At 39.0% G+C, this 72089-nt stretch overlaps 1 long non-coding RNA gene across 1 annotated transcript; it reads right to left on the bottom strand.

Annotated features, from left to right (window-relative positions):
* Window positions 1–37851: 37851 nt before the first annotated feature.
* Window positions 37852–57790, bottom strand: LOC118891036. Its single transcript, XR_005018882.1, has 3 exons — window positions 57690–57790; window positions 39577–40658; window positions 37852–38458 (listed from the first exon to the last, which is right to left on the bottom strand). It is a non-coding gene; the product is annotated as an uncharacterized LOC118891036 (long non-coding RNA).
* Between the last annotated feature and the right edge of the window lie 14299 nt (window positions 57791–72089).

The following is a 72089-nucleotide window of genomic DNA, read 5'->3' as shown; positions in this document are numbered from 1 at the left end:
GCTCACTAAATATTTCTTCTCCCCACTCCGCATCTCAGGGGTCTACTTAGTCTCCAAAAGGTGAACCAGTCTATGAAACATGAAGGTTACACTGGAAAAAACAAAAGACCAGGAAGAGTGGAAATATTTTATTCTAACAATGATCCACCCTCATTGCAAATATTTAACACTTTTCAGAATTAGGTGCATCTCTTTCCAGGTGATGATGACTAATTATGATTAGTCATTAATATTTGTATAGTGAATTATAATTGACAGGTTGTTTCTAATATGTGAGAGTATGTATGCCTTGGTGCTATATTAAAATCTATACCCTTCATTTGTTCATTTTCTATTCTAGCCAGTGAATGAACATTAAAAGTGATTTGCTTACCCATATACTTGTACTTAAGAATCAAAAGAATGATTTCCACTTCCACTTTTACAATCACAAAAACCCATTCTGCTTCATTCCTTGGATGCTAAAACTTTAGAATCCAGTGAGTTGGAATCACACTGAATGGTTCTGTACTTTAGGCTCCTTTTTGTTACTCATTTATTCATTAAACAACTGTTGCATCCATCAGGTGCTATGTGCTGCGCGTTTTCTTGATGTTGGAGTTTCACAGTAAATAAACCCATTCCTCACTTTCAAGGATAATCCTGTAACAGAAATTTAAATAATACAATACAAGGATGAAAGTATAAATAAAGGTTTTTCAAAATATTATGAGAGTCCAAATGAAGCAGGTGTTAACTGTGTAAGGTCTCTACTTTGAATCTCTTTGGAATAAAGTGAGGCTTAAATAAACAAAAAAAATTATCCAGACTGGGATAGGGTGCCATATAAAGCATCAGAGACCTTATATTCAAGTCACTCTTAAAGACAAGCATGATTTAGCCAGGAGAAGAGGTATGTAAGATGGAAAGGCGATTAGAGGAAAAAAAATCTAGGCAGAAGAAAGAACATGAGCAAAGGCATGGTAGCACAAAGGACCAGGGGAGGTCCTTTCTCCAAAGGACCTACTCAGCACTGGGTGAGTAGTGACCACATGCTTCAGGGCAAGAGGAGACACTTCCAGAAAGGGAAAAGAGTCAAATCACAATGTTCTTGATATGCCAGGCAAAAAAAGCCTAGAAGTTATTCTGCAGACTAAGAGGAGCTGCAGCCAGTTTAAGCAGGACACTGATGTGATCAGATGAGCACTTTAAAAAGATGCCACTGGGGAGCTTCCCTGGTGGCGCAGTGGTTGAGAATCTGCCTGCCAATGCAGGGGACACAGGTTCGAGCCCTGGTCTGGGAAGATCCCACATGCCGCGGAGCAACTAGGTCTGTGAGCCACAACTACTGAACCTGCGCGTCTGGAGCCTGTGCTCCACAAGAGAGACCGTGATAGTGAGAGGCCCGCGCACCGCGATGAAGAGTGGCCCCCACTTGCCGCAACTAGAGAAAGCCCTCGCACAGAAATGAAGACCCAACACAGCCATAAATAAATAAATAAACAAAACAAAACAAAGAAAGATGCCACTGGCTTCAGCATGTAGCAGTGGCTCTCAGCCAAGGTGTATCTACACAGGATGTGAGTTGCATCAAAGGCAATTTTTTGTTAGTTGCAGTTAAACTGATGCAATTTTGAGTGACACGCTATTTTTATATGTATTAGAATAAAATTAAGACTATCATTCATTCACTTGTTTCTCCTTCATTCACTTTGATAACACATGCTGAGATCTTCCACGTGCCTCTCCGCAGCTGCTCTCCACCATACTCTGTGCCCTGTGAGGCTGATTTTTGTGGACTATAGACCACGTTTATGTGGCCCCCTTCTGTCTTTCAGCTGGGTTAGGACTACAGGGGCATAAGCAGGATATTGGAGGGCAAGAAGAGAGTGAGGTCAGGATATTTTTTTCCCTCCCATCCTTCCCTACTAGGTTTGTTCCCCATGCAGCTTGGTTGCATCCCTCTACTGAAGGCCGCAGCTCCTGTCAGGTGGTGCCCTCACACAGCTTTCTTTCCAAGTCCCAGCCATTGTTCTGATAATTGTTCCCTCCTTTACCCACTCAGCCAGTGGGTGGTTAATATTCCCAGCTCTTACCAACCTGAGATCCCCTGTGACCTTTTTCTCCTTTTCTTAAATTTTATTCACACCTTAGTAAATAGTCCCTTTAGTTAAACCTTCTTAACTTACCCAGTTTAAGTGTGCCTTCTCTTTCTCCAAGGACACTGACTGATCCACATACATTTCTCTCATACTCACAATGAGCCAGGAGCTCTTCTCAGCCCTGAGGAACAGCAACGAAGATGACAAAGTCCCTTGTGTCTTGAAGTTTAAAGTGGAGGAAACATTCAATGACAAATAAACACATAAATATACTATAATGCTTAGAGGTTTGTGTGCTGAAAAGAAAGGTAAAAAGAATAAGCAGTTGTGAACTACTGGGGCTGGGTTTGGGGGCTGGATTGGGACCCTGCTTTGGATAGAGACCTAAGTCAAGTTGATGCTATTTTTTGCACTGAGCTGAAGCTCCGCCACATTCCTAATATGCTTTCTTGATTGGGGGTGGAAAATAGAGAGAAAGGAACAGACACAAGATGTATTTAGAATGCAGTTCCAACAGAACTGGGTGATCCATGTTCATTGAAGGTTGGTTTCTAGATGGATTGTTTAATGGTGGCACTGGTAACTCATGTGGGAAGCAAATGGAAAAGCTGATTTGGTGGAGAAGATGCTAAGTTTAGTTTGGGATATAAGTGCTTCTTTGATATTCCGATGAAGATATCCATTTATCAGTTGAAATTATAGACATGGAGCTCAGGGGAGAAATCTGGACCAAAGGTACGAATACACATGCATCTTCAGCTATGAACAGTACTTGACTACTCGGTAGAAAAGAAGATGGTACAGAAAAAGTGTTCAAATGAGAAATGGGCCCAAACCAAATTAACATTAAATGTGTGAAGAATGAACCAGTAGAAAAAAGTGAGAAAGAATGATTTAAAATGTAAGAGGAGAAAGAGGATCGAAAAGAGTCTCTGGAAACACAGAAGAAATTTCAAGGATGTCCAAGCTGTCTGGAAATCAGGCAAGGTAAGCACTGAACAGTTAAATTAAATCATTGGGAAAATTCTGGTTGCACTAACCAGAGCAATTTCAACAGAAAGATGGGAAGAGAAGCTGGGTCAACTTTTACCCTAAGTGAGTAACAATCTGAAAGAAAAATTAATGGAAAGAGGTGTGCCTTTGGAGTCAGAGACCTGGGTTTGAGTTCCTCTCCTATCTCTCCTCTCAATATGAGATTTACACAAATCACTTAATCCCTGAGGGTCTACATTCCTTCCTCAGGTGAAGAACAGAAATAAGACCATTTCCCCACCCACCCAATGTATTTTTCTGAGAGTCAGATGAGTTAGGTCGGTAAAAATACACTGTTAACTATAATTTCGTGTTCCACAAGGTGAGGTATTGCTGAGCTAGTAATAGAGATGGCTCTATTGTATCTATGCAATGAGTGATTTCCAGAAAAGTTACACAAATCAAATAGTAGTCAATGTTTTAAATTAGTTTGCTATTCAAAGAAACCTATGGTGAATCTTTGGGAAAGTGACAAAACTTTTTTAATGTGAACAGTCATGCTGCAATATTTTCTTTCTTTCTCTCTTTCACCCTCCTTCCAGTTCTTTTCATTCCTCCTTCCTTCCTTTCTCTATTTCTTTCTTTTTTTCTTCATTTTACCTGTATAGTTTTCTTTAGGAAATGCAGGACACAAATAAAACAAAGACTTGTTGCCTCTTAGGAAAGAAATTGTAGTAAATTGTGAAGGGATGAGACAAAGAACATACTGAAACAGTCTTGGTAAAAGAGAGAATACCTAGAATTATAAAGAGAAATAAACTGTTCTTCAAATTGTCACACCTGCCAATACCACAATTGCACAAAGGGACAGCAGCCTTTTGAGCTGAGGGACCATTAATTGGCTAAGAAACACTCATCAGTAAGAAACAGGCATCAGTAGGGGACCTCAAACATCAACAAGGGAAAAGCATAAAGCTAGAGGAAAAAATCTGAGAAAGAAAATCAGATAATAGAAACACAAAAGGGAAAGAAAAAGAGAGAGGAAGAGTAAAGAAAACAACAGTATGAAACTGGAGGAGGCCTTTAACTTCAGAGGTCAACTTGTATGGGAACCATGACCCTACCATCTCCCAGCTTTTTGTCCTTGAACAAATTATGTAACCATTCTGAGCTTCTTTCCCCATCTATTAATGTAGACAATTACACACACTTTATAATGTGGTTGTGAACATTAAATGAGAAAATAAGTGCCAAGGAGATGTCTGGTACACCAGAAGTATTCACAGACAAGTAGATGTTACCCTTTTTTTTAAATTAGAGGTCTGTGTTGCCCCAGTCCGACTCTGCACACCAAACAGACCAGAATAAAAGAAGTCTTGTGAAAGCAGTTCTGTAAGCAGTGTGCCTTATACTATGGCTCTCAGGGTATTTGCCCAGCCATGAGGGTGCACTCATTCAAATATGCCTGTGTCCCTTTTCTTCTAGTCTCTTTCTCTACCTTTACTAGAAATTAGCAACCCTTTCCACTGCATCTGGTTTAGAGATTCTGAATACTGTATGCGCTAAAAGCTACAGTCATAAACCGCTAAAAATTACTACATTATTTATTCAGAATCGTCAGCTTCCCTGCTTCTGATGACCCCATATTATCACACTCTGAAATTAGAAACACTGCATTTGCAATTTGACTGTGTTGGATCTGGGTTTTCACAACATGCAGTTTGCACAGTAATAATACTGATAGATCTTTCATTTTTCTACAGAAATTAATTGCCTAAACCACGATGATTTATAGTCACACTGAACATGATTATTAATTTTCCTGATGATTATACCTGTGGGCGGCAACAAATCTACTTGTGATAGACCTGGCTTTGAATTGCTGCTAAAACTAAAATGTCCATAAGGTAATAACAACTAATTTTTACCTTAATCAACTTACACTTAAAAGAATTTAATATAGGGCACTAGTGCCTTGTGGGGAAACTTGTTTGAAATATAAGGTGCTGAGTTATTTATGAGAATAATTATATATTTGTTACTCTAGTTTATACTGGGAAATCAGAATCTGAAATTAGTCTGAGATACGTTAAAAAATATAATGAACTCAGTGGAGTTGTACACACTAAAGAACTTTTGCACTAAGGTAAATATATAACCTGGCATAGCTACTCTGGTTATGAAAAAATAAAAAGATTGTTAAAACTCACTAAATCTTGCTGCCTTTTTTTTCTTCCCTTGTCCTTGTAGTTCCTTAAAGTGCTGTCTCTGTTGACAAGAAAGGTAAGGCATTTGATACCTAACAGTCTTGTCCTTGCTTCCTCATTACTCACCCTAAAATTATTTTCAAAAGGCCTTCTCTTGTATTCCAATGAGTACAGGTCCCTATCAATGGCTCGTGATGAAGGGAAAAACGTTGGATTGGGGAAGTCAAACCCAGATCATGTAGTCTTGTGTCTTACAAGCACTCCTTGTTCATTTCATGGTGCTGGGGAAGTTCATTCATTTCTGTAGATTAGTTTCTCTCTACTGGAATACAAGTTACAAGAAAGAGAAGGCTCTGATTATTGGTTGATATGCGTACCTTATATAATTCTGTATGTTCATATCCGGAAATATTTAAGGCTTTTTCCCTGATTGGTGGCATTATGCAGTTATGCAAATAATCTGTTATATCTAGGCACATTATGCCGTTATGTAAATTATCTATTTCATTTGTATTTCCCACAGAGTAATGGGGTAGGGAAGAAATGCTCTCCTGCATTTCCCCTGGTTTTTAATGAGTTGTTCAGACGTATTCAGCTGGTGATCAGTCTTGGGATCTCTGGGGCCGGGTGTGAGTTAGCCTTTCTGTCCCATCACCACGACCTGTCTCTAACTTTCCTATTCAATTCAGCAAATATTTATTGAGTGTTTATTGTATACCAGGTGTTTGTGCAGGTGGGGATGATCCAAAGGGGCTCAGGTCTTGCTCAGGTAGACTCTGGGAGGGGTGTTATTTGCCTTGCAATCTTCCCTCTCTGACAACCTGGACACATGATGAAGGTCAGTTTAACTCTATCCATTTTTAGAACTTCTTAGCCACACTAGAAAAGATTTTTAAAATTCAGGAAAAAACATTTAAATATAAAAAGGGAATAATTTAGAAGGGCTAATTGCATCTTATGCAATGAAATATACCGAGTAAGCTAAATAATTTAAATATAGATATGGCCATAGACAACAGGCTACAATTAAGATACAACTCTAACTACAAGGCAGACCTGGGATGAGCTAAAGTTCCTTTGCATTTGGAAGCTGAGTTATCTACTGTCATTTACTTCCGGTCTCTTGCACTATCACACGTGCTAGTCTACAATCCACAGGAATTTAGATCAGATCGATCATTTCCTTTTATCAAGACTGATATGCTAATTGTAGAGAATTCTCAGCCTCTCTATCAGCATCTGTTCAACATGTATTGATTTATTTAACAAATACTTAAGCACCTCTGGCCTCAGGGTGCCCGCCCTCATGGAGTCTGGTGGAGGAGAAATTAAGCCAAGAACAGAGGTGTTAACTCTGCTAGGAGCTAGGAAAGAGAGGCACTTGGGCTAGAAAATGCCCTGTCAGGGAAGTCAGGAAAAGTTCAGGCTTTCAGGTCCTGAGTCTTTTTCAACCATGTTTACCTGAAATCATATGTTTTGATTAGCTACCGCACCTATCTTTGCAAAAACTGGCATATTTCTCAGGACAGACAATCTATAAAATCAACTGATTTCTTCCCTCTGTGATAAGTTGTCGAGAATGGGATTTTTTGTTTAATTCCTCTGGATTTGGGTGAGAGTAGAGCAATTTCTGGTCCGAGTACTCCACCAAAAGTCTTTCCCCAGTTCTTAAAAAAACAAACAACCAAACAAACAAAAACTCTGCAGTTTCTTTCTGTTCATATTATTGTTGTCTAACCATTTCATAATCACTTATACATCTGTTGAATCGGCAGTAAGTACCTGAGCTGAGCTGATGATACTATTTAACTCCTAAGTGGAGAATCTTGCTGAGGAAGATGAAAAGAAAGAAAAAATAATTCTTAAAACTCTTGAGTGTACACATTCTCAGTAGAATATGTGGTTATTAACTACTTCTGATTATAATTCAATTCAATAACATTTATGATGTATGGAAATTGTATTATTGTTCCCAGTTAGTCACCCCTCTTTCCCTGTAAAAATATCCTAGGTCCAATCTATCACTATGTGACTTACCTTCCTTGAAAGAGTAATCTCTGCCCACCTAGTATCAGGTTGGTCATGTGACTAGCTTTGGCCAATGAGATAAGAGCAAATTTCAGATATACCTGTTCTGAGTAAAAGCTTTAAGGATCTTTACATGTGTTTTCTTCATCTATCTCTTATTCTTTTCCCTCTGATGGAAGGATGACATATCCCAGAGGAGGCCTGCTACATCTGGTTCAGGACTCTGAAATGAAAAAGTCATATGGAACACAACCAAGTGAGAATCAAGCCTGTGTGGTGATAGCCTTCCATAGTGAAAGCTGACTCATATATTAAATACCACATGTGTGAACCAAAGGACTATGGTTCCAGCCCTGGAGGCACTAGTTCTTATGTAGTGGTTTATAAACCCTGAGAGGTGTTGGAGGCCACAGTGAGTTTGAGTCATTAAAGTAAACTTCATTCATACACACACACACACACACACAAACATACCTTCTAGGTTCTCTGTAGGATATGAAGATACAACTCCTTTCTCCCTAATGCAAAATGCAAATTTTAAAGAGAGTCAGTATGATAGACCTAAATTTAGAAAAACAAGACAAAAGAGCGTCTCATAATTCCCTTTTGATTTATCAATCTCTGTACCCCTGCTACTTCTTTATTTTAATTCTAAAACTTAGCAATTAGGATTAGTAGCTTCTTGATTGTCCTCATTCTCATACCCAAATAAAAAGAGCAATTTGCTCAATTCCTCTGCAAATGCTTTGAGTGGGGCCTGATTTCAACCTCCATGGCTGATATCGAGTATTCCCAATGTCCATTCTTTGGATCTGAGCTAACTTCACAACTCTGACAAATAGTTGCCTTTGATACGTGCCTATGATGTCTTAAAGCTAGAAGGCCATCAGCAGCCCAAACAGAAAACCTACAAGTTTCCAGAGCACAACATTCTGTGAGTGTAAGTACATTTGGTGAATTTACAATAGTTGGTAGATTCTAATAGCACTCTTCAATATTTATCATTTGGGATAAATGACATATTTACAAACAAAGTGCTCCTGGAAGAAATGCAGTGTCATGATCCAGTATCCAGGCACTTATAGAAAGGTCTGATCAATCCAATTCTAAGTGTGTTCTAATATTGCAGGATATACTTGTGTCTGAGAGATGATTTTCATGAATTGCTCCTTATACTTTTCTTGTGTTCTTACTATTTCAGAGAAAAAACACAAGTTATACTTGTAGTATTTCCATGTTAATCTCTACAATAGAGTACATTTTAAGGGAAAGAAACAGAGAAAGAGGAAGTAGAGATAAACTGATAGAAAGAAGACCAAAATAAAAGGAGAAAGAGGGAGGGAAGGAAAGAAGGGGAAGCTGACGAAAGACGTAGAAAGGAAGAGGCATAACTGAAGAATAAAGAAAGTGAAAAGCAGAGATGTGACTTGAGGTAGTAGAAGCTGGGAGAAAGGGAAGAATGTGAGAAGTGAGGAGAAAGGGTAGAGACAAAAAGTGGTGCTTTGAAGACAGTGTAAATACAGAGAAAAAACTAAAGGTAATAGCTAAGAAAAGATGAAAACTGAGCATTTTATTTATTTATTTATTTTTAAAAACATCTTTATTGGAGTATAATTGCTTTACAATGGTGTGTTAGTTTCTGCTTTATAACAAAGTGAATCAGTTATACATATACATATGTCGCCATATCTCTTCCCTCTTGCATCTCCCTCCCTCCCACCCTCCCTATACCACCCCTCTAGGTGGTCACAAAGTACTGAGCTGATCTCCCTGTGCTATGAGGCTGCTTCCCACTAGCTATCTATTTTACATTTGGTAGTGTATATATGTCCATGCCACTCTTTCACTTTGTCCCAGCTTACCCTTCCCCCTCCCCATATCCTCAAGTCCATTCTCTAGTAGGTCTGTGTCTTTATTCCCATCTTGCCCCTAGGTTCTTCATGACCTTTTTTTTTTTAGATTCCATATATATGTGTAAGCATATGGTATTTGAAAACTGAGCATTTTAAAATGAGAAAATAATCATTTTAAAGCTTATTATAAATACGAGAACAAGGGGAAATGTTTAAGGATTTAGGGATCTAGAGGAATATGGTGACACAGGGGACAAAATGGAAGTAAGGGTAAGAAGTGACAGTGTTTAAAATAGTCAACTGTTACCCACTAGAGGAAATGGTACAGAAAGAAAAGTTAGAAATGAGAAACTAGAAAAGCATTGATTTTTTTTGTTTACTATTATAATTACATTTTGTCTTTTTAACTTTTTATTATTGTAAATGGATAGTGCCAACAATACCAGTATTGCACACTGTGCATCATTCTCTAGGTTATATTTACATATGTAAATCTGGAACAGTATTGGATGAAAATGCAACCAAAAGGGAAAGCACACATAAAAGTCAAAGATAAACTATAACTTGACAATATGCACAAATGATTCACCTGTTCCAAATTATATACCCTTAGCTTCCTAATGCCAACTTTAAAGTATGTTTGCCTTTCTCATGCACTTTCAGACTTGTTAGGCAGAAGCACAAACTAATATTCGTTTTGGTATTTATTTGGAGGAGAATCATCTCTCATTGCAGTTAAGACAGTGAAGGTGGTGGAATCATACACCTTCTCACTTTGACAGATGGCAATGACCCATCCCACATACAGACTAGTTCCTTCTGACATCTCCATGTGGACTTTCCCCTACATCATCTGAAGAGGGGTTCTTCTTCTCTGCACATATTTCCTTTTGTAGGTTTTTCACATTCTCGTCTCAGGGAATTAAGTTCTTTCCTTTGGGAATAAATTTTATTTTAGCTGAGAAAAGGATTGAGGCATCAGTACCCTTCATGCAAGAAAGAAAAATAAAAGATTCTCTTGCAGTATTTATGCTTGGTCTTTGCCTGGCCAGGCTGAAGTTTGTTGTCTTCGAAAGTAGGAAGTCTTTTGCGGAATAAGCTGCTTGCCAGATTTAGCCTGGGCCTCATGGGCCTGAGATTTACTGTTTTTAATCTTTTTTTCTGATGGGCATTCTAAATACCTGTTTCACGCAATGTTTAATTTCAGCACAGCAGGTATTAGTGTATCCAAAAATGGGAATAAGCCACCTGTTTCCTTGTATGATGAAGTGCCTAAAATACAGCTAGGTTTTTACAGCATCTAGTCTTTTATCCCCTTAACAGCCAGTGCTTATTCCTTTAAAAATGATACTTTTGATGGATTCCTCTGACCTTTTCTAAGATAATCATCCATAGCCCATCTTCCCCACTAAGAATGTGAAACTCCACATCTGTATTCATCTGGACAGGTTTCTCACAGGAGAAAGGTTTAGGGTTGCTTCCCTTTAACAAGATGGCAGCCCTAGGACATCAGAGAAAAGAAATCTCTCTAAATTTTTCTGGGCAGATGTTTAGAAATTATCTTCAAGAGAAATTATCTTCAAAATTGTCAGCAACTCCATTAACAATACCTTTGTTAAAACTTACATAATCTAAAGAAATGTTCAATCCTTAGTGCTCAATGAAGAATTCACCTCGATGGGATATGACTTGTGAAGCTAATACAACAATGGTAGACTAATAGGCTCAGTACAATATTTAAAAGAGAAGACAATTGCCTCTTTTTGTTCTTTTTTTTGTTTACTTTTATTTATTGCCTCTTTAATTGCTCCAGGAAGGCAGGCCAAAAGAATTGACCATGCAATTATATAAACTTGCCAAACATGCGCATACACACACACATACACACACACACACTGCAAAGGAGAGGGAAAAAAACAGACATTTTCATATATGAAAAGAGTAAGACATCCATGCATTCAAGAGTGAGGGGGTTCCTTACGTTAACAGAAAAACTATATCAGTCAACAAGTATTTATTAGGTGTGTGTACGTAACTGGCCCAGTGTGAAACACTTTCCACATGAGATATGTAATTCCCTATGATGAAGGCTCTTCAGTGTCCCTTCTCCAAGACTTACCCATTTCTTTTTCCCCCAGGGCCCCCTCCTACCACTTCCCCTTAGTCCTTTTCAGAAATAAATACACAGATAAAATTAAAATTTTATAAAAGATTCTTTAAAGGGGAAAGCATAGAATTAAGTGGGCTCAGCAAATCTCAGGAAGTAAAGAGAAGAAATTATTAAGAATAAAGAGCTCAGGGCTTCCCTGGTGGCGCAGTGGTTGAGAATCTGCCTGCCAATGTGGGGGACACGGGTTCGAGCCCTGGTCTGGGAAGATCCTACATGCCGCGGAGCAACTGGGCCCGTGAGCCACAACTACTGAGCCTGAGCGTCTGGAGCCTCTGCTCCGCAGCAAGAGAGGCCGCGATAGTGAGAGGCCCGCGCACCACGATGAAGAGTGGCCCCCACTCGCCGCAACTGGAGAAAGCCCTCACACAGAAATGAAGACCCAACACAGCCAAAAATAAACATAATAAATAAATAATAAATAAAAATTAAAAAAAAAAAAAAAAAAAAGAATAAAGAGCTCAGATAAAATGTCTTGTCCCCTTCAATCTGTTCTCCAAATTGCAACTAGGAGGATGACTCCACAGATCAAAGCTGATAATAATACTGATAAATCAAATTTGATAATAATATTGATAATGTTCATCAGAGCTGCCACTCATTGAGTACTTTACACATGCCAGGCATCATAGTATATACTTTCTGTACTTGACTTTCTCTCATCATATCAGTCCCCTGTTAAAATGGCTTTCCTTTGCCCTCAGGATAAAGTCCAAATTTTAATGGCAGAATAGAGAAGACCTTGTTAAATCTCACCTCTCTTTTTAACTTTTTCAGTCTCATTTCCTACTACTTATGTTCCATACACCACTCTTCAAGGAATTCTTTCAGTTCTTCTAACTACCTTGATCTCTCTCACTTTAGGACCAGTCTTACTTAGTTTGAAGGCCTCAACTCCCATATCACTTCCTCCAGGGAGCTTTTTCTGACCTTATGCATTCTGGAGAGCTGTCTCTTCCCGTGCACAGAGCACCTGTGTTCACTGTCATTAATGCACTTATTTGGATGTATTATCATTTCCTGCGTCCATATTCTCCATTAGACCATAAATTCCATATAGACAGAGAGACTGAATGCCAGACTTACAGATTGTTTCCATTAAATATTTATAGAATTAATGAATGAATAAGTAAATTCCCATCCTGTGTGTCGCTTAAAGGGAGGGGAAGAAGAAGTGACTCTCCCTGTCTAAAATGTAAGCCTACCTTCCCCCAGATGGGAGTATAGAATTCAATGTCTCTTGTATTTGTGTCATATGAAGTCTGTTCATACCCAAAGAACCGTGGGGTATTTTCCCTGTAGTCTAGCACAGTGTTCTGTGAAATAGGTTATGTATGATGATAATTTGTTATGCAGGAAAAGAATATCATGATGTTCATTTATATTTATATAAAAATAAGTTTTATAAGTATTTGCTCTTTTAATCAACTTTCATGCCCATCCCAATGTGTATGTACATTGGGCAGTCTTGACTGGAGTGCCAACCGCTAGATTTTGAGGAGAGGGAATGAGAGCACACACAACATGCCATTACTGAGGGTTATGTACTGATAAAATGGATTTATGTAGTCTGTCATCCAACTTTAGTTACACTAACCTCACAAAGTGGACACCTTACGTCTTTAAATTGCTGCAAAACTACAGCTAGAAATGAATGAACATTAAAAAACTACAGATCAAAGATGAAAACAATAATGTAAGCACAAGCTGACGTCTACTCTTCCTAGCTTGAGCTCTTCAACAGCCACGTTACTAACTAAAAGAAGGGCAATATAATTTTATATGGTAACAAGTCAACCAAATATAATCAAAATATGTTTTAAAGCAGCTACATTCATTGTCATAAATGATAAATTTTGCCCTGGGCATTATGTTTTAGATGTTAACTGATGATAGTGGCACATGTATATAATTTATAAACAAACATGTATAGATGTGTGCTCAAGGGATTTTTTTATTGAGGAGTGTTCAATCGAAAGAACTTGTAGAACATTGGTCCAGGAAGGAGCAAGTCCCTTCCTTCTTGCCCATTCCATTTCCACCCTGTCTCTCTTTGTCCTCTCAAAGCCTGAAGCCTGGTACTTCTTTAAAGGCCATTTTATTGTCCATCCAATCCTGTGATGCCTGCCCACTTCTCATCCAGGCCAACCCTCTGCTGTTGTAGAAGTAAAGCCACTGAATCAATGGTAAGCTGTGGCTTTTAAGTCAAAACTATAAGGCACTGGAGAAATATCTCCATTGAATATTCCCTTAGTATCTTTGACAGTGCAAAGGAGGCACTAGCAACTCCAGAAGACAATGAAATATAAGCCATAGTCCCTGCCTCAAGGAACTGGTTAAAAGAGTACAAATTAGCGAATAGTTAGAAAAGATGGACCTGTGTCACTAGTGTCCAATTCTTCCTTCTTTCTCCTGATCTCAAGACCAGTAAGCAGGCTTCCTTCCATGATCCCACGTCTGGAAGTAAGTGTGGGCCCACGAACAGAGCCTCCTTATTTTCCACTCCGATATTCACTAGTGTCATTGCAAAGGCTTTCACCTCATCACACAAAATGTGTTATAAAATTTCACGAAGGCCAAAACTATCAATAAATAGTGATTTATTGGATCTGGATTGAAACTGTAGGACCTATCAACATACAAGGTTTTGATGACTTTACTGGAAATTCCAGAAATAGAACAGTTGTCTTGAAGAATGCAGGTGCTCATTGAGGGTTGCCCTAGAGGAGATTTTTAAGATCCCTGCTTAAAATTTGACATATTAATGATCTACTATTCAACCCAATATTTCTTGCTATGAAACTGTTTAAAGGAATTCACTCACCATTGTCCTTGTTAGTTGGAAATGAATGCTTATCAATCCCAGTATTGATCTACTACTTTAGATACAAACAGTACTTTTCAAAGTACACTCAAAAGAGTTTAAGGACTAAAGTAAAAATGTAACTTACGCTGGTTACTAGGTGATTGATCACAACTGATTTTGCTACCATAGAACATAACTTACTGTGACACTGCTTATCTGGGCTCCAGAGTCGGCCCTCATTGAACTGTGCATTATGTATGAATGATTGATGTGGGTTTGAATATTTTGTTAGATTCACCTTTCAATCCATTTTATGTAGCTGACGTACAGAAAAGATGAGTCCTATTGAAAAATTCTCCAGGATGAATGTAACAATTATGAATTTAAGTGATCTCTGGTGATTTTGTTCACCTGATCAAGCTAATTCCTGCTTTGTTTAGAATCAGAAACCAAAGTCAAGCCTGGCTCATTTGGGCAGTATTTTTCCAAAGGAAATATCTTTTCTGTCTGTGTCAGAAATTTTAAAAATAAAAACTGGCTGAAACCCTATGAAGTTCAGAGAAAAAGAGAGCAGTCAGGTATACGTGCGTAGAGAGAAACAGCAAAAGATGTGTCTCTTGGTAGCTGTAACATTTGACCTTTATATCCTGACCCACCTTAATTCAACCTATTTATACATATCATTGTAACTAACTGAAATATATATTTTTAACATTTGCAAGGGATTAGATTAAAGCCCATACAAATGGCAGTGGACATACAGTGATATAATGCCTTCTCCATCAGATTATGGGCTGTGAATTCATGATCTCTTTGTCCACATAAGAACAGGGTTTGACGATGTAAAATGACAGCTGTTTTCATCCAGCTTTTCTTCCCAGTCAGTCTATTTCACACAACAGTCCATCATTAGAGATCATTACTGTATTACTATTGTTAACAAGGAAGAATAAAGCCTATGCCTTCGTCTCTCTTAGATATAATAAGTCTTAGGGAACAAGAGTACCCTAAAGGCCCTTCGCTTCTAAAAATGATTAAACTTCATTCAAATCACAGCCTGTAACCCACTTCTGGGCATAGTATCAAAGTCAGCTCCATAGGTGTGATCTAAGGCAGGGTACTATTCCTGCCTCAGGTTTTGCACAAGACTAGTTTGCATGCATTATCCTCAAAGAACAGATTGCCTTTTACCAAAATCCTATGCATTTTGGCACTTGGTGAGAGTCTTAGATGGCATTAACTGTAAAACATTTCTTTTTACATAATTATGGCTTTGTTTTGAGTGTGTGCTAAGATGGTTGTAAAAGTTTTAAATGTGAAGCGCTTGGGGAACCGGAGAAAAATCTTTGAGCAAAAATGAAAGCCTGTTGTTAACAATTAAAGTTCAACATTTTCCTGACAGTCTTTCAAAACTTAAGGAAAAAAAGAAAAACTCTACGTTATTATTTTAATAATTGTTCCCCAAATTACACCATTATCAGAAATGTATAGAAAATACAAGTTGTGATGATTGCAAAACACCTGGAGAATTAGAGCTATTGTTTTCTGGGTAAATTATGTAGCAATAAGACCACCTTTGTCAATAACTGATAAAAATAAATGCAGAGAGGCCTGGTGTTCGTTCTAATAATGAGAAATCCTTCTCGGTGCTCAGGAAAGGTCTTTGCCTCAGGCGTTTACTCAGATGCCTGAATCCACCAACCTCACCATGAATGTGTTAATTGACATGCTTGTATAAATTTTAGTCAAGCCATAATATTTTTGCATGGCAACTATTAAAAACATTTTTTCTCTTAATTTCACCAGGGAAGCTGAGACTCTGAATTTTTCCCCCTTGCAGGAGGGAATAATTTAGAATTTCTTCCATCCCTGTCAGAAGTTGAACAGACGAACAAAACAGATTCTTCAGAGACAATTTTACACAGAGTTACATCCATCCAATTCAATTATAAATTAAATTGACTAACGAACCATAGCTCATTATGGGAATCAATTACTCAGAACTGTCTTTGGACCAAAAATGTGGAAAATAAAAAATAATGGTCATACTTCAATATACCAGATTGTCAACGTTTGAAAGCTCTGTTTTTCTCTAGCTTGGCATAGTTCAACGCCAAAAAGAAATGATAATCATTTGTTTTACAGCTCCTAGAGATGTTCCCATTTTACGAAGACTAGTTAATTCTTGAGTTTTGATCTCTTTGGGACGAGTACCTCAGGCTTTTCTGAGATGACAGGCCAACAACCCTGGAGTCATGTAATCGCATGGGGATCTTTCAGATCAACTTATGCAAATGTGTTATTAAAAGGAATCTCGTTTTAGCCTCTAGTGCCACCCAAGCAATAAGAGTCAAAAATCTTGGGAGGTCATGTTAAAAGCATTTTATTAATAAAACGATTCCAGTAACAGGATGGAGATGGGGGCATCACCCTCTGGAGCATTTTCGGTCCAATTGTTTGGGAAAAGGAAATCCATGGAGAGTCCAATGGCTGCCTTATTTACCGAGCGGTAGGTCCTGATAAAGGAACGGTATTAGAACAATGAGACTCTCCAAAATCTTTCTCCTTTTGTAGTCCACGGCCCAGAAATTTTCCATCTGTTACAGTGAATTAAAAAACTGTTCTGCTTTGAATGTGTGTAGGTAAGGGTGGGATGCATGAGCACATACATGTATCAACATTGGGGATGTGTGATAACACAGTGCAGTAGTCTGTTGCCCACATAACGTATCACAGTAAGGTGGTCAAAGAACAGCGCTAAGACTTTTTTATGAACTGAACTCTTAAAGATACCTTTTTTTTTTTCTCATGTACTTCTTATTCACCCACACTTGAAGGGTAGCAAGAATAGATATTCCGAATTCAAGTGTTTACCTAAAGAACTAAGATCTCTAAAAAAAAAAAAAAAAGGAAAAAAACCCACTTCTTTGTGTATTTTTCTCATCCAAGAAAGCCAAAAGGAAATTGTTCACCCAGGAAAAGCAGTACCATACAGGAAACAAGTTAATCCTCATAAATGTATAATTCAGCATCATTTTGCTTAGAACCTCATATTTTTAAAACATCCACTTCTCAAAATGGATAGAATCTGAGTTTGTTTCACCAGAACATTATTTTTTAAAAAACATCAGACATAGGAGAGAAGTGGCTGGAAATTTCCAAATGTGTGTTTTAACTGATACAGTGAGGAGGGAGAGAACGCCTTCCTTATTTGTTTACTTTTTTACCATTAGAACAAGGGGGAAGAATAGTTGCATTTCCCATTATGTTCAACAGAAAGGGAAGAACGACAAATGGACACATAATTAGAAATATAAGCACTTAATGAAAGGTCCCTTGAAAAATCATTTCAGTAAATGGGGCCATAGTTCAGGAATTCATGTTCAGGGTTCATAACTCAGAGTGCAGAGATTACATAATGTGTTTTGGACTGAATCATTTAAAAGGGAGGTTGGTTGATTTTTGCATAAACACAACTCAACTCATTGTTTCAAAGGCTTTCTCGTTTGTGAACAGCTCAAACCTTGGGGTCAGGTTTGGATTCAAATCCTGACTCTCTCCCTTACTGTCTGGGAGACAATGAGCAAGTCCACCTCTCTACACCTCAGTTTCCTGAGCCCTAAAACTGGAATAATAATAATACTCATTTCCTAATGTTGCCAGAAGAATCAAATAAGGTAATGCACTCAGAGTACTTAACATGATGCCTGGCACACATACGTGTTAGCTATTATTCCTGTTATGGTTGTTCTTCTTAGTTTATAATTTCAGAATAGGCAACAGTACAATTACAAACCCAAAGGGAAGGATCTCTTTATACCCCATTCTCAGGCACTTTTTTAAAACTGGACTATGTCCTGTTTCTCAAATCGCCTGCCAATGTAGGCCTTGAGTAGTTTGTAAGGCTGCTTACAAACGCTGGAATGGTACCCAGGCTCTGCAGCTGGCATCCCGGGGACTGGGATGGAGCACGAGGTGCAGCTGTCTTTCTTCAGTCGCCTCATCCTGCTGGTGGCTCCACCACTTCCCAGTTCTTGGCCACATCCCCAAACCAATCCATGGTCAAGGGCCACCCCTCAAACAGAAGGCCATCACAGAAGATCACTGCTATCTAAATGAAAGCTGTCTATACACACTCAGGACTGGGAAATCAGATGGCATTCCTGATCATCTGTCAGAATTTTGAAGGAATGCTTCTTAAAGGCCCCAAGCATGATGGAACAGTGTATTGCATGAATGTCTTGTTCTTGAGACCAGGTGCAACTGAATATTAGTGTTATCAGAAGTAAATACCTTTCTCTTTACTCCTTCATGTAATGATAGGCCAAGAATCTAAGTCTGAGAAGCTGAAATCAGACTTGCACTATATCGCAGGAGTTCTTGGCAAAGCCTTCTGCTGTTTTAATTTTAGCCAATTAGAAGAGCCAATCTTCTTTTCGTTCAGAAATGTATTAAAAGATATCACATTCAAAGGCTGGACATGCCCACAATTAATTACTGGTGTCCAGCTAAAGGTCTATCATTAGCTATTGCCATGACAACCTTTAGAAGGCCTTGGCCCACCTGTTGCAAGATAGAAACAGCATTAGGCAGTTGGTTCCTGTGCTTGGCCTCCCTCTGGCCTATGGGGAATTCGTACTAATTAGAATTAGTTGTCCTTCTGTAGTCCAGCTCCTGACACAAATTGCATTCTGTAGCTTTTTGTTCCACTTGAGTTCACAGACAAAATAGCCCATGCCATGTTTGAAATGAAGCAAGGCAATATAAAAGGATTTTATGTAATTGGCTAATATACTTTAACATTTTAACTAATATCTTCAGTGTTGGTTTCTTGGAAGGGAGCTTGTTTACTTTCTTCTTCTACTCAGGAGTTGTTTATGATCATACAGCATGTAATTTTAATATGGCTTGTTCGGGTGTCATTAACCCATTGTCAGGCTCAACTGCATGTAGAACAAAACAAGTGACCTTTAAAAATGATAGTTTGAAATGGCCCCATGGTAATGGTGAAGAGAAGTACAAACAGCAAAGAAAACGAAAGGACCCTTTCTCACGTCTCACTAAAGAGAAACTTGATTGAAAACAAGAGCCCATAGAGGAAGAGCCATAATGAAACAGAAAAGCCAGGAAATGAAAGAAATTATTAGGATGTTAGCATGTGCAGCTTTGCCAGAAAGACTGGGCCACAGGCTCTGTGAGATCCAACAAGACGCAGCCACAGGACCCACTGAGGGAGACTTGAGAAGAGAAACACTGGTTAATGTCGCCGAGGAAAGACTAACTTTTAGCATATCAGGATTTTAGGAGTGAAGTGAGGAGATGTCACAAGTGTTGTATCTTATGCTGCATCTTCCTATGCAGGAGAAGAGGAGAGCATTGGCCATGGAACAGTGTCACCTAAGAAGTAAAGTCTACATGGTCTTTCTAATCACACTGTGGAATCATTTTAGTTATTTTTAGAAATAGTAAAACTCCAAAACACAAAGTAAAATTGATGGCCTAGGAATTCTGGTTAGATTTTTCATGGGGCTGAGGGAGCCTGGAAGACTCAGTTTGCCCACGCTTTTTTAGTCAAGAACCAGAAATAAGACTTGATTCTGTGCTTTACCTTTCCTGTCCAGGTACCTAAGTTTCCAAGAACTCATGAGACAAATGATCTCATGCTTGTTATTGACTTTCTCTCTATACAAGAGGTTTTCTAAGCAAAGTAGCTTAACCTTCCCACAAACAAGGAAGATAAAGTTTTATTTTTATTTTAAAAAGACCCAGTGAGAGCTAAGAGAGTGTTCCTTTCACAATAGATGTGTTTTTAGGAAGACGGTTGCAAAACCACCGTTTGCTTGTTCATGAAAGGAACTGTAAGTAGTTTTAAAATAAAATCTAGGGCTTCCCTGGTGACGCAGTGGTTGAGTCTGCCTGCCAGTGCAGGGGTCACGGGTTCGAGCCCTGGTCTGGGAAGATCCCACATGCCGTGGAGCGACTAGGCCCGTGAACCGCAATTGCTGAGCCTGCGCGTCTGGAGCCTGTGCTCGGCAACAAGAGAGGCCGCGATGGTGAGGGGCCCACGCACCGTGATGAAGAGTGGCCCCCACTTGCCACAACTAGAGAAAGCCCTCACACAGAAATGAAGACCCAACACAACCATAAATAAATAAATAGATAATAATAATAATTTTTAAAAAAAAGTACCATGTCAGCATTAAAAAATAACATTAAAAAATAAATAAATAAAATAAAATAAAATAAAATAAAATCTATACACATCCCAAATTCATTCTCCAAGCTACCATATCAGCCTCATATTGTTCAGAATGGGACCGAGGCCAAGAACAAACATCTCTCTTCCTTTCCCTGACTTTGAATCTGAATTCTGAAATGATAAGAGGTACTTTAAAATTCTTAAAATAGATGGATTTAGGAATGTCTGAGCCAAGGTAGCGCCTAGTTACTCATAGATAAGCCAGCACTGCCTTCGTGAGTGCATTAAATGGAAAATGTATAAAATGTGCAAAATGTGCAAGAAACATCACTAAAAAGTCCAAGGAAATTTTAAAGTCTCAATTTAACTGAGAAAATTACCTATCTTTTCAATCTTTTCTGTTCTAAAGTACTGCAAAACTACTTGAGAACAAGAAAGCCGTCCATTTGAAAACAAAAACCTTCCAAATGAAAGTGCCAAGGTGTTTATCAAAGAACAGGACTCTCCACATTTTCTGTGTTGGGAAATTTTGTTTATTTATTAGTTTGTAAAACTCTCCTTTTCCTTGAGCCACTAGGGAGAGAGCAAAAACAAATTTTTCACTACACATCCATAACAGATAACATCAGTAATAATGACATAAATGAAAGGGAACCACAAAACATGTGGTTTGTAACCCACATCACAGCCCCACTTGAGCAGGCCAGATTAGTTAATTGACTTGCCAGCACAAACAGGGTGAACAATACACAGAAGTGTCTCCACTGGCTTGCTAGAGTATAATATGGGCAACCCTGAAAGATATTTCAGTTGATCTGAATGCTTTTGTGGGTAGTTACTCATTAAGGACAGAGGTTCCATGGGGAAGATGCAGAATTCATCCCTCTCTAATAGGAATCAACTCACATTTATATCAAGATTTATCCTGGAGTCACCTTTTCCAGTAGGGCTTTTCTCCTCCTCCCTACCCCACTCCTAAATTTAGATGAGGTACGCCTTCTTTGTCCTCCTGTGACAAAATGTGCCTGTCTCTATCTTCACTCTTCACCTTTTTTTGGCATTCTCTCCAGTCTATAGACTTCCAAAGCAAAGTAGCTTCATTTTTCCATGAATACCAAGTAAGACACAGAAATCAGGTTTACTCAAAGGGACCCAATATAAGAGCTGAAAAAATGTCCCTACCAATGTTTTGTATTCTTCTGATTATACACCTGCTTCCTGTACCAGTCTATGAGCATTGGAAGGCAAAATGTGGGCCCCCTAATACCTACTATCATGCCTGGGGCATAGTAGATGCCTAATAACTGTTTGATGAATGAATGCATGACTTGAATGAATTTCATTTTATGTGACGACCATGGTAAAATAGCAGTAAAGTTTGACATTTATCTTTACTCCACCTGCTTCACAAGTTGGGTTGAACAAGGTCATTTTAACGAATTAGCATTTTAGTAAAGAATGGGGGTGCTTTGGAAAAATGCTGTCAGCAGCCAACTCTTTGCAGAAGTTCTGCCTAACCAGACATAAAGTGTTTAAATTAGCAAATAATATGTCCCCTTTGGTCCTGACACAGTTCATCACTCTTTCTCCTACCCAAGGTCTTTTGGCTTCTGAAGAAACTGTAAGAGGGAGATGAAGGACGATTTGTAAAGCCCAAGAGAGGAACAGTGCTAAAGCCAGAGAGCTCTGAGGTCTCAGTGGCGGCTGATGGAGACTTGCCGGGACAACTGACCAACAGTCTTTATTCCTCGGCTTAATTGTTCATGGCGATCTGAAAATTTTTGCCACTTCCTGAAGAGTAGATCTCAACTGTGATGAAACATTGGGGAAAATATAGGCCTAAAGCTAAAAGTCACATTTAAGGCAACTCTGGGCTGACAACTCCTGAGCCAATCACAATAACCTCTTAATTTTTGCTTATAACATTCTAGGGTTCTGAAATACTCTTAGAGTGAAAACGAAAGGAAAGATGAGGCTCCTTGTGATTGATAGGTACTTCCAAGGCCTGGTGTCTCTCCACATAGTTAATCTTGTTGATATGACCTTTCTTCACATTTCTTTATTTTAAGTCACCAAGGCATTTCTCTGAAAAAATCATCTGTTGCAAAAGGCCCCAAAGCAAGTATAAAGGAGAGAATAAAATCATTTGTCAAAATTGTATGAATTTGTAATTCATAATAGGCAAGAGGCAATTTAAGGAGATGGTTTGTCTACCACTGCCACTGTTGTCAAAATAAATGTGGGGAAGATAGTTATAGTAATTAACAAAAGAGTTAATTTTACTTTGTCATGAGATAAGGCTCAGTCTGATTTCTGATTAAGAGAAGATCCATAGCAAAGCTTTTTCTTCATTGCCGTCGATTATTATAAATTTAGACTAGGGATGCGTATCAGTTTCTCAACTATTGACTTTCATTGGAAAAACACTCCATCAACACCCAAATGCTTTAACCACAGCCCTCAGTTCTTTTCTCCTATCTCCAATCCATGATTCCTTCACCTACTCAGCAAAGAAAGTTGACATTATATTCTACTTAAGCCAAACAAAAATGTTAGGCCCCAGAATATATTTTTCAGATGAAGGTGGTAGCTTTCTTGCTGGAAAGTAATGTTCTTTAAAGAGCCCCTGAGTCTGTTTGAATATGGTCATCCAAGAATCACATGATCCAGCAGCAAGTGAAATTCCTCTAGCACACAAACCACAGAAGTGATCATATCCTCCAAGTCAGAGTTTAATAATAATCATGCAGTCGGCTGAGGAATTGGTGTTTTGTAAGACTAATAAGCTTCAAGCTCCAGGGGCATGCGTGAACACACATCTGTCTGTTGGGGAACTCTTGGCATCCATTTAGCCTGCAGTGAGGGTCCAAAAACATTATAAATGGGGCAGAAGAAAATATACGTACTGCATTTCTTTAGTAATTGAAGCAATTAGATAACCTCATTCTTAGATGCTTATAGCATTCCTCATTAAGTTTGACTACGTTTATGAACATTTTGTGCCTGACTACATTTATGAACATTTTGTGCCAACTTTACCTTTAAAAAAAAAAAAAAGAAGATAAATGAAAGACTTTAGTTATCAAAGCTTGGTTGGGAGGTGAGAAATGTGCCACAGATGTGGAGGCCCAAGGTTCTCTTCTGGTACCATATCAAAATAGCCTGTGATTGAATCTGCACTTGGGAAGAGGCTAGGTGACCTTGAGAAAGTTATACCACTTCTCTTGGCTCAGTTTCCTTGTCAAGAATTGTGGGTGGGTAAGATGACCACTAGGTCAATTTCCAGCTCTGACATTTAGTGAGCCAGGCCAAGATTGGCAATGGCTAGCTTTAGAAAGATAAAGAACTGATTGTTTCTCCCCAAACAAAACACTAAGCTCTCTAGACAAGAGCATACACGGCCTTTGTTTTTGTTGTTTAGGTAGAAGGAAAAGAAAATTAAAAGAAAATAATGCCACTGTATCAGTTAGCTATTGCTGTATAACGAATCACATCAAAACTCAGTGGCTTCAAACAAAAATATTTATTGTTTTTCATGAGTTTATGGATCAGCTGAAAGTTGGCTGGTCTGGGTCAGACTCAGCTCACCTTAGCAGGGCATATTCATCTGTTTGTATTCAGCTGGGGAGTCGTCTGAGGGCTGTTGCTGTAGGATAGTCTTCCTCACATGGGAGGAAGACATCCCTTCCTCACAGGGAGACGAAGGGGTGGTTGAGCCATGAATCTCTCAGCATCCAGCAGGCCAGTCTTGTTCTTCCTTGAGATATAGTCTCAGAACTGGCCTACTATCACTTCTGCCATGTTCTATTAGCCAGAACACGTTCTAGGAGTCAGGAAACAATATCTGCCTCTTGATGGGAAAAACTACAAGGTCGTTTGGCAAAGGCTGTGGATGCAGGGAAGGGTGAAGAATCATGGTCACTTTTGCAATCAATCTACCACTGTCACAAATAATGTTTTGATGGCTGTGAGAATACAGTGGTAATCAAGATCAAATCATCACCTTCAAGGAAATCACAGTTTAGAGTAGGGGAAAGAACCTGACACAGCTAATTAGAATGCAGTGCAATAAATATTATAACCGTGGAGATAGTATGGGATCTAGATGTGGGGCAACTCCTTCTCAAGAGACTCAGGGAAAGTTTCTCAGAGGTGGTAACCTTTGAGACAGGTCCTGTTTGGGTCTGGATCCCAGTGCCTGACTTGGTTCCTGGCTCACAGTAAGCACTCAGTAAATATCTGATGAATAAATAAATGAAGAATGAGGAGTTGGCACAAAGAGAATATGAAGAAAATCATTCCAAGGAGAAGAACCAGCATGAGGGAGGAAAAAAGGACTTAGCATTTCATCTCTAAGAATATTTATTTTTTCAACATGTGTTTGCTAAATGTCCACTAGGGATGAGGAACATGGACCCCAGGGAGTGGGAAGGAGACCAAATCCTTACTTATACTCTCCTCCATGTAGGGGAGCATGCCTGCCTCCTGCAACTCCTGTGCCCCCCTCACACAGACATCATCACCACCACCCTCCACGTGATGAAATCAACGCTGGTGAACCCAGTGAGGATGTGAGCCGATGGCATCTGGTAGGCTGCTCGAAACTCAAGATGCACTCATTCCACAGTGGCCGGATCCCTGGTTCATATCTCATCAAAAGCCCTCATTTTTATTCCTTAAAAAAAAAGTGCTCAAAAAGGAAGCAATCCATAAGTAATGTTACTAGTTGGAATCTCAGACTATCTTAGAATACTTTCTAGGTTTTATGGAAAGCATATTTTGGTCCTGGGGCATGTACATGCCTGGCATAGTTTTGCACATCTTGTAAATATTGGGTTGGCCAAAAAGTTCGTTTGGGTTTTTACAGAAAACCCGGTAAATATACTGGCCAACCCAATATGTCAGTGCTCCTCTAAATGGCGTGGGCTGGGTCAAGCTCCATCCTTTTCAATCTACTCCCTATTTCTTAAGGATAGTTGTCAAAGGTACAATACCATACGAGGTTTGCCGGGTGTTTTGGCTGGTTCAGGAACCTTTGTCGGTGGCTGCCCAAACCCTACGACCTGGGTTTCCTCCCTATGTATAACACTCATGTGAAGTGGAAAGCTTAAGAATCCTTATCAAACATATCCAGAGTAACCCATCAAAGCATAAATAGAATACATAGATTAAAAGTATTGGGCTTCCCTGGTGGCGCAGTGGTTGAGAGTCTGCCTGCCAATGCAGGGGACACGGGTTCGAGCCCTGGTCTGGGAAGATCCCACATGCTGCGGAGTGGCTGGGCCCATGAGCCACAATTACTGAGCTTGCGCGTCTGGAGCCTGTGCTTCGCAACAAGAGAGGCCGCGATGGTGAGAGGCCCGCGCACCGCGATGAAGAGTGGCCCCCGCTTGCCGCAACTAGAGAAAGCCCTCGCACAGAAACGAAGACCCAACACAACCATAAATAAATAAATAAATAAATAAAAATTAAAAAAAAAAAAAAAAAAAAGTATTAAATGTCCCTAAGTTTGTCTGCTTGAATTCTATTAGGTTTATCTTGACTTCTTTTAAGGGCTACAGATATAAGTTCATTTCCATGGGCTGAAATATAGCTCTCAAGTCTTTCTACTTGACTTTGTAATACTAAATAAACATGTGTGATATTCAAATACTTGACAACCAGTAGGATATAGGTACTGACCAATCAGAATGGATATATGGAGATCCCATGTGTGCCAGGCATTAACCTTATTTGTTGGGCGGCAGGGAGTTCTGGAAGAGGCATTGGTGGGTGGGGGCAGAGGTAGTAGGGGTACTTTTGGAACTCCTGGCTGCTGTCCTTGACCAATGATCACAGTTGGCCCTGAGCTGCACGGTACATACCTGCTTCACTCTGATGAACACCTGTCTCTCTGGTTATGATCAATCATGATCAAGCTCATTATAACACACTTTAAGATTGCTAAATCAACTATACTGCAATTAAAAAATATTACTGATTTCTAAAATCTAGGGATAAGGCCATGTACAAATTGACAAATTTTCTTTGCCTTTATTTCAAGTAACAGCAAGAACCAGTCTTTGTTATTGTAGGGAAGAAATTATACTTTTAAGAAGACCAGGATGAGTAACAAATAGTATGTGAAGTCAGCTTGCTAAATGTGTCCTTAAAGTAAAACAGCTGCCAAAGTCATGTAAAACCAGACCTTGCTTTGGGTTAGGAATATCAACATCTCCTTTCTCCTCCTCCATCTCTTCCTCACAGACTTGGATTCTCTCAACCCACATGTCCTTAGCTTGTGTGACTGGAGATCTGGAAGTCTGATCTCTAGCAATGCAGGCCTGTTGTAAAGAACTTGTGGAAAAACAATCCAAAGATCCAGTGTTCGGTGCAGGCACTGAGCTTCATTTCCATGTTGTTGTTTTTCTGGTCTTTAAAGGCAAATTCTTTACTGATGCAGTAAGACTGGAACTTGATCAACTGAACAAATGTTGCTTTAAACACCATAATGATAATAATTTAATCAAATGTGATTTGCTTTTAATAACTTTATTGGCCCTTTCATTTTGAAAAGTGGCCACGTGAATGGTTTGCTTATGCATTTTTAACGAGAGGAAATAAATGCTTCTGCTTGTAGGAGCAGAAGACTAATGATGCTTATTCCCATACTCTTTGTTTCAAGGCACTAAGTCAGCCGACCCTGCTATTACAAGTGATCAGTCTGAAACTCCAATCTTGATTGAGCCAGTGGCAGCATTGGACCTGGTCCTTTCTCTGAACCTTGAGGGCATCCACCAGCCAGATCAATACTAACTAACATTTGCACTGTGCCCAATTGTTTACAAAGCACTTTCACTTATATGCGTTCCTTTAAACCATATGACTCCCATTTCACAGAAGAGACACTTGAAGTAAAATGGACTTGACCAATGTCACACCGTGAGTAGTGGTGGCACTGGGACTTGAACACTTCAAGCTCCCACCTCTGCACTATGGTGGGTGGTGTGTTAATATAATGAGCTTAGCAGGTCCATGGTGTAATTGCGAAAAGAACTGAATTCTGTCTATTTCTAAGCCATACCCTCTCATACCACAGACCATCTGAAAAAGAAAACACAAATAAATAAACAAGTCATCATTAAACCCACAAACTGCTGGGTGAACAGATTTTGCCAGGATACTGAGTTGGAATGGTTCACATTAGAAAAGTTCATCCACTCATACCTAAGGGTTTCTCTGATTTAAGGGGTTTATAACAAGGGCAATATTGTTTCTGAACAATCTGAGAATACAGGACTAGGCCATCATTAAAGTATTTGTGAGTTGTTAAAGAACTTTCGTTCTGCTAGAATTCAAAGCTCATGGAATGAATTGCCCATATTTTATACTTACCCTTATTTGTAAAACTTGCTTTACCAAAAATAAACTTTTAAAATTAAGTTGAAGTTGTGAATTTCAGATAGTCAAACCACAAACCAAATTGAGAGGACCGATTGGTGAAATTTGGTAATAATGCCAGAACACAGTTTTCATTCCTTAAAATTGATTATTAAACAAAGAACAAGGGCAGAGAAGAGGCTGGGGTAGAGGTAGGAAATAGAAGGAAACATAAGTTGCAGTGGATCCCCCCCACCAGAGTCTCCTAAAAACTGCTTTGAGAAAGAAAAAGGTGACTAGTAAGTTTATTTATGCTTTTTAAAATGCACTGCCAATCCCAATTTATCAGTTACTGTCTTGTGACAATTTATTCATTGTTCACTGTTAGAAGCCAGAAGTTACATAGAAATGCATGATTGGTGATAGCTTCTCTATTTCAATATGGTATAATAGAGATAACACAGTGCCCAAAAACTCTGCAGCTGACTTTTTGTCTGCTTTGTCTCTTTTCATTACTCTATCAGAATCTTCATTTAATATAATCCAAAAAAGCAAGGTAATTGCTTCACTTATCAGTTATCATCGCTCTCGCATACTTATCGTGTCAAAATTATTTATGTGGATAGGCCAGGTTGATCTTGCTGCATTCAGAAGCTTAAAATTTGAATAACTGTTCTGTCAGTTAGGTTATCAAAATTGCAATATAAGCAATGAGCTTCTGTTCTGGACGTTGGAGTGGGGAAAAGGAATAACCTCTTAGGTGTGCAGGTGGGAAGGGGAGTCCTGGACTAGTGTGGCCCTCAGAACCAGCTTTTTTGGCAAAAAAAGAGAGGAAATGGCCACAGAATGAAGGCCGTAACTGGAAGATTCATAGTGTAGCTCTATGACCAAGTAAAAGAGAAATGAAGCCAATTGAACAAGTCTTCTGGTGTTTTTCCTCAACAATCGTTCCCTGAATAACTAATACAATTATTCTATAGGACATGACAGACATTTCAACTTGGGTCTCGTATATCCACCTCTCCCTTTCTACTTGACCTCCCACAAATGAGTGTTGCATTTTCCTACTTGTTACTCATTTTTTAATTGTCAAGTTTTTGTTGCTTTAAAGATATATTAGGCTAATGCAGAAGGTGGCAGGTTTTTAGTCTAGAAGTGAACATTTTTTTCTACAAAAATACATGTCGTTAGACAAGCCTTGTTTGGAGGCATCTAGGACTCTTTTTCTTTTACAAACGTTGCTAGTAAAAAGAAGCTACTTTAGAGTGTTCATTCTCAGCTCAGTATCAGGGACTGTGCTTATATTAGCAGAGAATGTTTAAGTCCATGTAAATTTTGATTCTTGTCAAATCTTGTGCGTTCTTGAGAGTCTCAGAACCAATGGGGACTCTGTATCCTAATTCTTCCCGAGCCACTAACCCTTTCTCAAAATGTCTGTGGGGTCTGAGTCATTCTCGTACAGTGGGACCTACTCATATTCAGCCAGTCATTCTCATATCCAGTCAGGGAATGAATAGAACTGATGGATGATATTCTTGTGACTGTCTTAAGATCATCTTGGGCTATGTAATGGGTACTTTTTAATATTTTTCAAATTCTCTCAATGTGACAGATAATTCTTTTTAAATTTATTTACCCAGATCCTGCCACACTATTAGCTAGGATCTAACATCAATCAGAAAGTTTTATCTAGGCTAATTGCAGTTTATTCTTAATGTAGAGCTGATCCTTCATTGCAGCTTTAATTCTTCACTTATGGTGGTTAGACTTGGAGCTGGAAACATGTGAAAGAGAGCGCTAGGACATATTTGTGGTTTCCTCTTATTGCTGTTTTGGTAAATTTTTTGAAAATTGGGTGACAAATGCATGCTTAAAATCCAGTGTTTATATTAATTCTCTAGTAGCTGCCATTATCCGAGAAGTTAGAACTAAAGACTAGGTGGATATCATGACTTTTAAAGACCCTCGCCAACCCTGGAATTCAATTCTTATTTAAAAATCTAACACGACGAGAATGTATTTGAAGAAGGGTCCACACCTAGAAAAATAACCAATGTCCCAGTGCCTGGGAGAGTCTGGTATCTAGTGTGCACTCAAATATGTGTTGGGTAAATGAATAAGTGAATGAGTGAATAGCTTGTCCCCCTAAATTTCAACCTTCAAAATGCCACTTAACACACAGCAAACGTTGAGCACCTCTACCACCTAACAGAGCTGTCTAAGGCCTGGCTCATACACCAACCATTTATAGACATTTCCTGATCACTTGGCACATTCTCTTCTGACTGCTATAGCACTGACACATACCACCTTGCATCGCCATGATGAATACACATCTCTTACATCCTGTCATGTTGAAGTCAGGAACCTGGAGTCAGGGACTGTGTCTATATACTTTATTCCTCCCATAAAGACTGATGAAGCACCTTTATACACAACAAATATAAGTAAATACTTTATAAAAGAACAAACTGGCCTCAGCTTCTTCAATTGGTTAATTACAGATAATCATACTGAGGTCATGCCCCACGATATAGCTATTATTTCATGACGCAGTGCCTGGAAGGCAGTAGGCACTCAACAGATGTTGGTTGTATTTGAATGTACAGAACAAAGGAACACAGAAGACAGCAAACTAACTCAAAATGCAAGGCAAGAAAGGCTTCACAGCGTTCAGATTGGAAGGATAAGTAGAGAATTTCTAAGGGAAAGAAGGGAAATAGGTAGATCCCAGCAGAGGAAGCATTATAGACAAAGACCAGAGGTAAGAAAGATCTCATCAAATTATAGAGTCAGTGGATAATGCTGCCTGGGGACTCTGAGGGACCCCTGATCTTTTTCTTCCACTCAATTATTACCTAAATGGCTCTCCTCAGTTAAAAAATGGGGGGATGCTCTTTGCATTCTTAATTAAGACACTCTATATCAGTACTTGTTTCATTTTATTGGGTTTGATTTTAGAACAGTGATGACTTGGTTTATTGGAATCATTTTTAATTTAATTTTAAATTCTAGAGTAAGGCAGCCACCATCAGTTTTCAGTCATATATGCAAAATGTTAACATATATCCTACATACATATCAAGGAAGGATTTGGCATCTGAATTATGACTCTGTTAATATTTTCAATTTAACATCCTATGTCTGTATAATTAAGAACATCTAAAAGACCAACATATACCTGGGCAAAAATGGAGAAATGTGGCCAAAATCCAGATGTCTTGAATTATCTAGATGTTTGACATGATATGGATTCAAACCCTAACAAAATGATGGTAATAAATATAATAAACAAAAATCCAGTATTTTACATTAAGAAACATTTAGCTAGTTTTAGATACTTAATTTTATGTTGATATAAAAATGAATACACTTCTTTTCTATTCATTACTGCCATTACTGTATAAGACTGTCTAAAATTTATTTGGGTCAAGGTAATCAGTACGCACTGCTTTTTTACTCTATAAATGGTCATTAATTCTCAAACAACTTTTTATGGCTTTTTAAATATAGGTACTCCATTGGCTTTTTCCCAGTGTTCTGGGGTTCTGCCAATCCTCCACAGATCTTCACATGTTATCATTCTTGGCTCTTGATTACATCAATTATTTTCTTGGCAAATCCAAGGTAGAGTTGGTCAAGCTCAACTAACATAAAAATATGCAACACCCCAAAGTAAATTGTAGGCCAGTTCAAATTCTGCTTTAACCTTCATTTTTATCTTAGCCTTCTTATGTTAGGCACATCTCTATAGTTACTTTGCTTCATGATCACAGTCTTCTATACACACACGAAACTGCCAAGAGGCTCAGGGAACAATTTAGAATCATCCAAAGCCCTTAACACTATTAAATCCTACTTGATCCATGAAGAATAATTAGCAAGGTCTAGGGAACTTGTATGGGAATTTACCTATTTACAGTTAGGTCTGTCTGGTTTTGAACAGCCAGCTGAGTTTTAGCCAGGTTCAGATAAGCATTTAGAGCAATTCTGAGACAGCTATATAGCTTCTTGGGTCAAGATGATGGACAGGCCCTACATTGCCTCCTCTCCGTTCCAAATTCCCATTGAAATGACAATATACACATAAAAATAAATAACCCCTTGGCAGCACTTGAAACAAACCAGAAAAGGGAGGAGAAAGGGGGATGACATTAGCAGACCAGAAAGTTTGATGAAGTCTTGGAAGATAGAAAACAGATTGCATTGTATTGTTAGATAAACTCTAGCAGATTAAATCACAACCCAAAATGTACACAAAAAAAGAGGTAGTAGAGGTAGGGATCATTTTCCTTAAAATATCTCTGGAGAGGCTCCAAGCAGGTACTGGTAGAAGAAATTTCTAAGGGGCAGCAATAAGGATTTGTAAGGGGAAGACCATCTTCAGAGCAGCTGGACTGGATCTTGTATATGGAATGGTTAGCCTCTTTGGCAGTTGTGGTGCCCCAAGCCTCTTAATGTACTTGAAAGAAAAGCCACTTGTCTATAGGATTCACCCTTTGACACAGAGCCTGAAGGCAGCCTTTGCATCAGGAAAGTGACCTTTTGGGTAAAACAGTGCCTTTGACCTAAAAGGATATTCATGCCAGTTATCTAAACGAAGAAATATAGTCCTTTATGCCCAAATATTAGTGATCAACCAAGGATTACCATACATTTAAGGGAAACTAAGTAGAAGAAAAAGAAAGACAAAGTTGAATTTTTAAAAATTGACTACTAAAGAGACTAATAATAGAAGAAATAAAAGAGAACATTAACAATTTCTAGTTAGTATCCTCCAATGTTAAGAATATACTATATTTGTAATATTAGAAAAAGCTGATGCAAGTTCTTGGAAATAAAAATATAAAATCATCTAAAAGTAAATTAAACTGTGGATTGAACAATGGCAGACAGAAGTAAAGATTTAAATTTAATTTTAAATGTAGAATTAGTAAAATTTTCCAAAATGGAAAGAAAAAGAGGGGAAAAAAATATGAGAAGTCATTTCAAGAAATATAAATCTTCTCTATTCAAACTGTGGTCCATGCACCAACAGGATCATCATCATCTGTCTCATTAGAAATGCAGAATCAAGGACTTAATCCAGTATGTATGATTGAAGTAAAGCAGGCCTAGAACAATCCTTGTGTAACTATTATAAGCTTCTTACATAACTCTGCTTATAATCTCTTACAGGTCATTAAGAAAAAAAAAAAGACTTCATCCAGACCTACTGAATCAGAATCTTCACTTAAATAAGATCCCCAGGTGATTTGTATGCATTAAAATTTGAAAAGTTCTGATATAGAGCATAAACTTGGAAGATCCAATACTGATGTAAAAGATGATTTAGAAGGAGACAATATAAACAAAAAAGGAGTTGAAATAATCAAAGAAATAGCAAAAGAAAATAGATAAAGAAACTTTCCTGGAACTGGAAAAAATATCAGCCCCACAATTGGCATACCCTACCACAAGCCAAGTGAAAAAAATGCACTATATATATCTTTGTAAAATTTCAGAACACTAAGCATGAAGAGAAAAGTCTTAAAAACTTTCAAAGAGAGGGAAAAAAGTGATTACTCAAAAAGAAATAACCACCTAATTGGCATCAATGTCTTTTCAACAATATAAGGTATTAAAAGACTATAAAGAAATTTTAAATCTAGAATTCTATACCAATTACAATTATAAATAAACTTTAAGTGAGGAATAAAGACATTTTTAGACATGAAAAAAATTCAGAAAATTTACCTCTCATCTACCTCTTCTAAAGAAAATATTATGAGGATGTACCCCAGTAATATGAAAAAATAATCTAAGAAAGAAGAAGAAAAAGAATCTAAGAACAGTTTAAGCTAATCCAGAGCACCTACTATGTGTGTACTTCTGTGCAACATTGGGTCTGCAACACTGAGCCAGACAGGCCTGGCCCCTATCATGCTGGAGCTCACTGTCTATCAGTAAAGATAGACATTAAACAAATAATTACACAAATAAATTGCTCAATACCCTTGTGTTACATGCTGTGAAGGATAAGTGTAAAATGAGAAAATATAACAGGGGAATTTAAGTCTGGGAGATGAGGTGGCTTTGGATGAAGTTGTATAACAAGCAAAGTTTAAAAAATTTGATTTCTTGGTATTAACATATAAAGGCTATTGGACACATAGGAAATAACCAGTGAGAGACAATTGTTTAACTAAAGGCAACTAAACTACTTCCCACTTAAGCACAGTTCTGTCCCTTATTCTATATAATTCAAGTCAGAAATAAAAGCATTTACAGGTGTCCATGGTTTTAAATTTAATGAACTGTAGAAATTTCTCCCCAAGATGAATCAAATCACATAAAATTTTTAAAAAAGAAAAAAAAAAAGGTATATTGAAAGCTGACAATTTGGCAATCTGCTGTGAAGCTAGGTAAAGATCAACCCACTTTCACATTTGAAAAAAGTCTAGTATTTCCAGAACTGTCAAGAACTTCAGGTTGTAAAGGAAGTAATTTGATGTACTGCACTTAAAAACTATTTACTTACCCATTTCCATCAGCATTCACTCACATAAACTAAGTGTGAGGATCAGAAAGCATATTTTTATTCATCCTGTATCCAACTGGGACATGGGATAGAGTGTGAGAGAGTAGAGGGTCTTCTGATATGACCAGAGGGCTGGCCAGACAGGGAGGCCTGCCCTGAGTGAAAGAGGAGTTTTGGAGGGCACAAAAGGAGAATACATTAAATAATTAGGAGACCATTTTATAATTTAATAAAAATGTCATTCTTGGCCCTTAAAACAAGTTGGGGCTTTCTCATGTGCCATGTCGGAATTGACATGGTAAGGTCAATTGTAACTGCAGACACCGCAGAATGGGCCACCTCGACTACAATGAACCTGCACCTTTCTGCACATTCACCTGACTCTGAGATTCCCACTGCCATATTATCGACAACCCCACACACACCAGCGATCATACCCATTTTTAGTGCTTCTGGTTTTGCAACCTGTTAAACTCAACCATTTGATCAGACTAGGAGAGCAAATTGGGACACTTTGTTACTGGTTGTTCCTTTAGAAAGTATCAATCCATGTGCATTTCAAGCCCAAACCTCTATATGCACAGATGCACTGGATAGAATACACGAGAAGAGTTCATTTTTGTGCAAACCAAGCAAAGACAACCAAACAAGAAGTTTTCTTTCCCACAAATAAGAAGTTATATTTCAACTATGTACTATTGTCCTTAAAATGACAAATGTAGTAATAGGTGAATAAAAGCCTTTTAACAGAAAAATCAATAGACACTAGGTTGCTGATTGCCTCCATGTGCTTCCCAGTTTTGGAAATTATGCCAAACCCCTAGAAAACTGAAGATAGGACAATAATTTCAAAGAAGGTTAAACTTTAGATTGACCTCCTTTGGGAAACCCAAAAAGAAAGTACTAATTTCTCAAAATGTCTTTGTTTTTTTCCTTTTGGGGGGGTACAGAGTATTTTGTTTTTGTTAAATAATTTCCAGGATTGTGATCATACTAACGATCCCTGCTTTGGGGAATATCTGATATTTTATAATAGTCTGTTGCAGAATCATCTTAGAAACATGTACACAGCATCTATTATGTGCCAGGACACTAAGTGCTTTATATATTTTAACTCATGTAATACTCACACAGCCCTAGAAGTTTGGTATTCAGAGAGGTTGTGGAACTTATCCAAAGTCGCACAGCTAAATGGGTGGTGGAGATGAACTCAAAAGGTCTGCTTTCAAGAGCTCTAGTGTATACAGCATATCTTGTAAATACATGTCATATTTTCACTTTGATTTTCATTATTGTTTCATCAACGTTTGTCTTGAGACTTGGTGAACCTCAAGTGTCAGTGATTCCTCTGTGCCTTGAACATTCTCTCCCTTCCGCTCTGCTCTCTCCACCTGCCTTTCCGGTCTGCCTGTCAAATAGTTAATGATCTGCACGCAAACACTTACATGAACTAGTGGAGCTCAGCCTTTAAAAGAATCCTAGGGGAATCCTTTAAAGACTCTTTTACAGTATGAATAATCACCCCCTAATTTATTCATCTGTAAATTTTTGTTTTCATATAATAGATTTTTCTTCAGGCAGGGATAACCCGAATCAGGTTTTTTTAGCTCTTCTCAATGCATCAGATTTGCTTTGCTTTGCCATTTTGTGATCCAAGAAACCAATTATTTTAACGTTCACAACAACCATTCTCCTTTTAGAGTTTATAAAAGTGAAAGATTTGTAGCACAAAAGCTCTTTGTTAGGGAATATTTCTCGTGAAATGGAAATTTTAGTTCCTCTTACTTACTTGGAACACTTATTTATTCAGACACAGGATGAAGAAAATAAAATTTGTGTCCAGAATATTATTTCTATTCATTTTAATTTTGTCAGGCCAGATCCAGTTTCCATAGCAGATTAAATAATTTTGTATCAACTCACTTCTCACTTTAATGTCAAGAAATTTGCTGTTCTATATGCTTACACTTTCAAGTAAATATAAGCTGACCCTGATTGCTCTAATTACCTCTTTGGTCTACTTCTTTGACTGATCTACCTCTGGAAGGTTTAGTTTTCTGAGATCAGCAGCAAAAACCAAACTAAAGCCTATCGTTAAGTACTTTGAGCAGAAATTGAAGCAACCCAATAGTGGCAAACATTTCAAAGTTGTCACCAAGTCAATCAATGATATGAATGTACAACTTCATACTGGAAACATATAATGGTTTTTGTCTCAGTTGCTGAACCCTACATTTGGATTTGGAGTACTCCAAGTTCGAGGTTCAAACTGAGCCCCTCTTTTTTTTTTTTTAACATGTTTATTGGAGTATAATTGCTTTACAATGGTGTGTTAGTTTCTGCTTTATAACAAAGTGAATCAGCTATACATATACATATATCCCCATATCTCCTCCCTCTTGCATCTCCCTCCCACCCTCCCTATCCCACCCCTCTAAGTGGTCACAAAGCACTGAGCTGATCTCCCTGTGTTATGCGGCTGCTTCCCACTAGCTATCTATTTTAAGGCCAGACACCATAAAACTCTTAGAGGAAAACATAGGCAGAACGTTCTCTGACATAAATCACAGCAAGATCCTTTTTGACCCACCTCCTAGAGAAATGGAAATAAAAACAAAAATAAACAAATGGGACCTAATGAAACTTAAAAGCTTTTGCACAGCAAAGGAAACCGTAAACAAGATGAAAAGACAACCCTCAGATTGCGAGAAAATATTTGCAAATGAAGCAACTGACAAAGGATTAATCTCCAAAATTTACAAGCAGCTCATGCAGCTCAATCTCCAAAAAAACAAACAACCCAATCCAAAAATGGGCAGAAGACCTAAATAGACATTTCTCTAAAGAAGGTATACAGATTGCCAACAAACACATGAAAGAATGCTCAACATCACTAATCATTAGAGAAATGCAAATCAAAACTACAATGAGCTATCACCTCACACCAGTCAGAATGGCCATCATCAAAAAATCTACAAACAATAAATGCTGGAGAGGGGGTGGAGAAAAGGGAACCCTCTTGCACTCTTGGTGGGAATGTAAATTGATACAGCCACTATGGAGAACAGTATGGAGCTTCTTTAAAAAACTAAAAATAGAACTACCATATGACCCAGCAATCCCACTACTGGGCATATACCCTGAGAAAACCATAATTCAAAAAGAGTCATGTACCACAATGTTCTTTGCAGCTCTATTTACAATAGCCAGGACATGGAAGCAACCTAAGTGTCCATCAACAGATGAATGCATAAAGAAGATGTGGCACATATATACAATGGAATATTACTCAGCCATAAAAAGAAACAAAATTGAGTTATTTGTAGTGAGGTGGATGGAGTTAGAGTCTGTCATACAGAGTGAAGTAAGTCAGAAAGAGAAAAACAAATACCATATGCTAACACATATATATGGAATCTAAAAAAAAAAAAAATGGTTCTGAAGAACCTAGGGGCAGGACAGGAATAAAGACACAGATGTAGAGAATGGACTTGAGGACACGAGGAGGGGGAAGGGTAAGCTGGGACGAAGTGAGAGAGTGGCGTGGACTTATATATGCTACCAAATGTAAAATTGAGCTCTTCTGCTGTAATACGATAAATTTCACAATTAATGGCAAGCAGTGGAGATAAACATTAATGGGCAGATCCTATTCACTTTTCCCTGAGGTCTTTAAAACACATTTTCTAAACTCTTCCATGTGATCCAGATCATGTTATGGATTTGTTAACTTTGCAATACATTCGATTGAAACATCATAATTCTTTCCATGACAACAGTGTCTGATGTTACAGATGCCCAACCAGCAAGGTCAATAGTTGACAGATGGAAGTTGGAGCCATGCAATTACATTTCCCAAACCATTATAAAGAATATAACCAAAGAAAGGTGCAAGCTGGTCTAAAACACCAAACAATAAAAAGCACAAAAATAATTGCTTCAAATTTAATGAATCTTTCTTTGACATGACAACCAATCTAAGAATCTCTGAATTCCCTTTCTCTGGTAAAAGTCAAAACATTTTTGAGCTGGTAGCAGTTTATCTAAATTATTGTTTTTCCTCCATCAGTCTTTAGGCTTAATCTCATTTGCTTTTATGGATATGGTAACCCTTTTGAATAGCTTTTAACCTTTTAAAAGTCACCTTGACCCAAAGAGCCTAAAAAAATTTTAATACAATATTGAATAATAAAAATTGAACAATTGAGCACTTTTCCTACCAGCAGTCTGCATGCAGTGCTCCGGGTCCTAGAGCAGAGTTTCTGTCTGAATAAAAAAAATTAAAATACCTGTATATAGCTTGCTTCTAGCAGAGACCTTCAGCTCTGACCTCCATTGTTCCTTCTGCCTCCACAATATATTGGCTTTCTCTCTTCCAAAGAAAGAGTGTGCTTTATCCTGCAAGCACATCAGTTTCAAAGGGCTCTTACTTTAAGTGTCTAGCACATCATTATGGTAAATTTAAGAAATCATTGCCTTTAGATTATCTCTTTCAATAGCATATAATGTAGATAACTTCATGACTAAATGTTATAAACCAAGCCTTTTGTTTGCTTGGGTTTTTTGTTTGTTTGTTTGTTTTCCTCACCATAGTCTCTGGGGCATTTTCTATTTTGTGTTTGGTAAGATGCAGGACGAGAAGATGATCCACAAACACAACTCACTTTTTTAATGTTTGTGATGTGGAATTTAATTACCAAACTAAAAGGAGAAAAAAAACAGGATGGCATTCTTGCCAGCCTGTGAAAAGGGATAAGGACCCTCCAGGGGAAGGCTAGCCCCAGATGGGCTGGTGGTGAGAGCTGGGAGAGAAAGGCCTTCCCTGAGAAGAGCTACCTCCGACCTTGCCGACCCGGCTGGGATCCACACTCCCACATCCAGAGCCGAGGAACACCTATTGTTGGGAATGTCAGTCAGCTGACACTCTGTCTCTCGCTCTCTCTATCTGAGAAGGGGATCTGCATTTTCTAAGCCAGTTGGCAGTATGCACCTCAAACAGCAATGCACTGCAGGCCTGCGGTATAGACTGTCACCCTGCGATAAGTGTGCCAGCTCAGTGGTGCAAAGGTTTTCAGATACCCTCCCTTGGGCTGTCATTCTCCTCCTCCTCCTCTCCTCTCCCTTGCACACACTGAGCATCAGGCTCTCAAGCTCACTTCTCCACATAGTTAAAATAGCCCATCCCAGCCAGTGATGCTTAAAATTGAACCATGGTTCAGGGGAGAAGTGGGCTCTCCCTGCAAGCTCCCTAATGTGTTAAACAGCCAAGCCAGGTAGCTCTCTCCCTTCTCAGAATCAACGACTTATGGAGACCATCTGTCAATGGAAGTTAGTTTTTATGCAAGTCCTCTAACCTAGTGTTTGAAGGATAAACAAACTTGTACTTATATAGTTTCTTTAAGAACAGTATCTCGCTAAATGTCTGCCCTAGCTGCCTGCTTCAACTGCGGGCCTAGAAACAGGAAAGCAGTGTAGGTTTCTGAGCCCCTCTGGTGACGGCGCGTGTACCTCCAACATGACTGCGTTTGTACAGCTGAGGTTCGGAATGTAGGGCTCTTTAGACGGTTGGAATTATTTCATTTGGCACGGTGATTGCCTCAAATGATACATGTTTTCAGAGAGAGAAACACTGCAAAAGTAAACTCGAACCAATAAGGACATTTATTCTCCAGGTTTAAAATTAATTTCCTGTATTTCTCTGGCTTTCAAAAAAAATTCTGTTGGAACTGCAACCTTATGAGAAGAAAAATCAGAAACTATTTCTTTTACACTGAGCCCGGTATCAGATGAAATGGAAATGTAAGGATTTCCTTAGCGTTAACCCACTGGAATTCTCCAGCTGAGAACTGAGGTCTGCAGGCTGTTTTAGGTTAAGACCTTGCTCCACTCCATGTTAGGTAATCAGATGTCATTTAGGCAAAATAAATGGGAACTACTCAAGGAATCAGAAGAGGTGAAAGAGCAGAATCTGGTTTGGATAAAAGTTTAATTCTTCAGTTCCAAGAGGCATGGCCCTTCGAAGATGCTGAGCGAAGTCAGACAGGAGTGGCCGAGTAATGAAGATGGATGCGGCTTGTTATCAGCAAGCCGTTTACTAGGGCTTGACGTAACCTTAAACATTGCAGATAGCTCAATGGCACTTGCCACTAAAGCCCTAATTAATGAATAGCAGACCCTAAATTAACAATGTACATTTACAGACGAATTCTGGGCACTCATTAAATGATGTTCAAATACCAAGCAGCAACTGTTGGCTTATCCCTGCTGGATTGCTCCATCCACTGGGTGTTTGGGAGGAGTTTCCACCCTGGGTTTTCCTGTCTCTGAGGCCTGGAGACCAGCTGCGGAGCAGAAAGGGACACCGTTCTCAGGCGGTGGAGGCAAAGGGATGCGAGCTCAGCTTTGAGTGGAGACACCTGTGCCGCCATTTATAGGGGCTCAGAAACAATCTCATATTTAGCTGGTGCTGCCAATAAAAGTAAAAAAAAAAAAAAAAAGTTAAGTTTGAATCCTAACCAACTCTGCCAAGGACGGAATGAGACTTTTCAGAGAGCGGTCCTACAGTGTACTTTCGTGGGCGGGCTGGAATGTGCTCTGGGGGCGGAGGGTTTAGACAATGCGTAGATGTGTTTGGCGAAAGCTTCATTAATAAACAATTAAGGGCTTATGGTGAGGGAGCTGGGGTCCCGACTGCCCCCTCCATTTAAGCGGAGGCCCAGCCCGAAAGCTCAGGCTCCACTCCCAGAGCCAACCAGAAATGTTTCCTGCAGCAACAGTAGCCAAGCTCATTATCTTGCCCTGTTTTGTTGGGAGGTTTCCTCTTGATTTCAAAGAATAAAATGGGGAGCTGTGGACTTATAATGTAACAGGGATGTGGCCCCCGTGTGGGAAGGTGTATCTGTGACTATTAAATAATATCACCTTCAATTGGCACAGAAGTAAAGACGGGAGCCAAGTATGAGTAAGAAATTGGAAAGTAAATTAAGTGAAAAAGAAACATTTTTAAACGTTTGTGGGAGGTGGCAGTGAAAGAGGTTCTTGCAAAGCTCTGGTGAGGAGTAGAATGGATTGGAGGGGAGGGGTTGTTAGGAAACATCTCCCTTTGAAATTTTTGCTCCAGCTAAAACCCTGGGGCAGGGCCCTTCTGTTGTGAAGGGAAAGCATCTGAGGTTTCTGAGCAGTCACTCTCCGGAAGCATCCATCCTAAAGAGAGCACAGCTGCCTGCCCGCCGAGGGCACAGGGCAGAGGCTGTGGAACAGCCCGGGCAAATTCCCCACACGGCAGTGCCAAGATCCATGTATGGTCAAAAGCAAAGGCATTCTCTTGTTTCTGTGGATCATTCCCACATCAGGCTTTTCAAACTTGGGTTTGTGTATGTTGAGGGACAGGGTATTCCTATGGCCCCATAGAGACAGTATAAAAGCAAACCGTTTGCCAAAGGAGAAGAAAAAATAGCTCTTAATTTTTAAAATGCCAAAGGGACTTATATTGGGGCAGGGGCTAGGAGATGGGGGCGGGGAGCGGGAGGGGAGGCAGAGCTGTACACTTCATGTCTGCCAGCTAAATATTCCTGAGTAATTAATGGGTAGGAATTGAACTAAGTGGGGGAAAAACAGGTGTTTCCCTTTTCCCAAGGGCATTTCTCATTTATTATATATCTAGTCAAAAGTTTCTCTTTGAGCAGGCTGTCACATACAGCTAAACAGAGGCTATGTGAAAAAGCACCCTAAGCAATCATTTTAAGAGCTGCCCTCATTCCACATTGTGTGACTGAATACAAATGCTTTATTCTTCCCAGTTTGATGATGAGATGGAGATTTAACCTCTGCTTGCCATCATTATCAGTTCACTGAGTTTCTGAGTGAAATCACAAAGCTCCTGCAAATGTAAGTTACTGGATGTTTGCTCTTGCCCCATTCCCTCCACGCCCAAAGCAATCCAAATACGAGCTTACTGGGAGGGGAGAAGATCAATAGGAAACAGATTCTTATTACAACATTCCACTGGATTTCTCAGAACTCCGTCCATGGGATCTCTAGTCCCAGTGGTCATACAATTAGAAAAGAAAAAGGAAACTTCAGACAATAAAAAAGAAGGAGCAAAGGACCAACTCAAATCACAGCATCTTTTTCTGCCTCCATTATAAGTTGTATAACCCAGCTCATCATAGCATGTGTGTGTGTGTGCCGCGATTTCCTCAGGTTTCAGAAGCCTGATGGTTCAATCAGAAGTGTATGTCACGATAAAACAACAGAAGAACTGTCCTTTACATAACCCTCGCTGGCAAAATATCGAGATTCCATAGCCCATTTTGATTCAAGGAATCCCTGGGGAGTCTCATATGTGTCCCAAATCACTGCAAGCCTCCTCCACTACCACCTATGGCATTTGCTCAAATTTCTCTGCTATTCCTGACTCCCAGAATGACTCTCCGTGTGTTAAAATTGACATCAGTCTTCTAGGCAGGTATTTCCACCCTTGACATAGTCTCTTTTAAGATTCTGACCTTGGCCTAGAGAAGCTTTCCTGGACCTACATAAAAGGAACCCATTCTTCCTCAGTCTAACATATTATCTAGGAAGTTAAAGGCTAGCCATTTATTCTTGGGAGGGTCTTCTCTTTGGGGGACAAGTCATCAACCCCAACCTGACAGCTATTAATTCTCTCCTCTGTCTAAAGGGAGTTTCACCAGTTCATTAAACCAGCCCAGAGAATAAAGTCTAGGTATACCCACATTGGCTACCTATACAGTGTAGACCCTCACTCTGAGATCCTCAAATATACAAGATTAGGTGAAATAATTTTACCAAAAATGTTGCTACTACATAGAAGATAATGTATTGATGCAGATGTTAGCCTTATACTGTAACAACAGTGCTTTCATGGGACTTGCCTCTTGTATTAAGGTAACTCTATCTGTTGTAACAAAAGAACCCAAAAATGCATTAATAGATCAAACAAAACAATTTATTTCTCACTCACCAAAAAAAAAAAAAAAAAAACTAAGATGGGTGCTTTTTCAAGTAATAATCTAGGGTGCCAGACTCATTCCCTCTTGTAGCTCTGCTATATTTAACATGTGACCCTCAAAGTCACCATGCTCTTTTGCATCAAACTGGGAGAAGGGGGAAGAGAGGCATACTGTTTCTTAATGCCCGTGACTCAGCATCAACACATTGCGTAAAATCCATTGGTGAAAATCAATTGCATGATCCCTCTTAGATATAAGGGGTAGGGAGCTGAAAATATAGTCTGTGGCCAGGAAATCATTTCCAAGCGACAACTCTACACCCTGGAAAAGGAAGCACAATCATTGAGGAGAGCCAAGCATCGCTGCCAGAGCACTATATGGATATAGATATCTCAATAAAAGAACAATAACACAATAACAATAATAAAATTAAAATTGTATGTTCAATTTCAACTTGTCCTTATTTTGAACTCTTTATATTCTTTGTATTATCCCATTTAGTTCTTACCGTAAATCTAAAATAAGGCAGGTCAGGTATTATTGGTCCACTTTACAAAAAGAGGAAGTATGGAATCTTATGAAATTTGTTAAAAAATAAACATGATTTATTCTTTAAAATAAAGATGATGCTGTCAATGGGAATGGAAGAGAAAGGACCTCCAAAAATCTGCCTCTTCACAAAGCAAAAAGAACACTGGCAAAATGGTCAAAATTAAATATTTCAAAACTCTGGAAATTAACCAAACATTTGCAATGAGGAGTGTTTACTCAAGAAAAACAGCTGAATCCCCATAAGAAAATCAAGCTTTATGGTGTTATGACTTGCCCAATTCCCATCCCCCTCTTCTTAGTGCTGATGTAAACTTGAAAACCAACAGCCCCACAATTACAGTAAAAATCACCGGACTAGCAGCCACAAGAGGGTTCCCAGAGAACTGTCATTCCAGTCTGCCAGTTCCCAGGAAATCCCACTTGAAAGACTGTCTTTATTTGACCTGAATCAGAGCTCACTTAGTGTGAACAGCCTTTTCCCTGAAGATGTTTATCAAAAACAATCAGCAGCTGGGAATTTCCTGGCAGTCCAATGGATAGGACTCTGCACTTCCACTGCAGGGGGCATGGGTTTGATCCCTGGTTGGGGAACTAAGATCCCACATGCCATGCGTCACAGCCAAAAAATAAATAAATAAATCGGCAGCAATTGTATAACCTTTCAGTTGCCTGAGAAAGGGATAAAAATTGGGGAAAACAAGAAGCTAACCAAAAAACTTAAAAGAAAAATCTTAAGGAAATATTCACTGAGGCTTTAAAAATCTCTGACATATTTCTGAGACTCTAGAAATCCACGTGCCTGTATAGGGCTGCACACATCCCCAGTGTGTGAGAAGGCCCTACATTCCCATTTCTGGCTAACCTTGAGGCTCTGTGGAAGCAAGAAGTGAAGGGTTATGCAAAGTTGTAAACTACCAACCCGAGAGTTGAAGATGTACCCCAATATACAGACAAAGCCCTTCAACAAAGGCTGAGAGTCTTATTGGTTCCAGGCATTTAAGAAAATAACTTTACACTTATTAGCTTGCCACCAAGCTAACTGTGCAGAGATATTAGTGGCTAAACATGACAAAGAAAATTGATATTACATAATTAATTCAAGAGGGTCCCTAAGCAAACAAACAACAATAACTTCTGGGTTTGATTTCCAGAGTTGCCATATTGTATTATTTAAAATGTCTATTTCTCAACAAAAAAATTGTGAAACATGCAAAGAAACAAGAAAGTATGGTCCCTGCATAGGAAAAAAGTCAATCAGGAGAAACTGTCCCTGATGAAATCCAGATGTTAGACTTACTAGACAGAGACTTTAAATCAGAGATTTTAAATATATTCAAAACCTGAAGGGCAACACATCTAAAGAATTAAAGAAAAGTATGAGAATAACGTCTCACCAAATAGAAAATATCAGTAGATAGACATTTTTATTTTTAAAAGCACAAATAGATATTCTGGAGTTAAAAAGTGCAATAATAGAAACAAAACGTTACTAGAGGGGCTCAATATCAGATTTGAGCTGGCAGAAGAAAGAGTCAGAGAACTTGGCAATAGGTCAGTCAAGGTTATCCAGTCTAAATAATAAAAAAGAAAAAGAATAATGGAAAATGAACAGTCTCAGATACTTATGGCACACCAAAAGGGTACCAACATATGCATAACAGGAGTCCCAGTAGGAGAAGACTGAAAATGACAGGAAGAATATTTGAAGAAATGATGACCAGAAACTCCTCAAATATGATTTAAAAAACATTAATCTACACATCCAAGAAGCTCAATGAACTATAAATAAGATAAACTCAAAGAGATCCACACCTAGATACATTATAATCAAATTATTGAAAGGCAAAGAGAAGATCTTGAAAACAGCAAGAGAAGGTGACTCATCATGTAGAAGAAATCATCAAGGTTAATATCCAGTTTTTATCAGAAACCATGGAGCCAGAAGGCAGTGGAATAACATATTCAAAGTGCTAAAAGAAAAAGATTTATCAAGCAAGAATTCTATATCTAGCAAAACTATCCTTCAAAATGAAGGAGAAATTAAAATACTCTCAGATGAACAAAAACTGAGAGAATTTGTCACTAGCTGACCTTCCCTACAAGAAATACTGAAGGGAGTCTGTCATGATGAAATGAAAGGATACTAGACAATAAATCAAATCTACATGAAAAAAATAGAAAATACTGGTAAAAGTAACTACATAGGTAAATACAAAAACAGTTTAACTGTATTTTCTGTTTGTAATTATTTTCTTCTCCTATAAGAGTAAAAGACAACTGTGTAAAGCAATAATTATAACTCCGTTGATAAGCAAATAATGCACAAAGATGTCATTTGTATGACAAAAATATGACAAAGGAGAGGAGAGGGAATGCAGCTAGGAACAAAATGTTTGTATAATATTGAAATTAAGTTTGTATTCATACAAACTAAATTGTGATAAATTATAATAGTAATTGTAATCACCATGGCAACCATTAAGGAAATAACTCAAAAAAATATACTAAAAGAAACAACAAGGAGATTAAAATGCCACAGTAGAAAATATCTATGTAACATATGTCACTAATAGAAAAAAAAAGGGACAAAAAAGACATAAGTCACACAGAAAACAAATAGGAAAATAGTAGACATCAATCTTACCTTAGTAATTACATTAAATGTAAATGGATTAAACACTCCAATAAAAGACAAAGATTAGCAGGATGGATTTAAAAAGCATGATTTAACTATATGATGTCTACAAGTGACAAACTTTAGAGTCAAAGGAGAAAATAGGTTGAAAGTAAAACTACGGAAAAAGATCTATTATACAAATAGCAACTAGAAGAGAGCTTGAATGGCCATACTAATATCAGAAATAATAGACTTTAAAATAAAAGGTGTTACTACAGACAATAAAGAATGTTATAGAATGATTAAAATGTCAATCAATCAAGATGACATCATTATAAAAATATATGTACCTAACAACAGAAAAACAAAATCCATAAAGGAAAAGTGTATTTTATTTCTTTTGTGGCTGAATAATATCAATTATATGGATATAACACATTTTGTTTATTATATAACAGATGAATCTTGAAAACATTATGCTCAGTGAAAGAAACCAGACACAACAGGCCACATATTATATGATTCCATGTATATGACATGTCCAGAATAGACAGATCCAAAGAGAGAAAATAGATTCTTGATTGCAAGAGTTATAGAGAGGGAGAAATGGGTAGTGATTGCTAAGGGGTACAGGGTTTCTTTTGGGGAGTGATAAAAATATCTGGAATTCGATAGTGATGTTAGGTGCACAGCCTTGTGAATACAATAAAAACCACTGAATTGTATAGTTTAAAGGGGTGAATTTTGTGGCTTGTGAATTATATCTCAATTTAAAAACTATAATAAAATTTAACTTATCCATACTTCCCTCTCTCTTTCTCTCTCTCTCACTCACACACATACACACACACACACACACACACACACGCACAACAACAACAACAACATGGGTTAGAGGTAAATGAAGATTTGATTGCAAATGTGTCTAACACTGAAACTTTGTTTGCTTGTTTTGTCACTGTGTGGTTCCATTTAACCTAGAAAAAATAAAAAAGAAAAGCACTTAAATAATTCCAAGTTATTTGCAGTTTATTAGCCATTGTCCTAGAAAATCTTTATGTTACTTTAATATTTGTATCAATTTTTTTTATTGTTGCATAACAAATTACCACAAACTGAAAAGCTTAAAACAACTCAAATTTATTATCTCATGGTTCCCACAGGACAGGCGTCTAGGCACTGATGAGTTGGGTATTCTGCTCAGTGTATCACCAGGCTAAAATTAAGATGTCAGCCAGGGCTACAGATTTCATCTGGGCCTCTGTGTCCTCTTCCAAGTTATCTGGCTGTCAGAAGAATTCAATTCCTTGAGGTAGTAGGACTGAGACCCTCAGTTTGTAGAGGACATCCACCCTTCCCTACCTAATGGCCCTCGCCATAACTGGGAGTTTTCTTCTTCACAGCTAACAGGAGAACACCTCTGCTGTTTTTTCTGATCCCAATTTCTAGACTTTCTTTTAAATGACTTATTTAATTAGGTCAGTCCCACCCAAAATAATCCTCCTTTTGTTAACTTAAAGTCAACTGATTGGGGACTTTAATCACATGTGTAAAATCCATTTACCTTTATAGTATCATGTAACCTATCCAAGGGAGTGACTATCTCATCATATTCACAGGTCTAGCCCACACTCAAGGGGAGAAGAATATACAGGACATGGGTCATCGGGATTATTTCAGAATTCTGCCTACCACAAGTAAGTTGTTCCATGTATGTCAATCAAGAATGGGCCTTGTTAAGTTATGAATATATATAAGCATGGTCACCATTTGGACACCTTTTGGGGAGGCTTGGTCAGCCACATTCCAACAGAGCCAGACTCAGCTTAAGCATGAGACCTAACAGTAGCTTTGAAACCTGGCTGCCTATCAGAATAACCTGGGAAACACTACATTCCACCTCCTAGAAATTCTGACTCAGTATAAAAGGTATAGCTAACTGTCTCCATGCCATCCCCTACACGCACACACACACACACACACACACACACACACACACATCCTATGTTTTTGAGAAGCTCCAGATGAGCAATGAGGTTGAGAACTATTACCCTTAGACTCTGCAAGCCACAATTAAGAATAAAAACAGTACTATGAGTAAGCGTAATGCTGGCTTGCAAAATAATTAAATTTAAGTACACAAATAATTACTTACAATATTTAATTTAATCACTGATTCCTCCTCACTTTTTATTCATGAGAGGAAACACTGTAGCACAGGAAAAGAAATCTAAGGTTTAAATGTCAGATATACTTGAATTCAAATCTCCACTCCACTTGTACTGGTTTATAGTCTCCATAAATTACTTAAGGTCTCAGTCTCAGGTTCCTCTTCCATAACGTGAGACTATCAGTACCTATTCTGTCTACCTCTCAGGAGGATGGTGAGGATGAAAGGGATTGCTAAACTCTTCTAAACACAAGCTGTTAGATAAAATCTGAGTCTTTGTTCTGCAGTCTCCTTGACTTTTGAACAGCGGCAATTCCTTGGGTCTGTTCTAGGAGCATCCTGGGAGAACTGGTTCTCATTCCCCTCCTTCTTCCTTTCAGGAAAAGGAAGAAGGGTTTCCCAAAAGAGTACTGCTAGGAAGCCTGCCCCTTAAGGCTGCTGCCTTCCATTCCCACTGTTCATCCTCCCTTTTATGGGACCTGTTTGACAGGGAAAGAGCCATACATCTATGTATGTTAAAGGTTGTCTGTAGGTGGAGGGGAAATATTCCCTAGAAAATTTTAATAACACTCCTCCCTCACATTGATTACACATAAATTGGGCATGCATGGCCAATTACAGGACAAAATACCACTCCCACATCCACCACACCATATTTTCCCTTGTACCCACCTGGCTAACTGTGATTAGTAACCCCTCAGAGCCAGCTCGCTGCCACTGTCTTACCAAGTACCTGGCACTCAATGCTTCACTTCTTCCAGTGGGAGAGGTTAAGAAAGCAGGATGTGTGGTCTTACATGAAATGGAAATATAAAATTCTGCATAAAAATAGGACCATTAACATTTGAGCATTCATTTTCCCCAAACTTGCAAATAATAATAGCTGTTTTACCTAACTTGAAGGATTGTTTGGAGGATGAAGAGAAATAACGGTTGTCAAATGCAGTTTGTACTTTTTATTCACTAAATAATCATATGGCTTAAGAGCAAGATCTCAAAGTGGGTCAAGTGAAATTAGGAGGGAGTAATTCTCATTCCCTCCGACTTCTTCCCACATGTCAAATTATGCTATGATCATTGTTTGTGCATGTCGAAATCACCCTATTGGACTATAAGCTCCTTCAGAGCAGAGACTGTCTTGTTTGTTCAGAATGTTGGCTTTTACTAGAGTCCGAGCCAGGATAAGGTACCGAAGGGTAGATGCTTACTTGTCTGTGATGGGCAGCCCCACGAGGGCAGGGAATTTTATCTGTTTGGTCTACTATATCCCCAGTACTTTAGAACTATGCCTGGTACACAGTAAGCACTCAATAAGTATTTGTTGAGTAAATGAATGAGAAAATATTTGCTGGCTTGAGTTAAAATAAGGTAAATTTGATTTGACAGAGTGAAATGGCAGTTGTTTTCATCTCTAGGAAAGGAGCAAGCAAAGCTGGATAAAGACAAAGTTCAGTCTTTGAGATGCTGTCTATATGCCCTTCTCTTACCCTCTCAGAATGGCTCTCTCACCCTCTTTGCTTCTCTCCCATTCTCCCCACCCCAGCACATTTTATATTGTTCTATGACTGTTCAAGACCCTTGCCTTGGAATCTGGCCCAGTCCTCCTTATTCATGCTCCCAAATTGCCTTCACCCCCCTGCTCCCTCCATTCACCACTTCCTGCACAGCAAAGTTGAGAAATCACACCCATACATTGTATGGAGAGTGTAGCTCTTTCTGCATTTTTGTGTCCTGTTTCTTGAGTGTCCTCCCTGCCAGGACCCCATTCCCCTTTCCCAAACCTCCAACAGCTCACTCACCACTGCTACGTCTGCCTTGTCATTTGCTACGTACCACCAATCTTATTGGAAGGATGTTATATTAGTCGGGGCTCTCCGAAGAAACAGAAGCAACAAGATGTACATCTGGGAAGAGATTTATTATAAGGAATTGGCCCACATGATTATGACAGCTGAGAAGTCCCAAGAACCTCAGTCCGCAAGCTGGGGACATAGGAGAGTTGATGGTGTGGTTCCAGTTGGAAGGCTAGCAGACCTGAGACTCAGGAAAAACTGATGCTTCACTTTGAATGGAAAGGTGGGCAAAAGCTGATGTCCCAGTACGAAAGTGGTTGGGCAGGAGGGATCCTCTCTTACGCAGGGGATGGTCAGCCTTTTTGTTCTACTCACACCTTCAACTGACTGAATAAGGCCCTCCCACATTGGAGAGGGCGATCCATTTCACGCAGTCTTATGATTAACTGTTAATCTTATCCAAACCCCCACACACACGACAGACATAGCAGCACAATGCTTGACCAAATATCTGGGTACCCTGTGGTCCAATCAAGTTGACACATGAAACTAACCATTGCAGGTGTAAACTTGTCACCAAAGTCACCTACTAAACCCTACAATAAGCTTCTCCGAGGCACCTACTTTTTTGCTGTCTCCTAGAACTGAAAAGTGGCAGGCCCAAAGCAAGTGCTGGGAAAGGGAAGATGTTCACCATGCCACCCTCCACCCTGTCTTTCTTCCCAAGCCTGGGGCTCCAGAACTGACTTGCGGCAGGACAGCCACCTCCCTAAGATGAGCCTGCATGGAAGACTCATCCCCTGATGCCTGCAAGGAAGGCTCATCCCCTGATGCCTGCAAGGAAGGCTCATCCCCTGATGCCTTCAAGGAAGGCTCATCCCCTGATGCCTGCAAGGAAGGCTCATCCCCTGATGCCTGCAAGGAAGGCTCATCCCCTGATGCCTGCAAGGAAGGACTGCTGGGAGCTACAACCTCTTCGTCTCTCCTTCTCCACTCACTCTCCAACCACCTCTACAAGTGTTGACTTGTGCCTGAAACACACTTACCCTTTTCATTTGTGTAACTTACCACACTGTCTAAAGGCCGGGCAGCCCAGTCCTCCACAGTCATGCTGTTAAATGTGTCAAATAAACATCATTGCAAGTTTTATTTATGACTAAACACTGTGATCAAGTTGAAAGACATGGACAAATAATCGGAAGACTTGAGTTTGAATACCGGCACCATCACTTGCTAGAAATAAGAAAATGAACAAAACATCTGAATTTATTAAGCCCAGTTTTCTGATATTTTCCTTTATCTACCTTGCAGCACCAATGTGAGCATAAATGAAACAAGGGTCGATGTTGGTAATAGAAGCACTTCGTAAGCGATGAGGTGCTATTCCAAATAGAATATATCGCTATGTTATTTTCAGTCTTCACAATTTGTTGTTTATATAAGCCTCCACTCATTACTTTAAAAACAAACTTTAAAAGGCCTCTGAAAGACAGGAGCTTCAAACAAACTCTGCTGTAAAGCCCCAGAAATCAAATAGAAAAAGAGAGAAAGAAATATACCCAAACTTTAGGAAATGCAAAAATCAAAGAGCAGAAATGGCTGTGCAATAGCTGCGACTAATAGGAGGTGCATCGTCCTTGGAGAAGGTGTTCGGTTCACCATCGCAGGACAGAGATACTGTACTTTAAGAAACGCCTTCATTTATCATCAAAGTGATATCGGGTATCATGCAGACCAGCTGTGAGGCTCTCCAAGGGTGAAAGAGAGAGGACAAATTGCGTCCAAGAGTCGAGGGAGACTCTTCCAGTGCAGCTGCGTAGCCCATTGGGCAGCAACAACAAAACGGCCCCAACTCGAATGCCAGCAAAGCAAAGGTGAGTTCATGTCAGAGGCCTATACAGGGAGAATTCATATCTCTGCTTTATAATGGATGTTCTCTTGTGCTCAAAAAGCTTTGGTGAATTAGGAAAGACATTTATCAGACATTAGAAAAATTCCAACGTTGGAAAAAATTTGCCACCATTTATCAGAGGCTTGAATCTACAATGTATTTTTCATTATGTGATATGGAAACACATGTGCAATGAGTGCGTAGGTTTCTGGTTCAACACCAAACCCACACTGTCCTACTAGTAATCGGATTCAGACAAACACAGGACAGTGCACTCCAGTTCCCTGAGCATGTTAAAGCAAGAAACAAAAATCATTCCAAATGATACTTAAACCCAACAGTGATAACTGAAACGCCCATACTAGATAACATAACCTTTGGTATCACACTGTGGTGAGAGCAATAGACTTGAACATGACCAAGTCAAATGCACCTGATGTTCTACTGTAGGCATGATAAACCTCATCTTAGACCTGTTCTCAATCTAAACTCACTGAGGCTTTTCACTCCTAATCACATCTGCTTCTCTATGACCTGATCAGTCCTTAATTGCATCTAATTGATCTCAATTTGTACCTTTGAATTGGTACATCATGACCTAATTTAGAAACGCAGTAGTGGTCTCCATATCACTGTCTCCTTTGATCCTCCTGACAATCGTATCAGGGTGTTGGAGTTGTCTGGAGAAATACTTTTACTCATCTCTTACATAGGAAAAATTAAGTCATAATAGAGTTAATAGAGTTAATAGGAGAAGCCAGATTTTATGACTCCCTCCTCCAGTGGTCCTTAAATATGGAAAAGAATTTCTTGGAGCTTAAGGCTGTGAGACCCTCACAATGTGCTCCTCAGGGACATCTCGTAATTTCCTCTTCAGGAGCTCCTTAAGAATAGCATAAAGGCATATCCAGCTGGAACCATTTACACAAACTGTACAGCCTGGAGGCAGGGGATGGACTTAATGACCCTAGGCTAATCAATTCCTGCTTCCTAACACAAGGAGTGATTGCAAAGTAATGATCCACCAGCCCCAGACAAACATCACTTATACATTAAATGAAGTTTCTGATTCCTCATTCCATGATAAATGTATGGTTAATCCTGATTCTTGATCCATCATAAATTGCTCTTCTCTTCAGGGTCACTAAGTGACATTTGACTGTGAGTTGTAGAGGAAGTTAAGCGGGAGAGCTTCAGCTGGAGTGGGCACAGTATTGTAGGTATAGTAAGTGTTCGCATTAATCTGTTGCCATCTGTCTTTATTTTGCTAACCCACTCAATCGGACACCATAAATGTTAACAGACATAGAAATGCTTTTCTTCAACATTAGGCACACATATCTTCTTGCTTCACCTCCTGAATCTCAGACAGCCCTTGATTATCATAAGCAATGCCATGATGATCCCCTAGCTCCCTGAAGTGGCTCCGAACAGTCATGCCATATAAGGCATTGTTCCTCATCCACAACCAGTTTTTGGATTCCATCTCAAGGCTCCAGTGCTCCTGTACTTGGCAGCGGATTTTTCCCCCTCTTACACAGAAAGATCCAGAATTCAACCTTTAGCTCATCTTCTAAGAATGTGGACTCAAGCTGGGGTGGTGAAGGTTAAGCCAACCACTTTTTATTTTTCCAAGCAGATTGTACGGAGGCAGCTACACTCCGGCCCCGGTCCCCCCAAACACCCTACATATCAAAAACCAGAACAGCCCCTGTGTTTTTGCTACCATATATTAAATGGAAAATCTATTTGTTTGATGAGTAAAAAGGTTCCAAAAACAAGACTTGCCTTATAATTTCTAAGAGATCTGCCATCTCGGGGCCACTGAAGGATCTCTCTGAAGTCTTTATAACTCTGGTACACTCTGGCAACTTTTGAAAGAATTGAATAACTTTAAAAGTCTAATTTGTATTTTAGTGGATGCTGTAATGCACTGCCCAAATCCATCCTCCGGGACTGAGATACACATTCCCTCAGCTACCTGCTGTACGGACCACTTACAGCTCTCAGCTGAGTCCTTCTCTAGGACTTGCCCTAGAAAGCCACCTCACCCAGGGTCACCCACATCCCATGACTGGTCACTGCAAGGGTATAAAGACCCAGTCTTCTAGTACCAATTCAGGATAACTCTGCAAGGCAAGCCCAGCATCAGAGATCCCCAAAGGGCTCTGTGACAAGGGTCACAGTAACCTGAGGCTTTTCTTGGGACCATCACACCTTGACTCCTCCCTCTCCCCAATCCTATTGCCTTCCCTTCTCCAAAAGGCAGGGTACTACCCAATACATGCTCTCAGAGTCTGTTTCCTGAAGAACCCGCTTTACAGCATGGATATTTGAAAGACAATGGATTTATAAACTGAAATCAAATGCATAGCAGTTTGTTGATTTGTTTTTACTCTTCAATATGATTGATAATTTTGAGCTTTGGGCTAGAGGGAATCTTTATTCTAGAAAACGGCTTTCACAGGGGACAAGGGAATATTGTTGAACCAGGTAAAGAATATACAACTGTTACCCTTTCAAACACAACTAATTTTACAATGTTAAACACTATGTCATTCTGAGTCAACCACCAATTCTGTATTAGTTGAAATGTAGGTCCCAGTGTGGGAGAGGGTAAAGAGACAGCTAATGCTCCCCAGCTATTCATACTCACTCTTTGTCTGAACTTCCTATCTCCTCTGATGGTCAACCACAGCAGGGGTCTTGCCTTCCCACCCTTCTCTTCATATCTTTAGGGACCAAATCCTAACTGGTGGGGTCAAGTCTTATGATTGTTTTGATAGTAATAGAACCAGAAGGGAGAGTAAGCACATCATGTTTGAAAAGCTCAGGAAGTAGCTCCTTACTCCTTAGTCTACTGGCTGACAGTTATGTCTCATCCATCAATCCTCTTGCCAGTGGGTGTGGGATCAGAGTGCCCATATTCTCATCCTTATGTTCCTTTATTGTATACAGCTCTTCATGCCTCTAGACCTGTGTTTCTTGCCTCTGATAGTTGTCTCCTTTATCTCCAGAGATGTTATGAAAACCAAAAAATGATTGAAATAGGGAGGGTTTGAATTTATTAACTGGAAAGCACATATTTCCTATATTACCAGTAGAAGGCAGTGAAAATGATATGAAATCAAGATAATATCCCTAGGTTTCACAACTATTAAGCTCAATATTGAGTCATTTTATCACTCTGACCCACAATTACTGCCTGTGTCTATCTGGTTCCATTCAAGCATCCAGTGAGAAGACAGGAAGAATAAAGGCTAATTCCAGAATGGTATACTTTTGAAATCATTAACTGTATCAGTGCCTTTTCCTAGATAAAGTGGGAAATATCCAAATAAAATTATTACCACTCAGCCAAAATACTTACATCTCTTTGGTGGTCATGATACGTTACTTCAGTTTTTGCAAATAGCTGCTTAGTTATAAGCCTGTAATTTTAATATCCATCCATAATGACAAGGTAAAGCAATAATCTGACATAAATGTTAACCCAAAAGGTAAGAGTGTGATTATAAGATAAAGAGAACTGACCTTATTACCCAAAGCTATGTATAGAACAATGCAATTTCTATAAAAATTCCAAAGGCATTTTTCACAGAAATAGAACAAATGATTCTAAAATTTGTATGAAACCACAAAAGACCCCAAATAGCCAAAGCAATCTTGAGAAAGAAGAACAAAGCTGGAGGCATCACAGTCCCTGACTTCAAACTATATTACAAAACTATAGTAATGAAAAAAGTATGTTCTGGCATAAAACAGACACCTAGATTAATGGAACAGAATTGAGAGCCCAGAAATAAACCCACACATATATGGTCAACTAATATTTGGCAAGGGATCCAAGATTACTCAATAGGGAAAGGATAATCTCTTCAATAAATTGTTCTGGGAACACTGGATATTCACATTCAAAAGAATATAGTGGGACCCCTGTCTTAACACCACTCAAAAATTAACTTGAAATAGATTAATGATTTAAATGTGAGACCTGAATTCATAAAACTCCTAAAAGAAAACGTAGGGGAAAATCTTTACAATGGTCTTAGGAATGATTTCTTGGATATGACACCAAAAGCACAGCAACAAAAGCAAAAATAAATAAGTGGGGCTACATCAAATGAAAAAGTTTCTACACAGTAAAAGAAACATCAACAAAATGAAAAGGCAACCTATGGAATAGGAGAAAATATTTGCAAACCATATATCTGACAAGGGGCTAACATCCAAAATATATAAGGAACTCATACAACCCAATAGCAAAACAAAACAGACAAATTTTAAAAACCCAGATAATCTGATTTAAAAATGGGGGTAGGACTTGAATAGGCATTTTTTTCCCAAAAAAGACATACAAATGACCAACAGGTACATGAAAAGATACACAACATCACTAATAATGAGGGAAATGACAATCAAAATCACAAGAAGATATCATCTCACACTGTTAGAATGACTGTTATCAAAAATACAAGAGACAGCAGGTGTTGGCAAGGATGTGGAGAAAAGAGAACCCTTAAACACTGTTCGTGGGAGTGTAAATTGGTATAGCCACTATGAAAAACAGTATGAAAGGTTTCCTCAAAAGATTACAAATAGAACTACCATATGATCCAGCAATCTCATTTCTGGGTATATATCTGAAAGAAATGAAATCATTGTCTTGAAGAGATATCTGCACTCCCATGTTCATTGCAGTATTACTCACAATAGCCAAGGTATAGAAACAACCTAAGTGTCCATGAAAGGATGAATGGATAAAGAAAATGTGATATATGTATACAAGGGAATATTATTCAGCTATGAAAGAAAAGGAAATCCTGCCATTTGCAACAACATGGGTGGACCTTGAGGGTATTACGCTAACAAAATCAGTCAGACAGAGAAAGACAAATACTGTATGATCTCCTTATCTGTGGAATCTAAAAAAGTCAAACTCATAGATAAATGGAGTAGAATGGTGGTTGCCAGGTGCTGGCGGGTAGAGGAAATGGGGAGACATTGGTCAAAGGATACAAACTTCCAGTTATAAGATGAGTAAGTTCTGGGGATCTAACGTACAACATGGGACTATAGTTAACAATACTGTATTGTATACTTGAAAGTTGCTGAGAGAGTAGATCTTAAATGTTCTTACCATACACACACACACACACACACACACACACACACACACACACACACGTAACCATGTGGGGTGGTGGATGTGCTAACTAACTATACTGTGGTAATCATTTTGTAATATATATTTGTATCAAATCTTCATGTTGTACACCTTAAACATACACAGTATGTTATGTCTCAATTATATTTCAATAAAATTGGGATAAAAATAAGAGAAAGGAGACTAAGGTAGAGAAGATAACCACACAATGACTTGATGTTCTCTATTTTTCAATGGCTTTAATTGAAGCATTTCTCTCAGTAATGCTGCTTTTGCAACTACATAGCAACAAAGCATTTGAAATAACTTTTGACACTCTAAGCATAAAAATTTACACTGAGGTGAGAGGTTTGTAGAAAGCAACTCCGTTCCAATGCTTTCTGCTCCAGTGCTTACTGCTGCTGCAAACAACATGAAAAGTGTATTCCCAAAGTTAAATGGGTAATGTCTCAGCTGAGAAAGGGTTAAATAAAGAGAACCAGATTCCAGCCAGTCAGGGTCTGAACACCAATGAGCATTTCTTTAGATGATGTCATGCCTGAATCCTGATATTCTTTTGAAAAGAGCTTGTGGTTGAAGTTTCTGTAAACCAGACTGAACTGGAATTTCCTCCCATTCCAAGAGTCTCCTTCTCTCCCTCCTACACGGTTTTCTTAGGTAGGGTTGTTCAAATGTAGTAACGTTCTTTCCTAATGTTTGACCAAAAGCACTTTTTGTAACTGTGATTTGCATTTGGAGTCTTTAAATGATACTCGTCCTCTGCTCTCCGTGAGCCTCTTTCATCCTTACTTGGTAATGACACAGGAATAAGTGCTTAATTGAAAATACAGAAAGACACTATCTCTTCTCAGTCATCCTAAATTCTGGCTCTTTCCATTTATGTCCTTCAGACAGTTCTTGGGGTGGGGAGGCCCGCGACAAATGAAAAAAGCGAGACCAACACTTTCAGTTACATAGCAAGAAGGAAAGTTGTTGAGAAGTGCATGGCATTATCCTCTATTCCACTAGTCTGTGTTGACAACCAAATAAGCAGGAGATTTCCAGGTGACAGCAAGTCTGGTGAATTCAGGAAACCTACTCAAGGAAAGAGTGAAACTGTTGAAAGCCTTGGCAACTGATCTCGAGACATACAGCATACATGAAGAGACAAGGGTCATGTGCTCTGGACTTTGTTTTAGGCAATCTTTTAACTTAAATCCTGGAGCTATCAAGAGAGTTAGGTTCATGAAATGGCAGGAAAGTTGGTAAGGATTCTTAGGGCCTGGCAAATATTGGCACATCTCCCAACTTGGTGAGAGACAATGTCCTTAATACAAACTATTTTTAGATTTAAAGATACCTTCTTCTGAAAGAATTAATTCATTTACCACCCCATTAAATCAAATCTTAAAATCTTGGTTAACCAATAATCTCTTCTAACGTATTTCATTTGGAATATACTAAAAAATAGCCATTAGAAGAAAATGTATGTCAAACGTCATGGCACTAAACGAGCTCGTATATATGTGAACAGTCTTTGGAAACAAAAAAATCTATAAAAATAGAAGACATTATTATTTTTAAGATCACTGGCTCTTAACATCATCATTGTCTACCTGTAGTGTGGTCTCCAAGAGAATAGGAACCACATTTCTTTTGATCTCCATTGTATCCCTGTTCCCTAACACAGTGCCTGGAACATCATAAATATCTGATAAAGTTTCGCTACATTGAATTTAAATTTGAATCCACAAATATTTATTAAGCACCTAGTATATAAGTCACCGTGCTGATAGGTAATTGCAAAAAGGAGTACAGAGATAAGTTTCTACCTTCTTGAGTAGAGGACTCAGTCTAATCCATCTAATCCAAGAGCTCTGTCACCCCAGATTGCAAGGCAATGGTTGCAAACACAAATGCCTTAAGAACCAGACAGAAAATGTTAAGTGTAAGTAGGTTGCTGATTTTAAGACAACAGCATATCATGAAGGTAGTGAAAACTGGAGAGGACAAGCTTGCTTAAAATTATAGTTATTCAATTTCAAATATTTTGTAATCACTCTACTAATAAAAATAGTTTTGTCAACTTTCTGGCAGATTATTCATCCATGAAAAGAAATGAAGTTCTGATACATGTTACAATATGGGTGAACCTTGAAAATATCACGCTAAGTGAAATAAGCACACAATAAAATAAGAACAAAAGATAGATGTAGTATGATTTCACTTACATAAAATATTGAGAATAGGCAAATTCATAGACACAGAAAGTAGATAAGAGGTTACCAGAGGCTGGTGGGGAGAGGAATGTGGAAAGTTATTGCTTAATAGTTACAGTTTCTATTTGGAATGATGAAAAACTTTTGGAAATCGATAGTGGTGATGGTTGCACAACACTGTGAATGTAATTAACGTCACTGAATTGTACACTTAAAAATAGTGAAAATGGCAAATTTTACATTATTTATATTTTACCACAATATATATATTTTTTAATTCAGGCATATTCTATGCAATCTGGCTAGCCAGTTGAGACTCAGGAGTCCTGGCACAAGGCTTTGTTCAGTAATTATCTTCCAAATAAAGAAAGACATGGTTTCCCCCACCCCCATGATATTCTGGAGTTTAGTGGAAAGAACACAATATTTCAATTCAGGTGGTTATTGCTCTTGCTATTTACTAGCTACATAACCTTGGGTAAATTAATCTCTCCATACCTCAGCTACCCCTTCCTCACTAATAATGCAGAGATAATCATGGAACCTACCTCCTAGGATTATCGTGAAGATTGTATGAGGTAATTTTTGTAAAGCTCTTCTCAAAGTGGTTGGCTCATTATCATTATAAGCTATTATTAACATTAGATAAACTAATAAGAGTTAGTTGTTATAATCATTAGAAAAACTAGATAAATAAAGATTTGCATTTTTGTTCCTAGCCTAATGATTTGTTTATTTACCTGACTTTGATGTTCTTCTTGGGAACTATAGATGCATCAAAATGGAGTTCAAAATCTGTTTTTAAACATCTCAGTTTTATCTAATGATGTTACTGACTTGCTGAAAATCCTTTAATGATGCCCTGTGGTTTTAATAAGCCCCAAGTCCTATAGCACAGGCCTATCTTCACCTCTTCAGCCTTGTAGTGGACTCTGCGGCCTCCTCCTCATCGATTCTGTGCTTCCCAGCAGTCCTGCTTTCTGTCTTATAATCTCTGCGCTTCCAGAGAAGCTGAATCTTCCCTTGGCTCCAGAGAACAAACCTCTGCCTAGGCCACGCTAAAGCAGGCTTTTCCTGTCTCCTCAACACTGTGCGTGGCCCAAAGCAGAGCATGTGGCCTCCACTGCTCAAATTGGGGTGCATCTCAGGCCTCTTATTAGGAATTCTGTAAGTTTTTCTCTCTTCTGGATGGTGTAGAAGGCAGATGTGAGGGCTGGAGCTGCTGCAGTCACTTCACTACCTTAGGATACTTAAGTCAACATGCAGGAGAGATTAGGGCCAAGAAAACTGGAGAGGAGTAAAGAACTCTGATAAAGTTATGACTGGAGACATCCACCTCTGGATTTTTCTGTTTACTGAACCAATAAATTTTCTTTATTATTGCAACCAAAAAGTCTTAGCTGGTTTAAAAAAAAAAAAAGTCTCATGTTGCTCCACTGCTCCCTACCTCTTTCCAGCCAAACTTATCTGGTTTCTGTTTCAGAACATAACTGAGCTTCTTCTTATCAAACTGTTCTCAGCAATACACTCTCTCCCTGGATTGTTTATTTGCCATCCTGCCTCCTATCATTTTCTTACTCTGCTTGCTCTGGTTAATTTTCATTCAACCTGAATAGTTCAGCTCAAAAATTATTTCTCCAAGAAAGCCTTCACAGATCCTTCAGTGTAGATCAAGTTCTCCTATCATGGGCACCAATAACATTTTATACTTCTCCTTTGCAAGACTTGACACCATGATAAATAATTGTCTAATTCATCGATTGATGTCTATCTGCCACATTTTACTATTTTGTTCACTACTGCTATATCTCTAGTGCCTAACATAAAGCCTTGTCCATAAAAATAACATTAAATAAATATTAGTTGAACAAATGACCAGCTCTTAGCTGCCAAGGCTAATTGTTAAGGCATTGGTGTAGACTACCCAATAAAAACAAAAACGTTTTATAAACAAATCAGTAGTTGAGAAAAGAGGGGTTAAGATAAGAACAAGCTGCTGGTCTCTGGCTATGGATGAACAGCTACATTCAACAAATATTAGTTGGGCACAAAACAGAGACTGAGGCACAGAAGACATTAGCCCTGCGCACAGCAAGCTCTTTGCTGGACTCTAATTAGCTGAGCATAGAGAACACTGCTGCTGTGAAGGATTCCAAGTCACATCTATTACTCATTGCTTCGGTGCTTAGTTTGATCAGGGTCAAATCTACATTTAGCCTTTTAAAAAGTCTGGCTTTGGCACTGTCCTAAATAGCAGAAAAAGCATAGCTCTCAAGCCCTCCTTTCTAGCCGTTTCCTTTGACTTTACCTTTATTCTCTAAAGCTTGGAGACAAAGAGAAGCATGTTGGTTGCCTCCAAACCTATCCTCCCCAGGTATATGAAAACATTTTGCAGATCACAACCCACCGTCCACATTTAAGTTCTACTATATCATCGTCTGGCAGGCAGAGATGGCAAGAGCCTGGGAATGAGGCTGGATTCTAGTGGGAAGTCAAGATGAGCCAGAAGTCAGAATCAACTTTAGTTCCAAACCACACAGAACAGTGATGGCTCTGGTGTCTGAGTAAAGCCAGGCATCAATCCATCCAAACCCGAGCTTTGCCACTTAACTAGCTTTGTGACCTTGTGAATGCTACTTATGATTTTCGAGCCTCAGTTTTCTCGTCTATAAATCAGGGATAAAAATACCTAGCCTCATAGAATGAAATGAGATAAAATACATGAAACACTTTGCACAAGTTCTGGCAAATAGAAAACATTCCTTTTAACCTCTCATTATTTTTTAATCCACTAGGAAAAAGGTAACAGATCAAAGTATGAACTTTTCCCCCAGCTTTTGTTTTGAGCTCAGGATGTTTTATTCAGTGATGATCTGTATTGACTCCGTAAGCAGATGCTTCCTTGGAGATTTTAGCTATATTTTCCCCCTGGGCCCACTTTACCCTGAAACAACCACACGAAAGGTGAGACAGTTCAATGCCATTGCTTTACATCGTGATAACAGCTTTGTTGACATGTCAGCCCTCCGTGTCAAAATATGACAACCATAATACGCAAAATAAATTTAAAACATTTATTGGTTTTAAGTGTTATCATTTCCCTCTACTATCAGTGACATATCATGTCAAATGTGATCTATTTGAAGTATACTTTAAGCGAGATAATTAATGAATTGGATTTAGGAGCTGAGTACTTAACATATTTTATGATGCAGTTTGATGAAAAATCCCCATATATAGACACAGTTCAATAGAAACTCCTGGCCACAAGTCTAGTTTACAATCCAAAGACATCCTTCCTACTGAGGCCCCGTGCCCACACACTAAAGGGAAGGGAGAAGATCAAAGTATGCTCTTGAAATTGCTAACACCATCCTAGTACACATCAACAACCAATCCAGCCTTCGTTAAAAAAAAAAAAAAAAAAAACAACCTAGGAGAATTGGGTTTATGGTCATGTACTCTTCATTTCATACCAAGTCCATCATCATAACTTATCTTCTCTCAGCTGATAGTTTCTTGGGCAAGGATGAGGCTGCATGGGGACAGTTTTTGCTCAGCCAAACTACTGCCCTCTGGGCCCCATCGGGGTGACATCATGATGTCATGAGCAAAAGCTTTATCGGTGACGAAATCCAGGTGCTCCAGAAGATGAAAGGTCCAAAGCCATTCTGCACCAAAGAGTGGCCTTCAGTTCAGCAGTGGAGAAAAGAAGGAGGAGGGAAAAAGGGAACTGAAGCGTCAGTGACAATTAGAGATTGCCTGACAGGGCCTATACTCAACGAGTTATAGAAGCAATTACCCTAAAAATTTTGAAGCAGCCATTTGCCCAGTAACCTAGCCCGACCTGACACCCTAGCAGAGATTGCCATGAGCGGGGAATTTATGTTGTTGGAATGCCAGTTTAGCATAATTACCTCAGGGAACAGATTTAAACCACTTGGTTTTTGAAAAGTATGCAACAGAACAACAACAAAATGAGTTTATGCAGACTCAGTACCAATTGCACCACGAGCCCTCTAAGTCTTTATCTCCAAAGACGTGGCCCTCCTCCTTGCCTGTTTGTTTTCTCTCTTTGGATGAAGATTCACAGCATTAATCCATAATAACTGTATCTCACTCCATTACAGGTAGTTCAAGGCCGCTCCGCATAAATGATATGCATGGTTTTGTGTCTTCATCTTTAAAACCACCAGCTATCTTAGTTGCAGACATATGTTAGGTTTAATGCATCCCCTGCCATAAAAGTCTTGCTCAAGACTAATGAACAAACGAATGTTTGTTTAAACCTCTTTGTGAAAATCAAACAAGCTTTCAACAGCTATTCATATATTTATTGTCAGATGTGAATCATCACTTAGGTGCTTTGCCCTGGATTATTACCAGCTAATGCTTGTAGTTTCATGGCATTAATTCACTTGCTGGGGTTTTTATTTGGGTTTTTTTCCCCCCCTCTTCCTTTCTGTCGGTGCCATCTCCAGAAAGGCTCTGGATGAAGAGTCCCATAATGTCGCCGGCAGAACTGACAACACTTGTGCCTCGTATAGGCATGGTGTTCTCTTCGCGAGGGCCACGGCCTCCAGGGACTGCGCGCTGTACTTCACCCAGCACCTGTCTGCTTTGGATGGCGCCCTGAGGATCCCACCACCCCCAAGCAAAAGAACACAAGCAGGGCCCGTGTCCTGCCTCTGCCCCCGCCCCTGCTCACAAAGTAGCTTTTTTTTTCAGACTCAGCAGCACCTGAAAAGCTCCCACAAGATTTCCCCATTATATTAAATAACAGGTTTTAGAAGCTGGGAACTGTTATTCTAGTGTGGCTGGGTGTCATTAAGGTTGCACGTCTATGCTTGTTTAATTTTTCTTCTGCCATTAAGCAAACTAAATGCTCGGAGGTTTTTTTTCTGTCTCAGTGGGGTCCACCCAGAATAGAAAAGAGAAATAAGTGTTCCAGGGTTGTGTAACTGGGTTTTTTTTGTTGCTTTGATTATGAGGAAGGAATTAAAAATCCCTCCTAGTCAGTACTTAAAATATCAAAGTCATTGTTTAATGCCTTTGAGTCACTGTACAACTAATTCAATTGCACAGCGTAATGCCGTTTCACGGTGTGTGAAACACAGATAGTACATAGAAGTGATTGCAAAGTTGAATAAACACCAGATTAGTTTTAGAAGTCTGCAACTTCCTGGTGGAGTCTTTCAAACTGAACTGTGCTATTGTCTAACAAAGTCGATGGTCGCAAAAGGTTGCATTCCCTTCCACTTGTGTTAGCAGGAGGGGGTACCTGACACTGTGGTGCCTGGAAGAGATGGCCGTCCTCCGGGAGGTGTGTGCACTGACAACTCAGTATCACCTGACTTCCTGTCCCTCAGGGAGACATCACAACATGACCCTGTGTGGGCAAGTAAGGGACAAGCAGGGCAGTGACAGAGAGGCTATGGCCAAAGGAGAGACCCCAGGACAATTTTTAAAGCAATGTGATGTCAATGAATACTGTGACTTGAGAGTTAAAAAACCAGAGTAAAGGCTTCCACCCTGCTGCTTCCTGGCCACAAGACCATGGTCAAGCCACCTCACATTTCTGAACCTCAGTCTCCTTACCTGAGCCCACAGTCAATAATAACAACTATTGACTAACTCCCGTGTGTGTTCCAATATCAAACAAAACAAGTAAGTCCATGTCCTCAGTGATGTTTATTAGCTGTTATAAACAATTATAGAAATCAAATAAAACCCAATGTTTATTGATGGTTAGGGTGTGTCAAACACCGAGCTAAGGGCAAGAGATACAACGGCACACAGACCACAGCTCTCATTCTCAATCATTCACCCAACAAAGATTTTTGAGGACCTGATAAGCTCCAGGCACTGGTAATATAACAGATAAAAAATGAAATTTCTTGCTTTCTAAAGCTTGTATTCTGATAGGGGAAGATGAGCAAAAAAGCCAATAATCGGCTCACCCCTTTCAAGTCTTTGCTCATATATCCCTTTCACAACAAAGCTACATGACCACCCTGTTTAAAATTTCAACCACCACCCAGTATCCATTCTCTTTTACCCTGCTGTGATGGTTCATTTTACATGTCATCTTGACTGGGCCCTGAGTGGCCAAATATTTGTTCAAACATTATTCTGTGTGTGATGGTGTTTTGGGATGAGATTAACATCTGAGTCTGTAGACAGAGTAAAGCAGATTGCCCTCCCTAATGTAGGTGGGCCTCATCCAATCAGTTGAAGGCCTGAATGGAACAAAAAGCTGACCTTCCCTAGAGTAAGAGGGACCTCTTCTGCCTGACCACCTTCAAACTGGGACATTAGTTTTGCCTGCCTTCAGACTTGAACTGAAACATTGGTTCTTCTTGGCTTGTGAGCCTGTCAGCTTTCAGAGTGGAACTTATGCCATCAGCTCTCCTGGTTCTCAGACCTTCAGACTTGGACTGGAACGACACCATCCTGGGTCTCCCTCTTGCCAGCTGTAGATCTCCATAACCATGTGAACCAATTTCTTATAACAAGTACTTATATACATCCTGTTGGCTCTCTTTCTCTGAAGAACTCTGACTAATATGTCTGCTCTGTCTTTTCTCCATCACACATCTCTTTCTGACACTAAATAATTCATCTATTATATTTTTAGTTTATTATTTATTTCCACCAGTAGAATGTAAGTTTCACAAAGAACTTATTTATTGATACAAGGCTGGCACCTAGTAGGCACTCAATAAATAGCTGTTGAAAGATGAAACAATTAAATATATGTCAAGAGGAGATAAATACTATAAAGAAAAATTAAACCAGGTAAAGGAAATAGAGGGAACCAAAGGCAGTTCTTTTTAGAGAAGGTGGTCATGTCCTGGTGGGACAAAGGGCATTGTTTCATGAATGACCATACTATTATTTATCTTTCAAATTCAAACTTTTTCCTCCTTCTTCTTCTTTTAATATAACTTTTTACGTGAAATCTTTGTAGATTCGCATGGAGTTGTAAGTAATAATATGGAAAGATCCTATGTACCTCCTACTTGATTTTACCCAATAGTAATATCTTGCAAAACAATAGTACAATATCACAAATAAGTTATAGACATTGATGCAATCCACTAATCTTATTCAGATTTTCCCAGTTTTACTTCCCTTACCCAGGCAATCACTAATCAGTCCTCCATTCCTATAGTTTTTCCAAACTGGAGACTTTTGAAAGCAAAGGGGAACATATTAATAATTATGGCAGGGCAACTTTCAAATGAGGACTGTCTCCTGCAAAACCTGACAGATGGTCACCTATTTATTATAGCAGTAATATATAGTAACAACAATAGTGATAACAACTGCTAACAGTCATGGAATGCTTATAGCATGCCAGGCACTATCCTAAGCCCTGTCTATATTATCACTTTTAAAACTCAGAACAACCATATGAAGCCAATACCTTTATTGTTCACATTTTACAGATGAGGAAACTGAGGCAGGGAGACCTTAAGACACCTTCCCAGGGTCACGGGTCATACAGCTTTCAAAACCAAAAATCATAACGAGGTCTGTCTGGTTCCAGAATGTGCCTTTGAAACTCCAGCATATTAAACAAATAATTACAGAAACTAAGTTGTTAATTACAAGTGAGCAAAATGTTTTGAAGGAGAAATACGAAGTGCTACTGTAGCATAAAATGGGAATTGGAAAAATACTTACCTCACACAGAATTATCGTAAGGATTAAAAACTACTAGTTGGAGTGTTTGTATACCAAAAAGAACCTTTAAAAAACGTTTAGCATTGTCAATCTGTATGCCAGAAGAAATGGCCTTAAGTGGCCATTCATCATCTTGAATTTCCAAAATTTTAAGAACAGTCTCCTTAAAAGCACAGTAGTTTCCCATATATTCTCTGAGACACTGACACCGAACATTGGGTTTTAAACTTTAAAAAACTCTATACTTTCCAACAGCAGCTCAAAGGAAGTCCCACTCAGCCTGACACCATAAACTGTGCAGCAGAGTTCACCCACAGAGGAAATTGTCTCTGAGTTCCCTCAACATGTAAGAGAATCCATCACTGAGGGACTGAGTCTTTCAGATTCAGAATCAAGTGGGATATCTTAGAAGAAAAAAAAAAAGAAAAAAAAAGAGGTCCACTTGTCAAAGAGGAATGGATCCAAGAGCAATTATGTCAAATTTTATCTTGTGTTTTCTCAAAAAGAGGAGCATTAAGCATCAGCTATCCTAGCACATACTTAAAAATAATTACTTGTAAACAAAATCCTTGATGTCTTAATGTGGTAGTGGGAAAACACAATCAAGAGTACGGCACTAGAATGAAATAATGTCATTTGCAGCAATATGGATAGACCTAGAGATTATCATACTAAGTGAAGTAAGTCAGACAGAGAAAGACAAATACCGTATGATATCACTTATATGTGGAATCTAAAAAAATGATACAAATGAACTTATTTACAAAGCAGAAATAGATTCACAGACATAGAAAACAAATTTATGGTTGCCAAAGGGGATGGAGGGAAGATAAATTAGGAGTTTTGGATTAACATATACACACTACTATATAAAAAATAGGTAAACAACAAGGACCTACTGTACAGCACAGGGAACTATACTCAGTATCTTGTAATAACCTATAATGGGAAAGGATCTGAAAAAGAATATATATATATATATGTATAACTGATTCACTTTGCTGTATACTTGAAACTAACACAACATTGTGAATCAATTATACCTCAATTAAAAAATTTTAAAAAGAGTATAGCACTTGGGCTAAGTTAGAATATTGAAGACAGAATCTCTTGATAGAGCTCTCAGATGTTCTTGTTCTAAACTTCTTTTTTTTTAATCAATTTATTTATTTATTTATTTATTTATTTATTTATTTATTTTTTGGCCACGTTGGGTCTTCATTGCTGCTCAGGGGCTTTCTCTAGTTGCAGTGAGCGGGGGCTACTCTTCATTGCGGTGCACGGGCTTCTCATTGCAGTGGCTTCTCTTGTTGCGGAGCACGACCTCTAGGCGCACGGGCTTCAGTAGTTGCAGCATGCAGTCTCAGTAGTTGCGGCTCATGGGCTCAGTAGTTGTGGCCTGCAGGCTGTAGAGTGCAGGCTCAGTAGTTGTGGTGCATGGGCTTAATTACTCCGTGGCGTGTGGGATCTTCCCGGACCAGGGATTGAACCTGTGTCCCCTGCATTGGCAGGTGGATTCTTAACCACTGCGTCACCAGGGAAGTCCCTGTTCTAAACTTCTGGATTTGCTGAGATCTGATCCTGCATCCACTGATGGAAAGTCAGAATGATGGGATCCTCCAGAAGGAGAAGATCATGAGCCCGTACAAGTCAGCTGCCATAGGTAGGGGTCAGTGGGGGTGAGGGAAAGGGGCAAAAATTGGTTAAAAGGCCCATCAATTCAGCACTGAATTGAATGTTGGGTTGGAGCCAAATGACTGAGTTTGAGTCTAATCTCTAATACTGCTGGGTGTTCCCAAGCAAAGTCCCCAAGTCCCAGTTTCCTCATCTATAACATAAGGATGAAAGTACTTAATGGACAAAGTTGCAGGGGAATTAAATGAGAAAAGTATGCTCTGTATATACTCTCACATTTTATATAAATAAAGGCATTCTTTCTATTTGAGAAATTGAAGAGAAGGACACACCGAACAGGAGAAATAGAAGAGAAGATAAAAGGGTGAAGGAGCCCCTGCAGGGATTCCTAAAGGAAGGGCTTACGCAGGAGCTGCGGGCCCTTTCAAGCACTCTGCTTGGAAAATTGCATCCTGAGAAATCTCTGCACCACATTTTTTCTTACCGGAAGGATTTTTTTTTTTTTTTTATGGCTGTGTTGGGTCTTCGTTTCTGTGCGAGGGCTTTCTCTAGTTGCGGCAAGCGGGGGGCCACTCTTCATCGCGGTGCGCGGGCCTCTCACCATCGCGGCCTCTCTTGCTGCGGAGCACAGTCTCCAGACGCTCAGGCTCAGCAATTGTGGCTCACGGGCCTAGTTGCTCCGCGGCATGTGGGATCTTCCCAGACCAGGGCTCGAACCCGTGTCCCCTGCATTGGCAGGCAGATTCTCAACCACTGCGCCACCAGGGAAGCCCAGCCCACCGGAAGGATTTTGATCCTGTCTTATTACCTCATTCTCCAGGCTAGAAAGCTTTTTTTTTTTCTTTTTCTGCTTCTACTCCAGAAGACAATATTCAGTGGACAAAAGGTGGGTCATTGTCCCTTTAGCAAGGTCTCTGTTCAAATATCACCTTCCCAGAAGGGCCTTGGTTCATTTTAAATGGATCACACTCTCTAAAATAACAGCTTCTCCGGTATACACGGTCTAACTCTTACCCTGCCTTTTTTTGCCTCCAAAGCTCTTATCACTCCCTGACATGATTTTGCATGTTGATTTGTTTGTTTATTGCACGTTCCTTCACTAAAGTGAAAGTGCCATGGGGGCAGAAAGACCTTGCCTGTTTTATCACCAATGCCTAAGAGTGTGTGGGACACACTAGGTGCTCCACAGATATGTTTTAAATAAATGGATGAATGAATTCCATTCTTGGCTTTTTTCTATTGACCATTCTCCCGCTTAGCTGCCTTGGGCAACTCTGAAGTTTCTTTTGCTACTTTGCACACTGTTTATTGTCTTTCTCTGTCATTTCATTTGAATTTTTTCCTTACTTAGTTTGGGTTCCCCCAAAAGTAGAGCCTGAGTCAACGCTTTGGTGCTAGCGGCCAATTTTGGAAGGTGATCCCAGGAGTGGAGGGAGCGGGGTGGCGGGAGAGGGGGCGTGGAGGGGGAGTGAGGTTGAGGCGAGGAATGAGGAAGAGCCATTTCTAGGTCACTGATACGGACAGTGGGCACTCAGTTCCGCCTGGATTTCCTGAGAGATACACAGAATACCTCCCAAAATACAGAGGATGGAACATTCATCCACCAAAACTGAAGAGTTTGGGAAAAAGTTTAGTCCTTGCCGTTGAGAAAACTTTACTCTGTGTGAAGATGAAAATATGAAATGCTTATGATCTATTTATTGTACCAAAGGGAATTAAATTTTATTGAGTGCCAAACATGACCTAGGCTCTGTGCTAGGCGATTTATATAAACTATCTTATTTCATTACGGCAACAAGAGCTGCCATGTATTGGCTTCTACCATTTAGTTAGGTTCTTCGCATACATGATCTTACTAATTCTCACAATAAGGGTTTTTACCTCTATTTAAGAGAGGAGAAAAGTGAGACTTTAGATAAAAGAAATCATTTGCCCTAGACCACACCACCAATAAATGACAGGTCTCTGCAACTCTATTGCTTGTCCTGTAGAGAAACAATTGTAGAGAAAATCAAGAGGAACATACCTTTAAGTGAGTGACTGGGACACAGACATAAAAAACTATCAGGATGCAGAGATGGGAAAGATTGTTGTGAGCTAGACTTCATTTCAACAAGAGTTCATTAAGAAGGTGGATCTTGGTTAAATTTTTTAAAAGGTATGAGAGGAGGAGAAGTGGAGAGGAGAAGGGGATGACAAGCCCAAGAAGACAGCTGGAGAGAAAGGCATGGAGACTGGGTAACTGGCTTCATGAAGCTGGAATCCTGGGGCATCAAAAAGCTCACCCCACATTATTTTTCATAAATAAATAGCATGTCATGGAATTATGGAACATGAAATGTGGATTTAAACCATGATCTAAGTCAAATGAAAAAGAAGAAAAAAACTACAACTAAGAACAAAATCCAGATTGCGGTGATGATTCTGAGGCCCTTGAACCTTAGGAACTCTTTAATTTTTCAAAGTGTATTTGAAAAGACATATATTCTGTTTTTGCAGCCTGACAACAGTGGAATGCTAATAACATTTAATTTCCTTGACTTCTAACCTTCTTAACCTGCTGTGCTGTGGGAACAGCACAGTAAATCAAAATACGCCGAATTGTATGGGGAACATGTGTACTGAGCCATTCCAAACTGCCTGGTGATTTTTAAAAACACCACTCACAATGGTATTTATGCTGTTTTTATTTTTCATACGTCTTTCTTCTCACTCCTGCCACAACTGGTTAGCATAGGTGTCAAAAACAACACACAATAAAGAAGAAAGCAGAAAAGAAACTCAGAGAAAATGTTGAGGGAGGCCAAAATATCCCTGACATCCCTCCCCATCCCAACTGTTCTAAATATTCTTCCATTTTCAATAAAAAAAAAACTGGAATATCGCCTTGAGTCTACTAAATCACTGGCAAATTAAGAACCTGTTTTTAATAACATTTAACTTGTAAATAATGCATTAATTGACTAGCCTGAATGTTAGCTTGAGCATTCAAAACTCTGCTACTAAATTTGTAATGAAAGAAATGTGCTGTAACAGTAGGCTATATGGTGAATATAACAGATTAAATATGACAGTTGATATTTGTGAAAATGGGGTTATAATTACAGGACACCTGCAGCTGTTTTCCAACCAAAACAACAGAAATTAAACATGCATAAAGTGTGTGCGTGTGTGTCACATTTTCTGGTGGCGCGTTTCTTTTGTTCTCCTGGA

The sequence above is a fragment of the Balaenoptera musculus genome, chromosome 1 (assembly GCF_009873245.2).
Source record: "Balaenoptera musculus isolate JJ_BM4_2016_0621 chromosome 1, mBalMus1.pri.v3, whole genome shotgun sequence".
NCBI lineage: Eukaryota > Metazoa > Chordata > Mammalia > Artiodactyla > Balaenopteridae > Balaenoptera > Balaenoptera musculus.
This window is presented reverse-complemented; position numbering and strand designations above follow the sequence as displayed.